This window comes from Vicia villosa, linkage group LG4, assembly GCF_029867415.1.
Source record: "Vicia villosa cultivar HV-30 ecotype Madison, WI linkage group LG4, Vvil1.0, whole genome shotgun sequence".
Lineage (NCBI taxonomy): Eukaryota > Viridiplantae > Streptophyta > Magnoliopsida > Fabales > Fabaceae > Vicia > Vicia villosa.
The window spans coordinates 33,583,970-33,656,058 of NC_081183.1; the positions used below are offsets into that span (position 1 = coordinate 33,583,970).

The 72,089-nt window shown below is 35.8% G+C and overlaps 5 protein-coding genes across 6 annotated transcripts; 1 reads left to right on the top strand and 4 right to left on the bottom strand.

The window, feature by feature from the left end:
- Nucleotides 1-30,804: 30,804 nt before the first annotated feature.
- Nucleotides 30,805-32,847, bottom strand: LOC131597013 (uncharacterized). Its single transcript, XM_058869735.1, has 2 exons — nt 32,783-32,847; nt 30,805-32,692 (listed from the first exon to the last, which is right to left on the bottom strand). Exons 1-2 carry the CDS (start codon nt 32,845-32,847, stop codon nt 30,805-30,807), a joined length of 1,953 nt encoding a protein of 650 aa, XP_058725718.1.
- A 631-nt stretch (nt 32,848-33,478) lies between these two features.
- Nucleotides 33,479-34,016, top strand: LOC131597014 (uncharacterized mitochondrial protein AtMg00810-like). The gene is made up of 2 exons (XM_058869736.1): nt 33,479-33,777; nt 33,827-34,016. Exons 1-2 carry the CDS (start codon nt 33,479-33,481, stop codon nt 34,014-34,016), a joined length of 489 nt encoding a protein of 162 aa, XP_058725719.1.
- Nucleotides 34,017-38,760: 4,744 nt separating this feature from the next.
- On the bottom strand, nt 38,761-39,826 carry LOC131594694 (uncharacterized). Its single transcript, XM_058866888.1, has one exon. It carries the CDS (start codon nt 39,413-39,415, stop codon nt 38,921-38,923), a length of 495 nt encoding a protein of 164 aa, XP_058722871.1. The 5' UTR covers nt 39,416-39,826; the 3' UTR covers nt 38,761-38,920.
- Nucleotides 39,827-40,565: 739 nt separating this feature from the next.
- LOC131594695 (uncharacterized) lies at nt 40,566-44,451 on the bottom strand. Of its 2 annotated transcripts, XM_058866890.1 has the most exons (6): nt 44,411-44,451; nt 44,247-44,290; nt 41,966-42,151; nt 41,777-41,816; nt 40,982-41,057; nt 40,566-40,901 (listed from the first exon to the last, which is right to left on the bottom strand). In XM_058866890.1, the coding sequence occupies exons 2-6, from the start codon at nt 44,247-44,249 to the stop codon at nt 40,898-40,900; spliced, it is 309 nt and encodes a 102-aa protein (XP_058722873.1). In that variant the 5' UTR covers nt 44,250-44,290; nt 44,411-44,451; the 3' UTR covers nt 40,566-40,897. The 2 variants fall into 2 exon arrangements, with proteins under 2 accessions (XP_058722873.1, XP_058722872.1); XM_058866889.1 differs by lacking the exon at nt 44,411-44,451 and having other exon boundaries at nt 40,975-41,057; nt 44,247-44,404.
- Nucleotides 44,452-53,894: 9,443 nt separating this feature from the next.
- On the bottom strand, nt 53,895-55,662 carry LOC131597015 (uncharacterized). The gene is made up of 5 exons (XM_058869737.1): nt 55,521-55,662; nt 55,357-55,443; nt 54,836-55,270; nt 54,374-54,468; nt 53,895-54,176 (listed from the first exon to the last, which is right to left on the bottom strand). Exons 1-5 carry the CDS (start codon nt 55,660-55,662, stop codon nt 53,895-53,897), a joined length of 1,041 nt encoding a protein of 346 aa, XP_058725720.1.
- Nucleotides 55,663-72,089: the final 16,427 nt, after the last annotated feature.

A 72,089-nucleotide genomic window follows, 5' to 3' on the forward strand; every position in this document is an offset into this window, starting at 1 on the left:
TAGATGAAGAGTTTGCATAGATTACAGAAGGCTAAACCTGGCGACAAGGAAGGATCACTTCCCATTACCTTTCATCGATCAGATGCTAGAGAGGTTAGCAGGTCATGACTACTATTGTTTCCTTAATGGTTACTCAGGGTATAATCAGATCGCGGTTGCACCAGAAGATCAAGAGAAGACCGCCTTTACTTGCCCATTTGGTACCCAAAAAATCCCAAACTAGCCCTATCTGACCCAAATTGGAAATCCGCAATCCAGTATGAATTTAATGCTCTTATTAAGAATAATATGTGGGATCTGGTTCCACGACCTTGTGATGTTAAAATTATTTGTTTTATGTGGATTTTATGTCATAAAAAGAAATCTAATGGTTATTTTGAGCATTACAAAGCTCGTCTTGTAGGTGATGGCATGTCACAAATTGCAGGTGTAGATTGTGATGAGACATTCAATTCTGTGGTCAAACCAGCTACTATTCACACTATTCTCACCATTGCTCTATCCAAGTCAAGGCTTATTCATCATCTAGATGTCCCTAATGCATTTCTACATGGTGAGCTTTATGAGACAGTTTATATGCATCAGCCACTGGGTTTTCGTGATCCTCATCTCCCAGATTATATGTGTCGCTTGCGAAAATTACTCTATGGTCTTAAGCAAGTGTAACACCCCATAATTTCAGTTTATTAATTTAATTTCGATTTAAATTAAATAATTGGAATTTTAGTATTTTATTTGGATTTAATTGGAAAATGATGGAAGAAGAGCTATTGGGCTTATGGTGTGATGTTAGTAAAAGAGGGGTGCTATTTGGTTAGGCCTTTTACTAAGTTTTATTTTATTTTATTTTATTTTCATAAAATAAGAATAGAACCAATTGGGGCGAAAGAGGAAGAACACGTGAAAAGAGCAAGAGAAGAGAAAGAGGCAAGAACGTGAAACCGAAAGGAGAGCATTCAAGAGATTCATCGAGGTAAGGGGGGACTCTTCCTTTTAGTATCTCTTATGTGGTCTTAGGTAATAAGAAAGAAGGTTCAATGAGGCTATGTGTTGATTATAGACAGCTGAACAAGGTGACAATCAAGAATCGATGCCCTTTACCGAGGATTGATGATTTGATGGATCAGTTGGTTGGAGCTTGTGTGTTCAGCAAGATTGATCTGAGGTCTGGATATCACCAAATTCGTGTGAAGGCGGAAGATATTCAGAAAACGGCATTCCGAACGAGGTATGGACATTATGAATATTCTGTTATGCCATTTGGTGTTACTAATGCACCTGGTGTTTTCATGGAGTATATGAACAGGATATTTCACCCGTATCTTGACAAGTTCGTGGTAGTGTTCATTGATGACATTCTAATTTACTCGAAGAGTGATGAAGAACATGCAGAGCATTTGAGAGTGGTATTGGAGCTATTGAAGGAGAAGAAGCTGTATGCGAAATTGTCTAAATGTGAATTCTGGTTGAAGGAAGTAAGTTTTCTTGGCCATGTAATTTCGAAGAATGGTATCGCGGTGGATCCTATGAAGCTAGAAGCAGTATCTCAGTGGGAGACGCCGAAGAATGCTTCAGAGATTCGTAGTTTTCTTGGTCTGGCAGGTTACTATAGAAAGTTCATTGAGGGATTTTCGAAGTTGGCATTACCAATGACTAAGTTAACAAGGAAAGGACAAGTATTTGTATGGGATTCAGAATGTGAAAAAGGTTTTCAAGAATTGAAGAAGAGATTGACGAGTGCTCCGATCTTAATTTTGCCTAATCCAGCGAAGTCTTTTAATGTGTACTGTGATGCTTCACTGATGGGTTTAGGTGGTGTTTTGATGCAAGATAAGCAGGTAGTAGCTTATGCTTCAAGACAGTTGAAAATTCATGAAAGGAATTATCCGACTCATGATTTGGAATTGGCGGCTGTGGTGTTTGTGTTGAAGCTGTGGAGACATTATCTTTATGGTTCTCGGTTTGAGGTATTCAGCGATCATAAGAGTCTGAAATATCTCTTTGATAAGAAGGAACTTAATATGAGGTAGAGGAGATGGTTGGAATTTCTAAAAGATTATGATTTCGGTTTGAATTACCATCCTGGAAAAGCAAATGTTGTTGCTGATGCGTTGAGTAGGAAGTCATTGCACATGTCTATGCTAATGGTGCGAGAATTTGATTTAATTGAGCAATTCCGAGATCTGAGTTTAGTATGCGAAAGTACTTCTAACAGTGTTAAGTTGGGGATGTTGAAGTTGACTAATAGTATCCTTGAGGAAATTAGAAACGGACAGAAATCTGACGTTAGCTTGGTGGATAAGTTGACATTGATTAACCAAGGTCAAGGAGGTGAATTCCGAATTGACGAGAATGGTGTTATAAGGTTTGGAGACCGAGTATGTGTACCCGATGTTGCTGAGATCAGAAAGAGTATTCTGGAAGAAGGACACCGAAGTGGATTGAGCATTCATCCTGGTGCTACCAAGATGTATCATGATTTAAAGAAGTTGTTTTGGTGGTCTGGAATGAAGAAGGAAATTGCTGAGTTTGTTTATGCTTGTTTAATTTGTCAGAAGTCGAAAATTGAGCATCAGAAACCGTCTGGATTGATGGAACCGTTGCTTATTCCGGATTGGAAGTGGGATGGAATTTCTATGGACTTTGTATTTGGTTTACCTAGAACGGTCAAGAATTGTGATTCTATTTGGGTTATTGTAGACCGGTTGACGAAATCTGCTCACTTTATTCCAATAAGAATGGATTATCCGATGGAGAAGTTGGCTCAGTTGTATGTTGAGAAGATAGTGAGTTTGCATGGTGTTCCGGCTAGTATTGTGTCAGATAGAGACCCGAGGTTTACTTCTAAGTTCTGGACAAGATTTCAAGAAGCCTTAGGTACTAAGTTGAGGTTGAGTTCTGCTTATCATCCGCAGACAGATGGTCAGACGGAGAGAACGATTCAATCATTAGAGGACTTGTTGCGCGCTTGTGTATTGGAGAAAGGTGGTGCTTGGGATAGTTACTTACCCTTGATTGAGTTTACCTACAACAATAGTTATCATTCGAGTATTGGTATGGCTCCGTTTGAAGCATTGTATGGTAGGAGATGTAGAACGCCGTTGTGTTGGTACGAATCTGGAGAGAATGCGGTGGTTGGACCAGAGATTGTGCAACAAACTACAGAAAAGATCAAGATGATTCAGGAGAAGATGAGAGCTTCTCAGAGTCGTCAGAAAAGTTACCATGACAAAAGAAGGAAGGATATTGAATTTAAGGAGGGAGATCATGTGTTCATGCGAGTTACTTCGATGACTGGCATTGGAAGGGCCTTGAAGTCGAAGAAGTTAACTCCACGTTTCATTAGTCCATATCAGATTACTAAGGATATTGGGAAGGTTGCTTATCAGATTGCTTTACCATCTGCACTCGCTAATTTGCATGATGTGTTCCATGTATCCCAGTTGAGGAAATACATTGCGGATCCGTCTCATGAGATTCAGGTAGATAATATACAGGTGCAAGATAATCTGACTGTAGAGACATTACCTATGAGGATTGAGGATCGTAAAGTGAAGCAGTTGCGAGGTAAAGAGATAGTAACGGCGAAGGTGGTTTGGGGAGGACCAGCCAGTGGAAATGTTACATGGAAGTTAGAGAGCCAGATGAAGGACTCTTACCCGGAACTTTTCGTCTAAGGTATGTTTTCGAGGACGAAAACTCTTTTAGTGGGGGAGAGTTGTAACACCCCATAATTTCAGTTTATTAATTTAATTTGGATTTAAATTAAATAATTGGAATTTTAGTATTTTATTTGGATTTAATTGGAAAATCATGGAAATGGAAGAAGAGCTATTGGGCTTATGGTGTGATGTTAGTAAAAGAGGGGTGCTATTTGGTTAGGCCTTTTACTAAGTTATATTTTATTTTATTTTATTTTCATAAAATAAGAATAGAATCAATTGGGGAGAAAGAGGAAGAACACGTGAAAAGAGCAAGAGAAGAGAAAGAGGCAAGAACGTGAAACCGGAAGGAGAGCATTCAAGAGATTCATCGAGGTAAGGGGGGACTCTTCCTTTTAGTATCTCTTATGTGGTCTTAGGTAATAGGTAGATTGATGTATGGTTTGATTCAATTAGACATTGTGATTGTTAGGTTAGAGTGTTATAATTTGGATTGAATTGTTGAAAATTGTGTGAACTATTTGGTTAATAATGAGTTTAAATGATGTTTTGTGGTGTATGATTGAATGTATGATGATTATATGCCTGTATGTGATGTCTGGGGTCGATTTTAGACTGAAATTAGGTGGAACCGCAGGGTTTGTCGCAGACCTGAGAATTTCTGAAATCGCAGGTCCGCTGAGCGGAGGGGGTCCACTGAGCGGAGGTCCCAACGTAGTTCGCTTCTGTCTAACGTCGCTAGAGGTCCGCTGAGCAGAGGTCTGAAGGAATTCGCTTCTGCCTTGCATCGCTGAGCGAACCTTGCTGAACGAGAATTTTTCTGAAACTTAAAAATAGCGTATCTTTTGATCCGTGAATCCTTTCTTAGTGCCGTTTTGGGCGTTGTGCAAGTAATTAAATGTTTTATATGATGAATGATGAATATGGGCGGTGGCCGACTTTATTTCTTTAAAACTCGATTTAATTACTTGATGAGAGTTGAACATTGTGTGCATATGAGATAGGTGTGACAATGTATTTGATGTAATGATGAAATGGTTGTGATTATTATTATGATTGTGATGAATGTATGGCTATTTGAATGATATTGAAAACATGTACATACTTATTCGTTGATGTGGGGTTGGGATGAGTTGTTCATCGTGATTCGGTTATGTGTTTAAGTATGTTATGTGTGTTTCATTCATTCATATGCATTTGATGATGGATCTCGTTGATGAGTGGATCGTTGGTGGCTAATTCCCATTGTGCGGAGATTAGTAGGCGGTCATCGTGTGCCCATGGGGGTGTGAGCGACGAGGTTAATCGTGTGCCCATGTGGGGTGTGAGCGATTTGAAGGGCAATATCATAGAGAGAAGTCCTGTGAATGTGATTCACGAATTATGGTACCACATGCATATTGTCAGTTGTGTCATATGCATTTTGTCATAACATGATTGTATGGGTTTCTGTGTTTTGTGTTGTAATCTATTATTGTCTGAATTGATGAATAATAGATGTGAATCTGAATATGTATAATTGGGTGAACGGTATATTATGATGCTTGTTGCTTATGAATTGCATAATATTTACTAATTGAGAATGAGACTCACCCTTACATGTTGTCATTTTCAGATTGAGGAGTAGCGGCATTAGTGCTCGGTGAGGATGACTCGTAGAGTTTATCCGTTTATGTTGGGTCGTGTCGGTCATGCTCTGATCTTGTAACACTAGGGGACGATAGTTATAGAGTTTTATGAGATTACTGTATTTTATTTGGTGTTGGATTATATTTCCTTTTGGTTATATTGATGATGTTTCTTATTCCGCTGTGATAAACATAATTGTGTTTTGGTAAATCGTTTCCTAATGAAGCATGACTTGACCATAGTTGGTTTAATTATTTTAAATAATTGTGGCACCCTTGCGTTTATGTTTTTACTCTAATATATTTATTTAAATTTCCGCGGGGTTTAGAAGGGTGTTACAGCAAGCGCCTCATTGAAACCTCCTCTCATGACTTACGCAAATCTATCATGGCACTCCTTGCCTCTGAGTTTGCTTTAAAGGATCTGAGACCGGTGAGCTATTTTTTTGGGTATTGTAGTGACCAAACATGCAAAAGGATTGTTTCTTAGTCAGAGTACCTACGCCAGCGGCATTATTGCTCGAGCACGCGTGGCCTAATGCAAACCATCCTCTACTCTAGTTGACACAAAGCAGAAGCTCAATACCTCTGTCGGCACTTCATATGTTGATCCTACATTATATCGGAGTCTTGCCGGTGCTTTACATTATCTAACATTTACCCGTCCTGACATCTCTTATGTTGTTCAGAAGGCGTGTCTTCACATGCATGCTCCATGCACTGAGCACATGATTGCACTAAAATGCATCCTGTATTACATTTAGGGCACCTTACAATATGGTTTGCATCTCTATCCTTCTCCCATCGAAAAGCTTGTTTCCTACATAGATGCTGACTGGGGTGGATGTCCCGACACGCGTTGATATACTTCGGGTTATTGTGTTTTTCTTGGTGACAGCCTAATTGCATGATCTTCCAAGCGACAACCCACACTTTCCCGTTCCAGTGCAGAGGCTGAGTACCAGGGCGTTGCTAATGCGGTTTCAGAATCACGTTGGCTCCACAACCTTCTCTTGGAGTTTCATTTTCCTATTTCCAAGGTTACTCGTGTGTATTGAGCCAATGTTAGTGCTATCTACCTATCCGACAACCATATCCAACATCAACGCACAAAACATTTTGAAATGGACATTCACTTTGTTCGGGAGAAGGCCGCTCGTGCTCAAGCCTGTGTTCTTCATGTTCCTTCCCGACACCAGATTGTCGATATCTTCACCAAAGGGCTACCTAAAGTTCTCTTTTATGATTTTCGGACCAGTCTAAATGTCTGTCAACCTCCCTCTTCGACTGCGGGATGTGATAGAATATGTATTTATTTATTAATAGAATATGTATTTATAATTGTATATAAGTCTCACATCGACTATAACATGTAATGAATTGTAAATCTTTATATATAGATATATAATAATCTCATACGGTTGATCTCAATATCTTATAAATTCATCATAGTGCCTAAAATATCTTCACGTTATTGTTCATTAACATACCAATCATTTTTTTCAAGTACTAATTAAAAGAAAATTAACGTATTTTGCTTTCACGTTTATAGATAGTTTTCACATTGAGTTAATGTCAAACATTGAAATTGCAGCGTTTCTTATTGATTATCACTTCAAAGGGAAAAATATTGAATTAAAAATGTCATTTTATAATCTTAAAGTGTAGTTAATTAATTTTGAAATTTTGTTCTTAACATTAACCTTTCGTACAATGCTATGCACATTTAAACTATTGAGACAATTTACCAAAATCGTTTCACATAATCAATGTGACAACCTTTCATAAAGAAGTCTAATAATAGGGTTTGACTAATAATTAACTAAAATTTGACAAATATTATTTTAGGGAAGATTCACACTCATTTTTTCCTTTCTAAAAGCACCATTAATCATTTGTATCCAACTAGATAATTAAATAATTGTCATTGTCAACATAAACCAAAGGTACTATCTTCCAAACCCCTCCCACATCAATTCCAAACCCTAAGAAAAGGGAAGAATAGGTGAACACATTGCACATGCTAGAACCATTAGGGTAAGAAAAAACTATTGATGAATGCATCACTTAACTAAATATCCAAAAAAAGATCAAGAAGGCCCTCCACAATATTGATTTCACTATAGGAACATGTGAGTAAGAGAAAAGGAAATAAAGTCCCACATTTGCTATCATAAATTAGACAATTTTAACAGAAAGCTACACTACACTATGTAGAAGCAATGATTGGTTTGAAAGGCCTAAGTTTGCATACATTCATATGACACATGATCAAGGTCCTTGATTTGTTTCTATTGGTCCCATGTTGCTATTTTGAGTAAAATTATTGTGGTCCATTTTGAGTGCTTTATCAAGCACAATCCTTTTTGGTTTTTGCTTCTATCCAATGAAGTTATGAAGACATCTTTGTGACTCAGCAATTGAAGATACTCCGAATTGGATTAGAAATTGATAGAGATCGAATGGAAAGAGTACTGGTGCGGTGAAGCGAGTTTTTGATATGGTAGAGTAAAAGCAGAGCTGTAAGATTAGACTTCAACGCTTAAATCAGTGTATGAATGAGAAAATAATATAAATATGAATGAGGGAATACTTTAAATGATGTGTGTTAGACTTTATATAATAAGATCAGTTAATACCGTCTACGTGAGATACCACGCTTCAAGCTGGTTGTCATCTGATCAGATCTAATAGTAAAAAATACATTGAAAATCAAAATCATATACTCCCTCCGTTTTTTATTATAAGTTGTTTTGGAAAAAAAAATTGTATTTAAATATAAATCGCTTTACAATTCCAATGAATAATTAATGCTACTTTTCCTATTATATCCTTAAATATTTATTATTCTCTCTCCTTTCAATTATATAAATTTATTTTTCATATGTCATTAATAAAGGATAATTTTGTAAAAACCTTCATAATTTCTCATTTTCATACAAAAATTATTATTTTTCTCAAACTGTGTGAAAAGTCTAAAACGACTTATAATAAAAAGAGTATATTCAATTGAGTTGAAGTTCGATTTATTTTGTATTCTTTCTTTTCAATATTGAGTCTTTTACCGCGTACATGGACTATGATATTATTTAATGAAGTTATGAAGAAATCTTTGTGACCGACCAATTAGAGGTGCCTTCAAATTCAATTGTATTGTTTCAAAGGCATAAAAGGTTGCATATACATTGCTTCACGTATCAGCTACAAGTGGATATTATTCTTTGGACTTGGTGATTATAAAGCTTTAATTATGATTAAGAAGAATATTGACTTAATTATATATCCCTTTTATAAAACGAATATTCTCATGGACTTTTTTTTTAATTATCATTTATATTATTTAGCTCCTATTTGGTGTATTTATTTATTTATGTGTTTGCATAGAATATTATTTTAAACTATTATGCACTCTTTTACTTTAAAAATAAATATTTAAAAACAAAAATTACTAACAACTAGGGGAAGTCGAATATAAACCAACTTTTGAAAATTTAATTTTTTGCTTCGAAGAAAAAAACATGTTCGCAAATAGATCTCACAATCTTGGAAAATTTTAAAATTAATTAGTTTTTTAATTATTTTTATTAAAATATAATTTAATAATACTCGAGTAATTTTGATAGAAAGGGTTCAACAAATATTAAATCTAGATCTAGGGTTAACTAAGAACAAACATAAACAAGGAAATTTGCAAGACAATAAAGAAAGAGTTGTGATAATTTTCTTAGCCTTTCATTAATTCTGCAGCCCCCTTAAATACACTAGGGTTTTAAGTTACAAGGCTATACGAAAATGGGCCTGGCCCAACAAGAAAAACACATAAAAAAGGCATAAATAATATAGTTATTTTGTAACATAGTCTTGTAGCCATTTGGGCTTAAGCCTAATTCTAGTGGACCTAGTATCAGTACCATGCGGTCCAAAAGCAACCTTGTCCTCAAGGTTGGGCTTATTAATTCTCATAGACCCATTTCCATGTGTGGCCCATTGTGATGGTCCGGCCAGCTCATAGTCAAGTACACTAGGGTTTGAAAATTGAGTAGAATCTGGCAACGAAGAAGTGGGAAACAGCTGGCTACGCGTGCCAAGAGAAACAGCTGGCTGGCAGTGGGGAATTGTGCCAACGGCTATCTGATCCGAGGGTTTAGATGTGTTTGGCAGAGAATCCAAAGATACCAAGGGTGGAGATTTCGTTGGCGTGTTGGAACTCCCAAAGGCTTCACGTGATGGCGTGTTGGAACTCCCAATAGCTTCACGTGTTGTACTTGGTTCAAGGGAGACAGACTTAAAGTACTCAATAGGGGAGTTGAAGTCTTTTACTTCCTCATTCAGATCAGAAAACTCTCTAGAAATTTCTCCCTTTTGTTTCTGAACGTCTTCACTATTCTCCTTTGGTGAAGATGGTATCTTATCTGTCTTGTGCTCTGTGGTCTCTCCTAACCTCAAAGACTCGTTTGAGTTCACCACTTCCAGATCTGTGGGTAAGACAACTCTCTTTGCTTTGTCAGTGAGTATTGTTGTTGATGAATCTCGAAACATGATGGGTGAAACTGACTGTGGTGCGTTACTTGCTGTAGGACTCTCAGGCGCTGCATCGGTGATGATTTCCTCTTCCTGTGGTTCCCAATCTTGTGTAATCGGAGACAGAGGTGTTGACGGTGGTTTACCATGAAACGTGCGAAGCTGAGACACATGTATGACGGGATGGATTCGTGATGAAACCGGTAGATCGAGTCGATACGCCGTCTTGCCGACGCGATGCAGAATCTTGAAGGGTCCGAAGTACCGTTTGGCTAGTTTCTGAGAGGAGCGATGAACGACAGATTTCTGACGATGAGGTTGTAACTTGAGCCAAACAAAATCTCCTTCTGCAAAGGTAAGGTCTCGTCGGTGTTTATTGCTTTGGATCTCCATCTTCTTTTTGCTCTTGTTTAAGTTCCGTTGTAACGCCTGCATTAACTCTTCACGCTTTTGCAGGGATGCTTCCAAGGTGGGAACAGTGGTGGACCCGGTGGAGTATGACGGGAAGGACGGTGGTGGGCGGCCGTATAGTGCCTCGAACGGAGACATCTGAAGAGCTGAGTGATACGTTGAGTTATACCAATACTCTGCTAAATGTAAGAATTTATACCATCGTTTAGGATTTTCACTTGTGTAACAACGTAAATATGTTTCCAAACATCTGTTAATAACTTCCGTTTGTCCGTCTGTTTCCGGGTGATATGCGGAGCTGAACTTCAGAGTTGTTCCTTGGACACGAAACAATTCCTTCCAAAAGGTGCTGAGAAACAGAGGATCACGGTCAGAGACGATGGATTTCGGGACACCGTGCAGACGACAAATTTCCACCGAGAAGCGTATGGCAAGATCCTTAGCAGAGAATTTTGAAGGAAGTGCGATAAAGTGTGAAAATTTCGTTAACCGGTCGCAGACTACCCAGATTGTTGTATGACCGTGAGAGTTCGGTAAGTGCGTAATAAAGTCCATGCTCAAATCGTTCCATACCTCAGTAGGTGTCGGTAGGGGCTGTAGAAGGCCTTGTTTTCTTGTAGTCAGATATTTACTTTGTTGACATGTGATGCAGGTTTTGACAAAGTCCTTGACATCATTATAAACCCCTGGCCATGAAAATGAAGAGGATAAACGAGCTAGAGTGGGTTGCAAACCAGAGTGGCCGCCTTCGGGTGTGCAGTGATATTCTGTAATGATCTTTTCGCGCAACTGTTGAAAATCAGGTATGAAAATCCTTTCTTTGAAGTACATGAGTCCATCTTTGTATTGATACGTATTCTGGAATTTAGGATCTGATAGAACCTTGTCCCGTATGTGTCTTCCTTCTGAATCTGACTTATAATACTGTTTCAACTGGTTGAGGAGAAGGGGAACCGGGGAAGAAATGGAGAGCAAAACGGATTCATCATCAGACTGTATGCGACTCAAAGCATCGGCAACTTGGTTTGCTTTCCCAGGTTTGTAATGTATATCAAACTCGAACCCTTGCAATTTTGCGGCCCACTTTTGCTGTTCTGGTGTCTGGATGGTTTGTACCAATAAGTTCTTTAAACTTTTCTGGTCTGTAAATATATGAAAGTGTCTGCCAATTAAATATTGTCTCCACTTCTTGACAGCTTCTGTTATGGCAAACATTTCACGGACATACACTGAGGAAGCTTGGAGGCGGTTGCAGAGCTTTTTGCTGAAGAAGGCGATGGGATGCCCGGCCTGTGAAAGCACTGCACCAATGGCAACACCTGAGGCATCAGTTTCAAGTACAAAAGGTTTGGAGAAATCGGGAAGACCAAGAACTGGGGTTTCTGTCATTTTTCTTTTTAGTGTTGTAAATGCTGAATCTGCTGTTGTAGACCATTGTAACTTTGTGAAATGTAATAAATCGGTGAGCGGAGCGGCGAGAGAGGCGTAGTGACGTACAAATCGTCTATAAAAGCCGGTGAGCCCTAAAAAACCCCTGAGTGCCGTGAGTGAACGTGGTTTCGGCCAATCTAGGATAGCTTGAATCTTTGCTGGATCCGGGGTTACACCCTCACTTGATATAATATGACCTAAGTAATCAACACTAGGAACACTAAACACACACTTTGACAATTTAGCATAAAATTGGTTAGATAAAAGCAATTCTAAAATCAATTTTAAGTGATGTGCATGATCAGATAAAGAAGAACTATATATGAGAATATCATCAAAGAAAACTAACACAAACCGTCTCAGATATGGTCGTAGCAAATCGTTCATTGCCGATTGAAAAGAACTAGGAGCATTAGTTAAGCCGAATGGCATTACCAAGAACTCGTAGTGTCCATCAAAGGTTCTGAACGCCGTTTTATGAGTGTCCTTAGGTGTAACCCGGATCTGGTGATAACCAGATCTTAAATCGATCTTAGAAAAAATAGTTGCTGAACCCAATTCATCAAAAAGTTCATCTATTGTTGGTATTGGGAAACGGTCGCGAACTGTGACTGCATTAAGTGCTCTATAATCAACACAGAATCTCCACGAACCATCTTTTTTTCTAACCAAAAGAACAGGTGAGGAATAAGGACTATTACTAGGTTTAATGATACCCTCATGGAGCATATCCCTAATAATCAGAGTCATGGCCTCTTTTTGTGAGTGGGGGTAGCGGTACGGTTTGACATTGACTGGTGGGGTATTAGGAAAAAGAGGAATGTGATGGTCATGAGGGCGGGATGGGGGTAAGCCTTGGGGTTTTTGGAAAATTGCAGAATAAGATTTTATGATTGCAGAAATATTGTTGGGTAAGGTGGTTGGTAAGGTATCAAGGATGTCTTTAGGGTTGGGTGGTGATTGATCTGGCTCGTTAGAAGGTTGATAAAGCAAGAGGTGGATGGAAGCCACCGAATCTGTTTGTAAGAGATGGCAGAAATTGTTGTAGGTAGATGGTGTGATGAGGGTTTTAGTGTCACCGGTGATTGTAATTTCATTGTTATTGTAGGTGAAAGATATCTTAGGGATAGAAAAATCAGCTAAGAGGGGTCCAAGAGTGCGTAGCCATTCCATGCCAAGGACAACGTCTGCACCTTCAATTGGCAACAAGTGAAAAGGGATTGAAAAAGAAGTGTTTTGGAGTTTGATTGGTACCTTTGGGCAAATACCCGAGCAATATAACTTAGAACCGTTGCCAACCATGACCGAAAAATTTGGAATTTGTTGTGTGGGTAGTTTCAAATGCTGAGCAATCCGTGGCTGAAGTATATTATGTGTACTACCTGTATCAATCAGAACTGCCACGTCAAGGCCATTGATGGAACCTTTAAATTTTAAAGTTTTGGGAGAGAATTGCCCATTGGCAGCCTGAGGGGAAAGTTGGAAATAGGTTTCATCTTGTTCAATGGAGGATTGTTGTTTTTCAACATTTTCAACTATGTCATGGCTAGTCACTTCCTCATCCTCCACCAATAAGAGGAATTTTCCAGCTGAGCATTTATGGCCAGGAACAAATTTTTCGTCACAATTAAAACATAGTCCTTGAGCACGGCGTTCTTGTAACTGACTATTGGACAATTTTCTGATGGGTAGTTTGTTGGGCTGTGGTGAGTTATTGGGTTTTGGCGCTGTTGTAAAAGTAGTTGCTGGTTGTGTTGTTGGATTGGGTCTGATGGGGGTTGAGAATGATTTTTGGAATTTGGGCTTAGCATCTCTTAGTTTAGATTCAATCAGCTTTGCAAGCCCAATTGCTTGTGAAATGGAGGATGGTTTGTGAATGGCTAGTTCATGCTGAATTTCTGGTATCAATCCAGAAATAAAACAATTAAGGATTGCATCTCTAGAAAGGCCAACAACTTGGTTTCCCAATTTTTCGAATTGGGCTTGGTATTCTACCACGGAATGGGTTTGTTTTAACTTGAATAACTCAGCTTGGTGATTCTCATAGGTAGACGGACCAAAACGTAATTCTAAAGCCTTAGTGAATGATCTCCAATCCAATAATTCGTGATTGTAGTGCATCCATTTAAACCAACCGAGTGCCTCTCCTTTCATATAGAATGACATCATAGCTAAACGATTGTCAGGTGGTAAATTGTAAAAAGTAAAGAATTGTTCTGCCTGAAATAACCATTCTAATGGGTTGGACCCGTCAAACATAGCAAGTTCGAGCTTAGGTGTACGGAAAGAGGGTAGGGGTGGGGCTTGAATATTTTGGGAATAAGAATTTTGGGCAAATTGGGGTATGGGCTGTTGCTGGACTGTTGTAAAAACTGGGGGGGATATGTAGTATGGTGGGTCCAAATAGCCTTGGGTAGAAAACAAGTGTTGAGATGGGGGAAGTAGGGAACGGAAAGGTGTCGAGTGATTAGCAAGGTTGCTGTGTGAGATTGTAGGAATGGGTCTTGTGAAGTTGGGGGAAGCATGTGGGGTGTATACAGTAGGGGTGGATGTAGACAGATTGGGATTTAAAGGCAAAAATTGAGGGTTTTGTGGTATACCTGATGAGCTGGCAGTATGAGTAGTGCTGCTGTGAACAGTGGCGGCTGGATGAACAGTGCCGACAGGAACAGTAGCGGTTGGCTGAATAGTACCGCTGTGAACAGTAACGGCAGAATGAACAGTAGGTGAGTGAATAGTAGCCGCCGGAACAGTAGTTGTTGGTGGTTTTTCAGCTTGAGATGCTAGTTTTGTAAGCAAACCCATGATATTTTCATATCTAGCATCATAAACTTGTTTATCATTGTCCATTCTTGTATGAATCTCCTCCATTTCATGATGGGTTTTGTGGAATCTCTCATCCATTTGAATCTGAGTTTCTTGCATAGCATTGTCAAGGCGGAGGTTGGCTGTTTGAACAGCCTCCTCTACAAGTTCTCTAGGGTTTGGTGGTTTGGGAGGTGCCATGAAATCAAGATGAAAGCACCAATTTGATAGAAAGGGTTCAACAAATATTAAATCTAGATCTAGGGTTAACTAAGAACAAACATAAACAAGGAAATTTGCAAGACAATAAAGAAAGAGTTGTGATAATTTTCTTAGCCTTTCATTAATTCTGCAGCCCCCTTAAATACACTAGGGTTTTAAGTTACAAGGCTATACGAAAATGGGCCTGGCCCAACAAGAAAAACACATAAAAAAGGCATAAATAATATAGTTATTTTGTAACATAGTCTTGTAGCCATTTGGGCTTAAGCCTAATTCTAGTGGACCTAGTATCAAATTTAGTATAACTTTTCATCAATATAAATGGATCCAGTCACAGTGGTAAATATTCTGGAAAGTTTTTTTGTTTTATTTTTTTTATTCGAATGAAATTGACAATTTAAAGTTAGTATGCTTCATAAAGCATAATTCTATTTGTATATTATATTTTAATATATATATATATATATATATATATATATATATATATATATATATATATATATATATTGAATAAATTAAATATAACAAACTTTTTAGTTGAATTAAATGTATCGAACCATCAATAAAAGATAATAAAAATAGTCTTTTATTTCGGTCACATGGATGGAAGAATGTAGTGTGTGATAGAAATTATGCTATTTTTTTCTCAGATCCATTTGATCGAGATGAAAATAAGACAATAATTTTTTTCCTCGGTTAGATATGTTGATCGAAGAGAAAAATCCTACTTTCACTCTCGGTTGATTTTAATAACCGATGCGAATAGTTGAATATTGTTATTAGAGAAATTTTTGTACTTCGGTTGAGAGTTATTCTGAGTTACAACGGAGAAAAAAATTATTATTTTTTAAAAAAATATAAATTTTAAAAATTTTACATAATTTTGTATCCGTATTTTTGTTAGACAAAATCTATAATGCCTATTTTGTGAAACATAATCAAATAACACATTTGTGAACCAAGACTATATATACATTATATATGTACCAAAATATATTGTTACACCAGTTAACCGTCAAGACAATAAATAAGAGAAATTTGTATGCTTGTAAATAAATAAAAAAAATATAGGAAGCATGTGACTTAACGTGAACAGAACAATAAACTTAATCCTTTTATTTAACAACTAACATAAATAAATTACTTATATATGGATACAATGATTACCTCCTTCTATAAATCAACAATGCCTCCAAAGATAATATTCAACATATGTTTCAACATAATATGACCTCGTCTACATATAATTTTTATATAGTGAATAATATTCACAAAAAAGACAAGTACCACATTAACAAAAATAAAAGAATGTCACAAATAATACTACTGATTTTTGAGAAAATAGATTTAAGTTTTTTATTTCTAAAATCGCGACACATATTTTATCCTTCCACAACTCTACATGTTGAAAAAATTAAACATAAATAAAAAAATATTCAGTAAAGTGAACATTTTAGTATTGCAAATAATATCACCTACGCACTAGTTATATCTTTTATCTTTGAATCAACTTCTTTGCCTAACGAACATAGCATAATTATGCTATTTTGCTTATGACACAAATAATTATTAATTGTCAATGACCATTGCACGAACATCCAAATCAATTAATAGTGGGTAGAAAATTGAATATTAAATAAGAGAAAACACAAATTCATATATACTTATAAATTGATAAACAATGCTAGGTAACAATATATTTTCTATTTAATCGAGTTATTTTGTATGTATGTTTGGATCTCATTAGATGGACGCCCTAAGTATTGAATATTCTAGGGGATCCAAGAATCAATACACTTCTGAATTTCTTTCTATACAAAGCTTATGCAAGTACCCAAATGTTAACACAAAAGTCAAACTTTGATGTGAGTCTTGACATTAAAAGTATTTAAGAGTAATGAATATAAATTGACATCACCCTAAAAGATGTACTTACATGCACTATTATTGTAGTATGATTATGACAAGCCAATCAATATCCCGCACAAGACCCATAATACCCCTTTACATTGACTTATCCCGTAACCAAACTAGAGCTTTTTCTACGGGATGAACTCATGAACCAAGTAGAGGTTTTATTGGCTAACCTCAATTACGAAACAAAACTTTTACCAGGCTGAGATCTATAACCAAACATAGATTTTTGAATGGTTTATCTAAAGAACCAAACTCGATCCTTCAATAGTATCACACTCTTAAAATAAAATAGAGCACGACACCAGTACAACACTTTCCTCACAAGTAGTTTTCACTCACTGACACTAAGGAACCTATGGTGAAGAAAAATATTTAAAGAGGGGGGAAATAAATGATAAAATGTTAAGAAATAGGAAGACTCTGAATTCTGATGTGTTTTCGAATGAGGAGATGTCTTCTTTATATAGGTGGAAATGAGGCTAAGAAACTAAACAATCCATTATCCAAATCAATACCATAATCAATTATTGACCTTCAATAATCGATTATTCAAGCCACAAATAGAATGTTTTGATATTTAGAAGTTACAAGTCATTATGAGGCTATCCAAATCGATTATAAACTCAACTTAGCCAAAATAATCATTTAGGTTATTGGTTTAATCGATTATTTAGTTAGAAAAGTCCTCCAATCAATCAGACACTCCCTTAATCAACTGGCTAGGCCCTAAAAACATTTTTATATGATTTTATCAAATATAGGGAGGCCTTAAAAGTATTTACAATATATGTGTGTGAGAGTTTCCTTATTATCTTAAGATTTACTCTCATGCTTTCACAATACTCTACTCATTGATATTGACATGACCAAGCAAACTTGAACACTTCATATCTTTCACAATTCTTAAGCTTTCAAGTTCCTTTTCCAAATACACGAATTGTATAAGCACTCCCCTAAAAACTTGAAACTTCTACTTGATGAGGCTCGATATATCTTCAAGTCAATCACCACCATCAAAGAGTTGGAAGGATATTGCCACCCACTTCAATAAGAATCGGCGTTGTCGTTATCAAAACACCAATAAGATCACCAACATCAGAATCATTAGCTTCATACCTACAAGCACATAGATTCATATTCTCACATTTTCGACGATGAAAGTACATATCTCATAAAGGTGGTAAAAGAGAAAAGAAATAAATAAATTTTGGATTGGTTAAACTACTATTCACATGAGGATAGAGTATACTTTACTCCCTATGAAAGTATACTTATCCCCCTTTGGCATAATAAAAAAATGGTAAAAAAATATCACATTGGTTACATATAATCATTTTGAGAAAGTGAGGAAGCATAAGGAGAAGAAACTATTTAGCATATTACTCCATGCATGATTAATTTAAGATTCCTAATCCAATTCATATGAAAAATAAGCTTTATTTAGAAAGTTGTTTTGTAAAAATGTTGCAAGTTAATTAGATGAGGTCACAAACTCTAGAACCCTAATAAAGTGGTGCCTTAACTCAATTTATTTAGCTCGAGAGTGAAGTATCAAGATTTTTAGTGAGGTTTTTGGAACTAGTATTATCCAACTTATAGGGGATAACTCCAAGATTAACATTGTAATCACTGAGTTGGTGTTTCAGCTAGATAATTTAATAGTAACAGCTACCCACAACAACGTATTTTGCCTCACATGTGGATAGCGCGGCACTTGCATATTTATTGCTATGCTTGGAGACAAGTGAGTTCCAAAGTAAGAGACACATATTGCAGGTACTTTTCCTATACAATCTGCACCCAGCAAAATCAAAATCAATGTACCCAATTAAGTCACAATCTGCTCCCTTAAGGTGCCATAAACCCATTTGTAGTGTGCCAGTGAGATATCTCGGGATGCATTTAACCGTACTGAGATGTAATTTTTTTGGTGATGCTTGAAAACTAGCACAAGTACACACAATAAACATGATATCATGACAATAGGTAGTGATATAAAGAAGGGAATCAATTAGACCTCAATATTTTCTTTCCTAAGTTAGTTTCCCGTTCTCATCCTTGTCTAGAATGTACGAGGTTGCCATTGAAGTTGTTATTATTTTGGATTTCTCCATGTCAAACCTCTTTAGTAGCTCTTTGCAATATTTGGCTTTATTAATGAAGGTTCTTCCTTTAAGATGTGATGAGTTGTTCCCCAAGTATTATATTGAGAGTCATTTTCTTATGGGGTTCAATGTGCATGTGTATAAAGAGGATGACCTCACAACAGGAGATTGGAACTAGAAGAAACTTCTGCTGAGCTTCATCAGCGGCTTGGGTTACTTTGGGGGAGGAACCCCCATAAATGAGGTCGACCAAAATGCTTGGAGCGCATCATTGTTCAATTGTAGATGGAGGCCCGTTGCTGGGAAGATAAGAAAGTTATTTTTGGTCTAATAAACAACATGCTAAGAAGTAGCTGGTGGAAGAGAGTGTTTATGAGATAAGGGATAATTTGGTCCTTATTAAACTCCCTGGCTCTCTGGTTGGTCAGTATACTCATCTAGTAAGAACCATGGCAAGTAAGAATCAAGCTTTAGTTATTGCTCAGGGAAATTTATCGTCTTCTCGGAAGGAACTAGAGTTCTTGCATCTTGAGAATGATACTCTAACTCGGCAACAAACTGACTTTATAAATTCCAGCCTCGGGGTGGTCACGTAGTCGTTTGAGAATGTCTTGCAGCAATTGAAGCATTTTCATTGTCATCTGCTTATCTCAAGGGAGTAGGTATGACCAAATCAGATGCTTATAGATGGAGAGGTTGTCTCTTTGCTGGGGTAGCCATGCCAACCACTTTTTTGTGAACTGTATGTATAATACTATTGGAATGAAATAATATATTTGTATATATTTCCTTATTTGAAAAGAATGTTTTTTTTACCTATTTAAGGTATAATTGTGTGATCCTATGTGCGGGGCTTTGGTTCTTGCGCGAACCTACGAGGTCTTTCCTTGAAGTTTATTGGACATCATTGGGTCCGTTTTCGGCCAAAGGTTAGTTCTTCTTCCCTAGGTGAAAACCCAGTCTAAGGTAGATGTGTGGCCAACCCACCGAGGTCTCTAGAGTGACTAGCTTCTAGAGGAGGATGAACCATTATTGTCAATAAGGATGTGATTGTTGTAGTTGAATATGAAAAATATCTCCGATAGTACCTCTGACTTTCGGTGGGGATGTGATTGATGTAGTTAGACGTGCAAAATGTCTCCGATAATGCCTTTAGACGTGCAAAACGTCTTCGATATCACCTTTAACAGCAGGATGGACCATTATTTCCAATAAGGAATTTATTGTTATAGTTTCACGTGTAAAGCATCTACGACAACACCCCTGAATTTTAGTACCGATGTTCAATCCTGTCGGTCATACCACAATTTCGTAGTCGCTACACACAAACACATAAAAAGATATTTCAGCAAAAGTTGTATTTCATTTATAATTTCAAGTTGCTCATGTACATAAATAGGATGAATATATAATCACAACACTTAATAGGAAATAAGAAAGGAAACATAATCAGGCAGGCTAACACCGCTTATTCTTCTTGTCTGTCTCTCGTTCATTTAGCCAGTTATGGGGGGACGAATGCACATCCTGCTGAGTTGGCTGGTTAGGGAGATCATATTAATCTCCATAGCTATGCCTTCCCCTTGGTCTTTCTAGAGCATTTGGTAGATTTGTTTTTGCTCCCTCGAGATTAGTGTCGATGGTGGTCGGCTCTCCCTTAAGATTGTGATACTTGAGTTTGAGGTGGACCGGTGATGCTACAACGTCCAACATAGTTGTGAAGGGACTTCCTCTAATTCAATTGTAGACACTCCTACAAGGGGTAACGAGGAATTACAAATTTACTATTCAGATGTCCTTCCTATCACCTACTAATACTGCCATAACCCCATAGATAGGTAGTTGTTCCGTTGAATTCCTGCAAGTTCGGACCTTCATATGGCTATAAGCTACCCATTTTGAGGTCAATATTTTTTAACAACTATGAATACATTATATAGCATGTCCATTTTCTTGACCATGGTTGTGATCACAATGGGGAAAATTTTGTTGGGGACCCTTCCTACCTTCTCTGAGTCATAGAACCCCAACATAGGTTGGTCATGGATCTTTGACAAGGTACCCCTCCTTCTTGTGGACGGTCATCATCTTGACGATCTTCATCTTCGCAGTCCCCTTGGAGGTAAGGTTTTCTCGAGGTGACCCTCCAGGGATTGAGGGACTTATAGATGATACCAAAACCGAAAATATTTCCCCTATTATTATCATTATAAGAGATAAAACCTCCCTTATTAGGAGTGAAGAAGGAGAATAAAGTTTTATCACTGGTCATATGATTTGAACAACCACTATCAAGGTACCATTTAGTGTTTGAAATTGTAAAGCATTCATGTAATAAAAACTCAGGTCTTAACTTTAGATACCCATACCATTTTGGTTCCTCGATTGTTAGTTTCATAAATATTCTCACCATTAGATATTATATCAGAGACATAAGTATGATATGAGGCAGATATATTTTTTATTTTGTGTTCACATTGTTTTTTTACATAAAATTATGAAGGAGGATGTCGTTGTTTTCTTTCATGATTATTTTAAAGAAAAGAATATAGCAATATGACATTCTTTATTACAATAATTGCTTTAAGGTTTTGTAATGAGATGTAGATTTAACATTGCAAATATTACTACAGTTCTAACTATTATTATTGGTTTCATAGCCAAGACCGACTCTATCATAGGAAGCTCTCTGGTTTCTAATAAAAGATTCAAGTTATTTCTTCCTTTAGTGATCTTTTCAAGTGTTTTTTGAAGATCTCAAATTTCATCTTTCAAAATGTCACATTCATCGCATATGATAGGTTCATCTAGTTCTTTGTTAGAAAGGGGAAAATTTTGGACTAGATCATTTTGTCTCTTCCTAGGATTTTCTATTTCTTTCACAAGGTCTTTATTTTTTATTCAAGGGAATACATATTATCCTTGGAGATAAAGACATTTTACTCTAGTCTTCATCATCTAAGGACTCCATGCCATTGTCCTCTTACACGATGTAAGTTTTCTTGCTATTTTCACAAGGTTTCTTACCTTTCTTCTGATTTTAATTTTCCTTTTCCCTACAGGGCAGTTTGGTATGATATGCCCTTTTTTTCCACATTGATAACATGTAGAAAAAGATGAAGTTTTTTCTTCATTGATGTCTTGTTCTTGTTATTTTTTCTCATGCTTTAGGAATTTTTTAAATTTTTGCACCATGAGTGACATGTCTCATACACAATCAAAATCTTTGCCTTTAATATCTAGACTTTTGTTTTTCTTATGTCCGGCCTCATCCATGGCAAATCTTTTTAGCTTCATCTTATGTTCCTGTAATTTGACAAAAAGAGAGAGAAAGAGTGTGTGTGTGTGTGTGTGTGTGTGTGTGTGTGTGTGTGTGTGTGTGTGTGTCCATGGTTACTAAATCTCTAGAATCACAAATCACAATGACTTTAGGTTGCCAAATATACTTTAGGCATCTAAGATTTCTCACAAAAAATTCCTCATTTGAAAATATTTTTCCTAGAGTTCTCATATGAATCATGATATGTGTAAACCGTGTTTGCATTTGATTTATGTTCTCTTCAGGTTTCATTATGAAAAGTTCATACTCGTAAACTAATGTGCCCAACCTTGCTCTCTTTATCTCAGTAGTTCCTTCATGTATGATTTGGAGGACGTCTCACATTTATTTTTCAATCTCTTAGGGCGAAACTCATAATACACATCGAGATCGAGATCAACAGTGATGACTGTTTTTGCCTTCAAATTGTGTTGCACATTTTATTTATCAACTTTGGTCCAATCTTTTTTCAGTTTTTGTTTACTACAACACCATCAACTTCGTGTATAAGAACAAATGGACCTTTACAACCTTCCAAATACCATAGTCCATCCATTCTATGAAGAACTTCATCTTTTCTTTCTACAAATTATACCATTTTCTATTAAAGGATGAAGGTTTTTTTAGAGAATAATTTGAAGTTATTTTTCTCCTGGGAAGATTAGTCTTTAACAAGATTTAGACTCTAATGCCACTTGGTGGACAAGTGACTAGAAGCACAAGAGATAGAGGGGATGAATTATGGTATTTAAAATTCGTGATTAATTTAAAGTTTTTCTTACTTAATAAACAATTTGTTTTAGTATTTACAAAATCAAAGATAACATCAATGAAGGAAATAAAAACAATAATGTAAATTACATAATTTAAAGAGATAGGGTTAAACAGATACTTTCGAGATTTATACATGTTTGTCCGATTCTCGGCCTAGTCTTGTCCATAAGAGATCTTCTCGCAAGTTCACAAAAACTTGAACTATTACAAGTAATGCCCATGAACCTTTGATACAAGTGAATCGAGAGGTTTTACACTAGCTTATGCTTCCAACTAAAAGAGAGCTTTTTCTACAGGATAAGCTCACGAACCAAGTAAAGATTTTACTGACTAATCTCCATAATCAAACAGAACTTTTACCAAGCTAAATTCTATCAAACCGAAATTTTTCAATAGTTGATCTTAAGAACCAAACTCTATCCTTCAAGAATATCACACTCTTGAAATAATACACTGACACGACAATAATTCAACACTTTCCTCACAAGTAATTTTCACTTACAAGGTACTAAGACAATCCATTGTCCGAATCAATGCATAATTGATTAGGCTAATCAATTATTGACCTTAAATAATCAATTATTCAAGTCACAAATATAAGGTTTTGATATTTATCAATTACCAATCATTTAGAGATTGTTCTAATCAATTTTAGACTCAAGTTAGCCAAAATAATCAATTAGGTTATTGGTCTAATCGATTATTCAATAAGAAAAAGTCCTACAACCAATTAGACACCCCCTAATCAATTGGCTAGGCGCAAAAACATTTTTGGGTAATTTTATCAAATAGAGAGAGACCTTAAAAATATTTTAGGTGTGTGTGTGGGTTTCTTTAGTATCTTAGGAGTTACTCTCCTACTTTCACAAGACTCGGGTCATTCAGACAGATATGGCCAAATGAGCTTTAACACTTCATCTTTTTCACAATTATAAAACTTTTTAAGTTCGTTTGCAAGATTTACCAATCTTATAAGCACTTCATTGGAATCTTGAATCTTCTACGTGACAAGACTTGAGATATCTTAAATTCAGTCACCACCATCAAAAATTTGGAAGCATATCATCACCGACTTCAAGAAGCATCAACATAGTTGTCAGCTAAACCCCAAGAAGGTTACCAACATCAGTATCGTTAGTTTCATACCTATAAGCACATAGATTCACAAAATTGACTTTGATAGAGAAATTATCCATGTTAAACAATTGGTCTATATGACATCTACTTCTTTCAAGGGGTATATGTACTCTTCAATTGACGAGTTTACAAATATTAAATGTTTTGACATTAAATGTCGACCTCCTCACACACCTAGAGTCATACAAGTTGATTGGTGCTTTCCTAATCATAATTGAATTAAATGCATTATGGATGGAACTTCAAGAGGAAATCTTAAAATATCGATTTGTGGTGATATACTTTGGGATAATTTAGGAATATTCTTGAGAGCTTTCACAACTAAGATTGAAGATTGCACCTCCTTTAAAGTTGAATTACATGAAATATTTGCTATCAAATATGTTAACAAGAAATATTGGAGAAATCTTTGTCTTGAAATTAACTCAATGCATGCAAGTCATTTGCGCATTTTCTAATGTAAATATTGTTCTTGACATATTTTAATTAAATGGAAGAATATTTTGCACAATATATATTCTTTTATATTTAAAATATCAGCTTAAATGCATTTTTGGACCCTGTAAGTTAGCGAGTTTTTGATTTTCGTCCCTGTAATTTTTGTTTTGTTTGAGTCCATATATCTTACTTTTTGCTTGAGGTTTAGTCCATAAAGTCAAAATCCGCAGGAAAATCTGCAAGTTTCCTGCGGATTTTCCTGCGAAATTTTCTGCAGATTTTGATTTTAGGGACTAAAACGAACGCCAAAATGAAATATAGGGACTTAAACAAAAAAAAACTTACAGGGATGAAAATAAAAAACCCGCTAACTTACAGAGACCAAAAGTGAATTTAAGCCTAAAATATCTCACATTTTGAGATAGAGAAGTGCATGTACAAATAGATTAGGCAACGCGGGTTTTTTTTTTTTTTTTTTTTTGATTTTGACATATTGTAAAATTGACTTTTTACTCTTACTTTTGAAAGATACGTTGGATATGTCAAACTATAATTTGTTTTATTAATATTTGATTGGTTAAGTTTTGTGTCCCCATCATTTTTATTTAATAATTTTTCTTAATTAAAAATATATAAAAAACAATATTTATTTCTTATTTATATTTTATATTTTATTTTAATTATTCTAATAAGCAATAATGTTTTGTTTTTATTATTTTTATCTAGTTTGCGAGTTAGTGTTCATATCCTCTTTCAATCACATTTTCAAGAGATCGAACTGTAATTCTTTATCAAATCCAGCATCAATATCGATAAATCAACTATATTGTATGTTACTATAAATCCAAAATTTATATATATATATATATATATATATATATATATATATATATATATATATATATATATATATATATATATATATATATATATATATTACCTTTCTAACTTTCTTTAAATATCATTTTCTGATTAGTTAAACGGTTTCTGTTTCTATTCTATTTGTTTCTCACACACATTCCATGTAGGTATACCATCAAGCTCGACATAAACCTGTTTTAAATTAATTAATAAGAATAAGAACTACATCCAAATCCAACAATCATAACGTGAAACATTACTCAATTATTTATGTGTTACTTGGCTACACGACTATGTGATGTTGCAATTCCAATTACTCAATCATAATATCATCATTGTTATGCTAATCAAACTATAACTTATTTAGTCTTTTTTAACAAAACTAGTCTCTCATTTTTAAAACATGATAAATTTGATTTCCAATATTTTGATATAAAATCAAATATTTAGTTGATAAAATTAAAAGTTTGTCAAAGAAACACAGAAGTTAAGAATTTAATGTAGGGTGACAACGGGTCAATTTGTCGGACATATTCATTTTATCTCTAATATTTCGAGTGAACAAAAATTTAGGTCCATACCCTCTTAAATATTCGTTTCGTTCCGTTTTATTTTTTAACTTTTTTTGCAAATGCAAGTATTAACAATTATTTTTTAAATATATTTTAACATCTAAGGATAATGAATTATTTACATCTCATTTCATTTCGATTTTTGCAGACTTTTAAACACAGATCTAAATCAATGGATATATCCTTTGCATTCTCTATTTTATTTTATTTTATTTTATCTTATTTTATTTTATTTTTATATATACCTTATCTTGGTGACCAAAAGTAGTTGCCACCCACATCATATATTTTTACCTATAAAATAAACAAATGTTGAGTTTTGTCTTCTGCCGACAATTTTAAAGTACATTTTTGTACAAGAAAGTAAAATATATGGTTAAGATTTCATAATGAACCTAAGGTTCAAAAACTTTGTACTTTGATAAACCAATAAATAAGTAAGAAATGTAAGATTCTTTCACTTCTTTATTACACTATAAGAATAACTTTTACCCTTTATTTATGACTCTTGGCTTAAGAGGACTTCATGTCCTAAATATTCATTGCACAACACTTATTGGGACCCATTCTAAATGATGCATGATACTTCATTTATATACCATAGTTAAAAATAATCAAATGCATTGTCTTGTCTTTTATAATTGGCTTAATAACTTTTCTGCCTATATTTTTGAAAGGTGAGATATTAAGATCTTGAATGTTGCTTCACAATTATGTTGTATGTGTAACATTATGGGAATTGTACCTTTGTGATGTTAGTTGTTGAAATTGCTTTGTCTATTGAGGTGATACTTACATACGGTGGTTAATTTGGTAGCATCAAGATAGCTTAGTTAATGATTAAAGTACCTTAATTCGTCCATTTTTAATGTGTGTGATTCTTTGTACAAAAAATTATGTTTCACCAAATGGGTAGTTTCTCTTGCTTATTCAATAAATAATGTTTCCAATGTCTAATTTAAGTTGCAATCTTATTTTGATAAAGCTTCACCCATTTTGTAGGAATTCAAATACTTAGGGGAAAAACTCATTTTATTATGAAGCCATTAAAGAGGGGTGTCGAACCAGTCTAATAGAAAACTGTTAATTGAACTGAACTAAATCGAAAATTACAAAAAATTGTGTTTGATTCGAATGTTTTTTTTTTGTGTAAGCAAGATTTCATTAAAACGGAGAACTAAATGTTCTCAATATCCGATTACACAGAAAACGGGAAAAACTCGCCAAAAAGAAATTACAAACCAATTAGATTCACGATAGGAATAACAACGGATCCTTGTTAAACTCGTAAAAGCTACAAATGGGATGAGTAATTTCTCCAATAAAAGACCATTTCCATATCAAATCTTTAATCTTCCATATCGTATTATTCACATCCCAACCTTCATTACGAAAACAAATCCCATTTCTAGTAATCCAAAGAATCCACATTGTAGCTAACTACACAACACCTAATTTACCCACTTTCACTTTTTTCTTTTTATAAAAAGAATACCAATCCATGAAACACCTTTTGCACTCTTCTTCCATGACCCTCCAAGGCTTCCCAATCCAACAAGAAATATCCCTCCACACCACCTCCACTACTTTACAACTCAAGAAGGAGTGTTCTCGGTTTTCCGGAACGATGCCACAAAAAACACACTTTAAATTATCTTGAGACAAAACTATACCTCTAACCAAAAGTAAATCCTTAAAAGGAAGCCTATTCACAAAAAACCTCCAACCAAAAGCTTTGATTTTAAAAGGAACATCCAACTTCCATATCAACGACAAAGCCTCATTGAACTTCTCAAAAGGCCCACACGGAACACGCTTACTAACAAAATGCCTATAACAAGATGCCACGGAGAAGATACTGTCCACCGAGTACTTCCAACAAACCTCATCCTTCCCTAACGAAAAAGGACCGAAACCCGCAATAGAATTCCGGAAAGAATCCCACTTCAATCTCAAAGAAAGGCTTGTAATTTGATTATCCCAAATGCCACAATTTCCCCATTCCCAATTGCCATTAAGCCACTCACCCATACCCGCCACGGACACATTTTTCAAACAAGAGGAAGAAAATAATTCTGGATACTCCTCTTTCAAACTCTTATCATTCCTCCACTTAGCCTCCCAAAAAGGAGTAGTAAACCCATTACCCAATTTAAATACACAATGAGCGGAGAAAGGGTCATCCCCGTCATTACCACCAATAGAAAGTAAATCTTTCCACCAAAAAGAAGAAGAAGAGGTTGAAGAAGAAAGAGAATAAATAGCAGAAGAGTGCAAAGAAGACATACCTCCACAAAAGCTTTTCATGGAGACATCTCCGTAACAGGCTTTCAACAAATTATACCAAAGCGAGTTCTCTCCCTTAAGAATTCTCCACCTCCATTTTCTAAGAAGAGCCAAATTAAAATCCGAGATATTCTTTATGGCAAGACCTCCATACTCAACCGGAAGATAAGCCTTCCTCCAACTAACCCAATGAATACGCCTTTTGTTGTCCTCCACCGCCCCTCCCCAAAGAAAGTTACTTTGCAAACTAGAGATCTCCTTCACAACCCTTAAAGGCATCTTGTAAAATGACATGGTGAAAATGGCAAGAGATCCAAGAATAGATCTCAAGAGAGTTATTCGACCCCCCAAACTAAGAAAACGGTTCTTCCAACCCACGAGACGCTTCTTCATCTTAGATAAAAGTGGTAACCAAGAGGCATCTTTCCTTGGATTTCACCCAATATTAATTCCAAGAAAAAGAAACGAATCATCCTCGATTTTGCAAGAAAGAACATAAGCGGCGGCTTCTAAAAAGTTTCTCGTCACATTTAACCCGATCAACTTACTTTTATGGTAATTGATCCCAAGGCCCGAAACCATCTCAAAAGCCTTCAAAACCACTTTAATAGCCCACACTTGATTCCAACTTCCTTCACCTACTATCAATGTATCATCCGCGAATTGGAGAATATCTACACCGCAATTCCCGTTAATATCCACTCCTTTGAAAACACCATTTGCAACCGACTTCCGAACAAGACCCGTAAGACCTTCGGCGATAATAACAAAAAGAAAAGGAGATAAAGGATCACCTTGTCTTAATACTTTATCAACACTAAATTCCTTCGTCGGACATCCATTAACCAAAACGGACATGTTACTATGAAATACCAACCTTTCCATCCACCTCCGCCACTTATCACCGAACCCCATTCTTTTTAACATATATCTAAGAAAATTCCAAGAAACTTTGTCATAAGCCTTCTCGAAATCAACCTTAAATAAAAGACAACCTCTACCTTCTTTCTTCGCAAAATCCACCACCTCATTAGCAATCAACACCCCATCAAGAAGAAGCCTATTCGGAACGAAAGTACTTTGACACGAAGAAATAATGGAATGAAGAACCTTTTTCAATCTACCCGCCAAAATCTTTGATACCAACTTGTACATACATCCCACCAAACATATGGGCCTATAGTCATCCAAGGAGACCGGACTAGGGGACTTAGGAACCAAAGACAAAAAGGAAGAAGTTACCACCTTAGAGATAAAACCACCGGAATGAAAATAATTAAGGTAATTTAAAAAATCCTCCTTGATGAAACTCCAACACTTCTTTATAAACAAAAAGGAGAATCCATCCGGTTCTGGGCTCTTAGAAACACCACAACCATCAATAGCTTCTTTAATTTCCTCCTCTTGAAATGGCCTTTCAAGAAAAATAACATCATTAGGCGTAATGCTATTAAAATGAATACCGTCCAAGCGAATTCTATCCGAATCTTCTTCCAAAAATTTATTGGAAAAGTGCTTCCAAACTTCCTCCCTCACATCCTCAACCTTCTCCACCAACCCTCCTTGTGTAACAATCGGACCTAAGTGATTTAATCTTCTTCTTTCTTTAACCACTTTGTGAAAAAACCTACTATTCGAGTCACCATCATTTAACCACTTAAGTCTTGATTTTTGACTAGCATATTCTCCTTAATCCTCAAATTCAACCAAAATCTCTTGTTGGCTTCTTTCCTACCCAAGAGAGACTCCCCAAGCATTTCCTCCATCGCATCTTCCAACCTAGAATCCCCCTCATGAATTTCTCTTACACCCTCTTCCACTTCCAACTCAATTCTACCAAACACCGTCTTGTTCCACCACTTTAGCCTCTCTTTAATCCGGGTAAGTTTTTCTTTTAGAACATAATCCCCTCTCCCTTCCACAACCATATCCTTCCATTCTTTTTCAAGAAAAGGAAGAAACGAATCAAAAGTAAACCATTCATGGTTGAATTTAAAAGGTTTAGGACCCCAATTAAATTTGTCCACCACTAACCACACCGGGCAATGGTCCGAAATATCTCGATTTCCAACTAATTGGCCAACAACTCCCCAACTATTAACAATATTATCCGACACTAGGAAACGATCAATCCTACTCATGGACCTACCATCTCCATTATACCACGTAAATTTTTTTCCTTTACAAGGCACATCCACCAAACCACTATTTTCAATGAACTTTGCAAAGAGCTCCGAACCCGACTCCACCTCCCTAATCGACCTTCCTTTCTTTTCAATAGAGTTTTTTGACGCGTTAAAATCACCACCAAAAATCCATTCACCATCCGAAAAAAAACTTTTCAATTTTAACAAAATGTCCCATAAATCTTTCTTCTTTTGTAGAACACAAGAAGAATATATATTCACAATATAGTAAATTTTTTCCTTCCACACCACCTTAATACCTAAGAAGCCCTCTCCTTTAAAGCTATGAAGAACCTCCACCTTATCTTTCCTCCAAAGAGTTATAATCCCTCCCGACCTTCCAATCGAATTCAAAAAAGAATACCCCACCTCCGTGTTACTCCACAAGCCATAAGCAATAAAATCCTCCATAATAGAAATCTTCGTTTCTTGAATCAAAAAAATATCCGCTTCGCCCTTCTTAACAGTAGAGATAATCCTTCTCCTCTTAAGAGCATTCCCTCCCCCCTAATATTAAAAGTTCCAATAATCATAAAGACGGTGTAGAAATCTCCTTCCTTGGTACCACAACCGAGTGCTCATCCACTTCCAATTCCCCCTTATTCTTGTTGATATTGAGCCGATCTTTCAAATTAGACATTCCCAAACCTTCAAAAGTCGACCGCATTTTGACCTCCACGTATTTATTAACAATCTCCCACTGTTTTGAATTATTAAACCCAATCAAGTCATTCTCCGAAAGGTTCTCATAACAAATCCCCTCACAACCACTATGGTAAAAACCCGACACCAAATGAGAATCTTCTACCGATACCGAAGAACCGCCTCCCCTAATCTTCTTAGTAAAATCCCCTGAAACTTTCCTCTTAATCTTATTTTTGAAACTTTTCTTTCTTTTCAGACAACCACCAGCCCCTAATTCCATCAGATTTCTAAACTTCACAATTTTAGGACATAAAGCTTTTTTCTTAGAAACCACTCCAGAAAGGCCAGCTTCCAGAAAACAGCCCTTGTTTCCTCCAGCCATCCGAACTCCCTTTACTCTAACCGCCTTCTCAATAATAGATGCAACAGCTACACCCTCTGCCTCCCCACCTACAACCGACATCTTACTCTTCTCCTCCTTCCTGTTAACATCAACGGCCAGGTTAACAAGCTCCGCATCCAACGATTCTTTTCCAACTGACCTCACCGCCTCGTCAAAACAATCGACAGAGGCACCAACAGCGGAATTCGGAACAAAAGAGCCAGGAGACTCACCCGCTTGGACCTGCACAAAATTCACAGCGGAAGAGACATCCTCACAGCCTAAAACAACGCCTTGAGGCTGGACTGAAATCGAAGCAGCAGCCTTAACCGCACTCGAAAAGGCTTCTATGCTATCGATAGATTCGTCTTCAAATCCTAAAATCTCTTCAGAACCAAGATCCCCAGAGCTAACCGAGTCTGAAGATTTAGATAAGCAAGAGAGGGATTTAAGATTACCTGAGCAGTAACATTTGTGCGAAGTTTCAATCTGAATCTCCAAAGAAAATTTGCAGCCGTCAATCAATACCTCCAAGACTTTCGGAATAGACACTCCAATAACAACTTTCATCTTAATTCTAGCCATAGCCATCGACGTGCGATCCGCCGTACCTGCATCAACGCATATCAACGAGCCCCACAAATTCGCCAGAAAATTGAAGAAGTCAGAATTCCAAGCCACTTCCGGAATGCCCCAAAAACGCAGCCACACAGTTCTGTAAGTATCAACCACATCCTTCTTCCACGCAGAGATTTTCGTAAACCAGTCCTGCCACCACTCTTCCCCCTCATTCGAAAATTCTGCCAGAGAGCCTACCTCTGTCTCTTCCAACAAACACATAGATGCCCCTAAAGGAATCACCCTAATCGCGAAAAAGCCTACTCTCTCAATCCGACTTTGAATTCCATCAGCCGACCCTGGAATCCGAAGAATACCCACCAACGAGTTTGAAAGCCTTTCTCTGTCTACATCCTTTGAAAAGAAAACCAAAGGAGGCTTCTGTTTCTCCACAGTCAGAACATCCTTCGACTTCTCAGCCACCACTTCCACAAAGGAACGTGCATCCCTCCGCCCCGACTCCGACGCCCTGCAAGGATTCTGCACTGTCTGACCCTGCCCACCAAAATTGTTAGGCAGAAAACCATCCCTATTCGCAATCCTGCGATGAGCGGACAATGATATTCTTGCAAATCTAGGAACATTAGCATGAATTTTAACACCATCGAAAATAACGTTATCAACTTTCACCGCCAGCAAGCGCACATCAGAAACTTCAGCAAATCTCGCAAAACCAAATCGTTTCCCTACTTTGTTCCTCCTAGGAGAAATTGCAACTTCAGAGATCTCCCCAATACACCCGAATACCTGAAACAAATCCCTAGCCTCGCACCTGTCCGGGAAATGAGAAACGAAAATCGTCTCTAATTTAGCTCCCTCCTTCCATTTTCCCTTTCAGAAGACATCCCATTTTGGAACCCACGCTCTAAAATGTTTTCTTTTCACAGCGTTCCATCTCCCCTCAACCCCAGCGACAAGTCCAGCCATGGTTAAGCGACTCCGACAAAAATCCGATAAAGAACCCTAACCAAAGGTCTCAAAATAATCCCCTCAACAAGGTCCCTGTTCCTAAGAACATGAATTTAAACCGAAGACGAAGGAGTTATGAGAACCTTGAGTAAAGCCTCACCGAATCCTACCAGGTCGAACCAGAACGCAGAGAAGAAACGCCGCAAATCTCCATGTACGGAGAGCAGTCCATGATGTCCTCTTTCATTTATCTAATATTTATGCTATATATGTGTTTGATTCGAATGTGTTTGAGTTATATTTTAACAAAACTATGTAATTCGATTTGTGGTTTGTATTTTGTGAACCGAATCAAATCGAATACACCATGTTAATATATTTGATATATTTTTAAAAATGGCTTTGATCCCACAATTAAATGAGGGACTTTCTAAAATTGAATCAAATTAGTAGGTGTGTTTGAAAATAAAATAGTATGTTTTTAAATCTTGTTCATTCTTTTAAAATATTTTCATTTGTTTTGAGGTATTAACATCTTTGATTACGATATGCACGAAGCTCTAATGAAGGATACTTGAATATCATGATTTTATATGAATAGTTTGGTATTGATGCGGATGACATTGTGTTTGGAGGGATGTCAGACCTGATGGTTCAACATTTTGTTAAGCAAATGCAATATGAATTTGAGATGAGTCTTGTTGGTGAATTAACCTATTTTCTTGGACTTCAAGTAAAACAGATGGATGATTCTATTTTCATCTCTCAAAGTAAGTATGCCAAGAATATAGTGAAGAAGTTTGGTATGGAGAATGCTAGTCACGAGGGGACACCTGCACCCACTTATTTGAAGTTATCTAAAGATGAAAAAGGTGTTGTAAGCGTTTGTGCAAGATATCAAGCTGAGCCTAAAATGAGTCACATTAATCAAGTGAAGATGATTCTCAAGTAATTCAATGGTACTAGTGACTATGGCATGTTATATTCTCATATATAGCTTTGATTCCATGCTTGTAGGATATTGTGATGCAGATTGGGCACATAGTGCTGATGATAGGAAGAGCACTTCAGGAGGTTGTTTCTTCTTAGGAAATAATTGTATATCTCGGTTCAGCAAGAAGAAAAAAATGGTGTCCCTATCCACTGTTGAGGCTGAGTATATTATAGTAGAAAGTAGTAACTCTTAACTGACTTGGATGAAGTAGATGTTAAAAGAGTATAATGTCAAGCAAGATGTTATGACATTATTCTGTGACAATTTGAGTGCTATCAACATTTTTAAAATTCCCATTCAGCATAGCAGAACTAAGCACATTGACATCCGTCATCATTTTATCAAGGACCTAGTTGAAGACAAAATTGTTACTCTGGAGCATGTGGCCATTGAGAAGCAACTGGCTGATATTTTTCACCAAAGCATTGGATGCAAACCAATTTGAAAAATTAAGGGGTGAACTAGGGATCTGCATTCTTGAGGGATAATAGTTTGTTGATATTACAGAAGGAGAATAGGAAGAAGGGGATGCTGTTATTGAGCTATCACTAGCTGTTGTCTAAATTATGGCTAAAAAGGGGGAGAAATAACGTGTTTGGTTTGATGTGTGTTTGTGGACCTGTCCTTGAGGAGGAGTTTTGACCATGTGTGATAGGGGGATGATATTCAAGGGGAGGATTATGCTGGTGTGTTGAGAGTTTATATTTCTCTTTACTGTGTGAGTATTGGTGTAGCTATGATGTGGTTGTTGTTGCTGTGATGCCATACAAAATGTCACGACATCTGATATCTGAAGGAATTATGGAGTGTGAGATTTAATTTCTCTCTATGTGATTGTTTGTGTGCGAGACTGGGTCTTTCTGTAGTTTTACAGTGTGTGCCTCTAATATGTTTGTGCTAATATACCAAGTATGCATGAGATATATGTATCTTGTGTTTTGTAGTTGTTTGTTGTTGTTTTTAATTCCTTATCTCCAACTTCATTATGCAAAGGTTGTTTTAGCCAAAATTTGCCAAAGGGGGGAGATTGTTAATTATGTGATTTTATGGTTGGCAACAATTTTGGTAAAACATGTATCACAACAAGATGTCTTGACATGTTGGTCAGAAATCATTGCAAACAGATATTTTAACACGATGTTGTGACATGTTGTACCAGACATCAGTGCAGGTTTAGGTTTTACTTCTTGGAAGATTTGATTTATTTAATGAGAGATTCTTTGCTATTTTATTTCTCATATTTTTGCAGTACAAGAAGGATTTAATTTGGAACGACTGTTTAATTCTAGCTGTACACTTGTTTCATAAAATAGGATGTTGAGACATTTTAGGAAACATGTGATGTTTGTTCCTTATTTTAACGAGAAGATTATGGAGAAGATTTGCAGCTGCTATTTTAGATATTTGAATGAAGAGCCCAAAGCCCATCCTTATGGAAATCTATTTAAAAGAACAACCTAAACCTAATGGAGTAACTAAGTCGTGCGATTGAAGTATTTGTTTTAGAGTTTAGTTTATTCATTATTCTTTTTTCTTTGTGATCCACTCTATAGTAGAGTTAGATTGTGTTTATTGTGAGCCATTCATGTATCTCTTAGATGCTTGAATTGGACTTTGTTTGAGTTGTAATTTGTCAATCACTCATAAGCTTTTAAGCAAGAATAGATTGTGTGTCTTGGAAGTTTGTATTATATCTTTGATTGTCTTTGTTGTTTATCATTGTTGTGTGATTGAAGGGAAGTGAGAGGGGTCTCATATCTAGGAATGTCTTAGATAGAAATAACACAGATAGTGATTATGTGAGAAGATTGTAAACTAGTGGTTGTTTACTTCGGCTTCAAACTAATACTATTTTAGTAGATTTCCTCCCTGGCTTGGATGCCTAAAGAGAATGTGATGTTGCATCGAACTGGATTAATAATTACCTGTGTTGTTTACTTTCAGCATCTTATTCTATCTGCATAATTATTATTGTTGTTGTGACTGATCTGATACTAGTGTCATGACATCTAGTTCGACATCTGATATCTGCTTACCTGGATTTCAATTATGTCAATAATATTTAACTATTATAATCACTCAAATTGATTAATAAATAATAGTTACAAAGTAATTTTTTTAATCAGTTAAGAGCTAAAAGATTAAATCTTCTAATAAAATAATTGCACCTCAAACTATAAAAATTTAGAAATATTAAGGGTGCTATGGTTTCATTAAATATCTTATATAATAATAATTCAACTAATAAATAATGAAAGTTATTAATTTTTTTAATAATTTAACCAAAATAATATGATGTTGCAACTCTAATATCGAGCAAAGGGGTCAAACCAAGGATTGACGTGATGGAAGCAATTGAGTCTTTGATTACGGAATCATCAATTTTCCAACTGCATATATTTCTGGTTCCCAAACGGAACATATATGAATATTGCATTCCCATTTATTTAATGTGATATATATGTTCTAATGTGATATAATGCTTTTTTCATATATGATATTCAGTTTTTTTTTCACTTAAATGAGATTATATGATATTTATTTTATGTGAAGTTTATTCATTGTCTCTCAGTCTTTCTGTTAAGAGTCCCACATCGGACAATATATGACCTAAACATGTGCTTATAAGTGGGGGCAATCCTCACACTACCAACCGGTTTTGTAAGGATGAGTTAGGTCAAACTCTAATATGGTATCAAAGCCTATCGATCGAACCATGGGTCGCCCACCGTTAATATCCACGCACGAAGCCCAAAAAGAATGTTGGGCGTGAGGGAGTGTATTAGGAAGATCCTAAAGTCCCACATTGGTTGGAGATAGAGTATTGAAAGAGTTTATATAGAGTGACACTCCTCACCTTACCAACCGGTTTTGTAGGGATGAGTTAGGCTTAACCACATTTCTTAACATGGTATCAGAGCCTCGATTAAGATCCAGTGGGCCACCTATTATGGTTACCGCTATCGGGTCACCCACCATTTATTTCCATGCTTCAGTTATGTGTTCCTAGGCGTAAGGGGGTGTGTTAAGAGTCCCACATCGAACAATATATGGCCTAAACATGTGCTTATAAGTGGGGGCAATCCTCACCCTACCAACTAGTTTTGTAAGGATGAGTTAGGTCAAACTCTAATATGGTATCAGAGCCTATCGATCGAACCATGGGCCGCCCACCGTTAATATCCACGCACCAAGCCCAAAACGAATGCTGGGCGTGAGGGGGTGTATTAGGAAGATCCTAAAGTCCCACATTGGTTGGAGATATAGCATTGAAAGAGTTTATATAGAGTGACACTCCTCACCTTACCAACCGGTTTTGTAGGGATGAGTTAGGCTCAACCACATTTCTTAACACTTTCCATCTTTTTGTTAAAGATAAAGGGGGACAAGTATACTCAAAAAGAGATTAAAGTATACACTATTTATATGTAAGGGGGAGCTTAACAACTCCAATTTGAATATCTATATTTTTTTTCTATTTTACCACCTCCCTGAGAAATATAGTGTCATCATTAAAAAAGGGGAGAATGTGCTCCTATGTGTTATGTAGGTAATTGTCTTATAAAAGTTTTGATAATGACAACTGAACAAGGAATAATAAATCAAAAGCACCATTTAAGATGCAAGCACAAGTCAAAGTATTTAAAGTTTTCGTTGAAATAGATTAATAAAGTTAAATCAAGTAATTGAAAGGATTTGAAGTAGTGAAGTTGTGAAAGTTTGTCTGGTTTCGTGCTTAGTGTTTTATCATTTAGTTTGATTAGTTGAATTTAAATGAAAAAAGAGTAAGTTTTGCCCTAGTAAGACGATGCACACACACACATATACACACCTAGAGTATTTCAAGCTCTTTATCATTTTCTTAAAACGTCTTAAAAAAAACTAATTTCGACAAGTACTTAATCAATTAGGAAAGTAAAATTGAATTGTCTAATTGGTTAGGCCTTTCATTTAATCGGTTAGATCAAGAGTAACACCTCCTAATTTATTAGGCAGCCTTGTTAATCCATTATAAATGATGTTGCAAATTATGGTTTTCTTTTACGACTTAACCTAATCGATTCGGTTGGTGTTGTAATCGATTATGAAATGACCTAGCCCATAGATTGTTGCAAACACACAAAGTATTTTATTTTATGGTTTCCTCACTTCTAAACACACAATTTTTTTTAATAATCAAATATCTTATTTAAATCCTTATCCTTATTTTATTTTTTTTCATTAGAAATTTCCTTAGTGCTAAGGGAGTGAAAAGTTTTATCTGAGAGTTGTATTTTTCTGTTGTGTTGAATTTATTTTTCAAGAACTTATTTCTCTTGTGGTCTTGTAATAGATTTGAAGGTTGCAACCTATACCTGTAAAAAGTTGGGTATAAGGTTGTTGTAATAAACCAATGTAAAATCTCAATTTATTGTTTAAGGTTGTTGAGTTCAACCCGTTTTAAATGTCAAATTGTTGTTACTGAAAATCTCAAGAAAAAACCTTAAGATCGAACTAAAATAATTTATGGTGTGTACTTTCATTTCCCTTATCTTTTCATATTTATGTTATTTAATCTTTTGCACTTAATTTCTACTTCATCCCTTTTCTTAAAATTAATTAAGTAAATATCAATTTTTTTCTTTTAAAAAAAGTCACTAGGTCAATAATTTTAATTTGATCTTTTCAAATTATATGCTTTGTATCCATCATTTTGTTATTGTTACATAATATAAGTAAAATAAAAATTGTTAAGTAAAATTTGAAACAGTCCTTGCGGATACAAACTTAGAAACATAATTACTTGATGATACAATTGTTACAGTTGCTAAAAGTACATCAAATTTTGAGAAAACATTATATAATTTTTAAGAAGATAACATAAATATAGTAGTAATACATCATAACTTATAATAGTTGATAAATTACATTATATAGTTTTTTAAGAAAAAACATAAATATTGTGTAAAAAAAACATAAATATAGTAATACATCATAATTTATAGTTGATAAATTTCAACTATCAAAAGATTTCACTATGCTCATCTATAGTTTCATAATAACCAAATAGTCAAATAACATACATAAATCCAAAAACAAACACAAAATGTAATGAAATTAACTTTCTATAATCTCCCCCTCCTTATCCTTCAATTGCAACTTCATATACTTTTCCTTTTCCTCAACACTCATAAAAGAAGTAACATGAAAAGACTTTCCAATCCCCAAAGGAGTCTTGAAATACATCTTCTTCCCATCAAAACCATCAACACTCATTTCACTTATAGGCACCCAAACAAACATTTGCTTACTCTTGATTCCACTCATTTTCTTCATCTTGAATTTCTCCACATAGGCAGTTACTTCAATTCCATAGCTCACAAGAGTCTTTGTCCCTTCAAAGTAATGCTCACTTGGTGCTTTTTGTTTCATCCAAACAAAGCCAGTTTCTCTAACTCTTCCACATTCAATAAGATCCTTTAAGGGAAGAACACCCTTTGGAAATCCAAGCTCTTCCAAGAGTTGGATGGAGTGGTTGAAGCAGTTTTCGGAGCCGTGTACTATCTCGGCCCCGAAACGCTCGTTTACCACCATTTTGCTGTTGCTAGCCATTGCAAAGAAAAAAAAAGTATCAAGAGAAATATGTTATTGTTAACTATAGGGATATATGTAAAGTATGATATAATATGTTTAAATATAGGTTTTAGAAATGAAGGATGGTTTTGAATAGGAAGGAAAATTGTTGCTGGTTAAATGGAAGTTGAGCTGAATTGGCATGTTTTTGTGTGGTTGTTCAACCAATTTTTACTAACATTTTGTGGTGGTTAGTTGGTGAGCTATATAGTATGTTTTCCTTACATACATGTATGCATGTATCTTATGATCTAAGTAGTTAGAACTGGTATTTAAGTTAAATGAATTTATTTATATTTATATATTAAGATAAATAAATTGTTAATATTTATAAATCAATAATTTTAAATTTAAAAAAAAAAATAGTTACAAATAATTGTACTTATTAGTATATATGAAATATATAAAAGGAAATAGAGCTTTTAATGTGGCTTTTACTTTCTAATTTTACTCTATATAAATTGTTTTCTTTACTAAAAATATTAAAGTTCGTCTTTAGATTGAATTCATACTAGATGCACACATAAAAAGATACTAAGTTTTGCAAAAGCATTAGAGTTTCAATTTTAAATCTCTGCCTAGACTGTGTCATACTATTTTCCTAAAATAAAAAATAGTGAAAAATCAACAAAATCTAAAATTTATAAAAATATTATCATAAATTCAATTTTAGAAATTAAAATTAAAATTAAAATAGAGAAACCAAAAACAATTTTTTTTAACTTAATATTCTTGACCATTAGCCAATGTGTATGACCAACAATTTAAAAAAAAAAAAACAAAAAGAAACTCACAACACCTCACATTGCATCCCATGACACACATTTGAGAGAAGATTAATTTGCTAGATGTTTTACACAAATAAACTTATTTATAACATTGATTGTGTCTGGAAATAATTTGTGACCATCCAGAATATTCACAAAGAAACTTATTTAGAATATTCACAATATTAAAACAAAAAAAATTATTCAGAATATTCACAATGTTAAAACACCGTATTCATAATTAAGATTTTTTTGTGTGAAGGTTCTGGGTTATGTATGCATTTTATTTGGGTCAATCTTTATAATAATGAAAATATAAATTTAGAACTTCTTACTACCAATTTAGATGAAGCGCATTGAGATAAACATGCAAACAATAATGTAGAAAGCTCAATAAAATAACCAGAGTAAAAAAACCATGTATTGAATTTTTTAAGAAAACTCAAACTTTAACTCCCTCAATACTATGTAAATGGCTTGTGTCTTCTAGATGAACTGAGCCTATTATAAGTCCTATTGCATCACATAGGTTTAACCACAAATTTGATTCACCATTATAGAACCCTTGCAGTAAGAGAGTGCCATATTTACCTAAGGCAAAGTTTCGGTGTAATGTAAACAAGTTCATCATTTATCTCTACAAATTATCAATCATTTGAAAATGTCGTTTCTAGTCATTATGGAATTCACCAAGTCACCTGAAAAATTAACAGGATTAGCACTTGTCAAGAAACGAGTTGTGACAGAGTCTTTGGTCGAGTATGGATTTAGCAATTACCAACTGGCACCCTCTGCATTTGACTGATAGAAATCATTTGGTCGAACAATGTTGACCTCCTCAAACTCATTATCATCTGGAAGAAAAAGGACCGTTATGTCGCAATCCACAATATTAAACAAATATACAATTGTTGCATAAGGATAGGATGTACATCATCCTTGAAGAAAATGGAGTACAACCTAAAGGCTAAAAATGGTTAAGAAAAAAAGATAAACATGCTCAGATGATATGAAAATGAACAAGGAAGCACTTTTTTGTTCAGGTGAACAGTGGTAGGGACTTCTAGTTTAAATGATAAACAGCGACAACAACCAGTCTTATTCCACTAAGTGGGGTCGGCAGTTTAAATGATAAACCGGGTCAAATAATTATCTGCTTTGCAATTTACAAATAAGTAGGAAAAAAAACTGAAAGATTAAGTTACTAATGACCCCCAATGGGAATATACACATATTTTCCAAAAGAAAGTTAGAGTTTGTTTTATATCCCTAAAATATTTTCAGAAATTTCTAAGGCACCTCAAGATTACTTGAAGCTGTGCAAAAAATTCGAGGAATATAGTTTTAAATCTTTCTGAAACAGTCCCAAATGATTGCAATACAGGAATGAAAATTTGTCCAACATGAAACCAGGATGACCTGAATAGTCTATCTCTACTGTCAAATTTGCAGGATTTTTCAAAGAGCATTGGGAATAGGAAATCTTCACACAATCAATGTAGGAAGAAGAGAAACCGGATAGGCGGAAAGGAAAAGGATTATGGTGGTATTAAGTTAATGATATACATTTTACCTTTCCTCAAGGTCAATGCAACAACAGCATCAGTTTCAATCTGAAAGGTTAAAAAAAAGAGAAATTGTTAGCATCTAGGTCATAGTCATGCGAGAAGCAAGCAGAATTATTTAAGGCTAGTTAGAATGCTAGCACTATAAAAAGAATATACACATAGTACAAGACATGAAGAATTATATAGCAGTGTACCTTTTGATCAGCCAGAGTCTTAGAATCCTCTAATATTTCCCCTGTATCAGGAAGACTTAATCGTTGATCATTAGCTGGTTGATCGATGAGTTCTTGTAACTTCTGCTTTATGTCAAGAACTTTATCAGATGGCTTGCACCGGATGAAATACGTTGTCTTGCCACGCTTAACGCGAATGTACATATCCTGTCAGGAAATGATAGTTAAGATTAAAGACCATCCCAAATTTCACAGAATGCAGAACAGATACATAAAACTAAATTAGAGCTGCAAGGAAGGATTTCAATTAAAACAGGGCTACAAACCCCAACTGTATTATAGGTAAAATTAGCATTTACATAGTATAAAACATTGACCACAGCCTCTTAAAAAAATAGAAGATTGACCATAGTTCAAAGAGTATGTTATATCGTTAAACATGTTAATCACAGCAGCAGATGCCTCTAGAAATTGATAAATTTAAAAGAGAACAGGCAGTTACATTTTTTGGATACAAAGTAAGCCTCTAAAAATTAATAAATTTAATGTGTCTGTATTTGTTGAACTTCCAGGATCTTGTGCTTAGATAAAAGGGAATGGAAAGAATTAAGACTTTGAATTATCAATATTTTCATATGATTAATGATTATCATTTGATAACACAAAAAAGACTAAACACAAAAAAGACTTTGAAGTTTTGGGCTTAGGAAGGTCGATCGGTGAAAGGGCATTCAATGAAGGCGGTTTCACCAAAGAACTCACTGGAAATGTTTCTGGTGGTGGCAAATAACAACAAAGGAGAGATTCTAAACACCACAATAGTGGCAAACAATGTCAAATGTATTTTCACATTAGGTAAGGCAGGTAGCATGGATCAAATCAAACAATGCTATAATGCCCTAAAATAAATGACGACTAATAACAACACATTTAAATCTAAAACCTTTTTTATAGTTAAACTCATAAATTTCCTTGGTTTCTAATGAGATTCGCAAAAACAAAAGGCAAAAGGAAGCAACACTTGAACAGGTAAAGACCAATATGTTAGAATGGGTGCGAGGGGAAGGAAAAGAAAGATATGAGAAACGATAGTTTGTCAAGTCATATACTTCAAAAGAGAAAGAATAAGTCAGAGCAGCAGTATTGTTTTCCTTTTCTATAGATGGGATTCCTTCGTTACTTAAAGGGAAACATATACCTTAGTTTAAGAGATGATTAGTTGTGGAATATGCAATCAACACATACAAATAATTAGATATTGACGGTAGGAACAATAATAGCAGAGGTTTCAGAGTTTCCTCATCATTTGGATTCCTTGAACTCAGTGTTGCCAATCACAAATCACATAAAATAGCGATTTGTCAAAATATCCCCTCACTATAGCACCTCTATTTGACAGCACTTGTACTAAACCAGAACACAAACAAACTATGAAACCAGTGTTGCCAATCCCAAATCGCATAAAACAGCGATTTTTCAAAATATCCCCTCACTATAGCACCTCTATTTGACAACACTTGTACTAAACCAGAACACAAACAAACAATGAAACCAGTGTTGCCAATCCCAAATCGCATAAAATAGCGATTTGTCAAAATATCCCCTCACTATAGCACCTCTATTTGACAACACTTGTACTAAACCGTATATAGTAGAACAACAGCAGTTTATTCAAATTCCGCTGTTTTAGCGCCACTACTTGACAACAGAGTATGAAACATCTCCTTAAATAACCTAAAGCCGCCATTTGATAACTTATGGATCTTCTCTATCTGATTTATCACGACTACTATATAATATAAATATAAACATAAATATAAATATAAAATGCACACCATTATTCATCTCCGGCACTAAAACCTATGTAGCACCGTAACCTCTGAAAAAATGTGTGTCAGTGTCAGTGTAGGTGATCAAAACCAACACCGAAACTTGTGATTACGATTATTTATTCATTTTTTAAAATTACTACCGGTGTCAACATATCAATATCGGTCTCGTGTTTCCTGTGTCCATGCTTCATAGACTAAAACAGAGTAACTAAAATTATAAGTTTCAATTTCAAACATCAATTCATTACCAAATTTCACCATCATTATCCAACAAAAACCCTAGTATTCACTGACACAATGCAAGCTTAAACCTATCAACATCCACACACTCCATAATCATAAACACAGTTTTCAATTACAATTTCCTTAATCCCAAGCCATTCAATTCAATTCAAACAAACACAAATCGATTAACAAAAACAGATAACAGCGAATTCAAGAAACATCACAGAAAAGAGCGAAACGCATACCATTTGCTGTGGTTCAGGAGAAACGAAATTGAAAGTTCTGCAATCTACAATTGATGAATTGGTTTAGAGATTTTGAGAGGGAGAGGAGTAGAAATCAGTGAAAATGGAATTTAAATTCGAAAATAAGGTTGCGAGAGAGATAGGAATAGGATTGTTGTTCTTACCCGGGAAGGGGTGAAAATTTTCGTGTCTGATTTGGATCGGTTGATTTTGTCTCTTTATATTCCTTCTTCTAATTTTCAATTTTATATTATTTTGTAAAATTTGTTTTAATTTAATTGGATTGCAATTAAATTTATGTGTTAAATATATTTTTCGTCTTTTTAAAATATAAAATAAAATATAAATAGTTTATAATTTAATATTAATTTTAATTTTTATAAAAAAAAGTTAATAAAGATTTTTTTAAAATTTTTCATCCATAATTTTGATTATGTCGTCCTATTTTTTTTAACAGAAACTAACATGGCGTGCCATGTCACTTAAGGTCTAGATCATATTTTATTATAAAAAACGTGTTAAATTGCAGGGGGTTATAAATCTCTTTTAATTAACTAAAACCATGATAAATAATTATTGTTTCTTTTTAAAGTCGGTCCTACTATAATCATTGTACCTATATCCATAAGTAATTTGGAAGTTGGAAATGAACTCGGTACTCATCAACTTCGGTGCATGTGTAAATGTAATATCAAGGTCAGTGGTAAAGAAAATTGATGATTTTCAAATAGAGCCAACTGTGACAATATTGTAAATGGCAGCCAATGCATGTAGGAAGCCAATGGGAACAATCAAAGATGTTGTGATTATAATTGACAAGTTCTTATTTTCTTTAGGTTTTATGGTGCTAAATGTCAAGAAAAGCCCAAGGAAACCTCTCATTTTAGGAATATCATTTATGAAAATCGCTAGAATGCTAGTGGATATTGACATGGGACAAGTGAAGCTAAGAATCAAAAACCATGAGATATACTTTAAGATAATTGACATTAGGTAACACTAGCAACCATCAAGCTAATAACGTTAAATAAGCACGCACTTGTTGGAAGACAACCCAACCCTTTTTACAGTCTTTTTAGTTAGTATTTTAAATTTTCTCAAAAAATAATAATTAGAGAAGCAAGATGTACCGAAGAATGTAGAGCATCTTGCTAAGCATACATTGGCACTTGCAATGCTCGTTTAGCGCACTCAATGCAAAATCACTAAGTCACCTTTCGCTTATCAAAAATTTGCTCAACTAGCGAAGAAACATATTTCATAAATTTTAAAAATTACATTATCTCGCTCATCTACGTGGAACTCCCTTAGCAAGAGACTCGTTTTAGAACATTGGGAAACAGAGTCAGACTTTAATTCACCCACTTCAAACACTTTCTCACATTCTCCTCACAACACTTACACATGAAAAATCCTAAAGAAAACTAATAGAAATGCTTCAAAGAAGAAAAACACCAAATTCAGTCTTTTTTATTCAATTCAGAATTGCTCAGGTATATCATTTTACCCTTTGCTTTATACTTCAATTCTAGATTACTTTAGATAATATCCCTTTAAGTTTGACTATAAGTTGAAATGATTAAATGCCATGAAAAACATAGTCAAGAACATGCTAGACCTAGAATTTCATCATCTTTGTTGAAACAACACACATATTGAAAAAAAGGAAGGTTGCAACTCTATGTATGTGATCATTTTTGCCTAACATATTTTCAATTCATGTATGTTGTTGATCAAATGTTGTCTACGGCTCCAAGAAAATCAAATTCCGAAAGAAAAGGGCTAGCCTCTGATATAAGATCATCTGGTACACCCTATCATAACCACAGGTTTATGAGCCCCCTTCATGAAAAATTTTACATTGAATTTGAAAGCCGCAACATGTTACAAGAATGAACAGTGGAGTTAGAGGACCTATGTGGTTATTCGTATATTGTACTAGAGATCAATGCTAGAGGTTTGGGCATTCTAGCACATCCTCTAAAGAAAATTAACCTATACATCATCAAGAAATTCTATGCAAATGCCAAGCCCATGAAAAATACACCTCTGAAAAGATTATCTTGAGTTCGATGTCAAATGGTTTCTTTTGACAAAGAAACCATCCATGCTTATATTAAAGATAATTATGTGGCCAATCCAAGAAAATTAGATATGTTTTTTTATCCAATTGGCTAAAAGTAACTAGACTTATGATCGCATCAGCTGATATATGCGAATTTAGAAAAATGTATGGGGTGAGATGAGATGCAAGACCTATCAGTTTCAAGAGATTTGATTTAACCAGCCAGGCCCATATATGGATGACATTCCTTCTTCATAACATTACTCCTAATAGCTATACTTCCTCTGTCACTTTATACATGGGATAACTCATACGGTACATCATGAAAGGAAAGTGAATAGACATATCCAGAGTAATATTTAACAAGATGTGGGAAATCATTGGTTCTCCATAAAACATGCCCTAAGATTTACATACTTAATCATAGGATTATGCAAACAATTGAATGTGGACATTCCCAACCATAATCATTTCTTATTGATGTCAAAACTAGATAGTATCTTTGCCTCTTTTTATTGCTCTGGGTGAAGAAGAAGAAGAGCACCACAACCACCACCAGAATCTCCTATTGCACAAGCTGAGCAATAATTGGTATGACAAATTTGATAACATGGATCAAAATTTGAGAGCTTGCTTCACTTATAGTTAGAATGTCACTAATACATATTACCGGGGCATGCTTTCTATTAATGAATCCATGAACACATTGCAATTGAGGATGCATGATCCACAAGCTCCACATTATCTAGAGCCTACTCATGAGGATGCAATTGAGGATGTATGACCCAATAAAAATCTTGCACAAAACTAAATCAATCCAAACCGTATTAATTTGGTTTGGTTTAGTTCTATTTTAATTCTAAAAGCCAACCGAACCAAACTAAAACGCACTATTTTTTACAATTCTGATGACTTTTACCGTCAAAATTACCCAAACCGCAACGAAAACACATATTCCATTTAACTCTCCTGAATCATTTTCACTCATTTTCAATTATTTTCCCCTATCCATTTACTTTTGATAATAATATCAATGAAAAGAATAATAAAATATTCATCTTATTATCGATTAAATACATAGTCGTCTCAAGTCAAGTTTTTAGAGATTTATGTCGGTTAGCATAATTGACCCATGATAAAATAAATAGAAGTTCTATTTAACTAAGATTTAACAGTGGAAAAAATTTATTATTAATTTCTATTTAACTACAATTTAACATAAATTTTAGGTCCGGTAAATAGTTTGTCTTATACATAAAAAATACCAAATAAATATAGAGAAAAAATTTAAATTTCTTATTTCTTGTTTTCATGAAAGTTCCTCATATACCCCATTTTTCTACCTACACCACACCACCTTTTCAATCTCCATAAAACTTAAATCTCCATAACCTATCTTACCTTTTATTTCATCATTTTCCATCTTTATTCTTCTTCACCTTCATTTTTTCATCATTTTCCATCTTTATCCTTCTTCACCTTCATTTTGTTCACCTCCACTTTGTACACCTCCTTCGTCTTCATTCGCTTCTAAGTTCGGTACACTTGAGCCTTGTCCACCAGTTTTGCCTTTCTTTCCACCTTTTTTATTTCTTTTCCAATTTTTCCATGGATCATATACATATACATGTATCCCAATTTTCGATTTTAATTCTGTTGTTGTATCAACTGCAAAACAACAAAAAAAATTGTTAAATATAATAAAAGAAAAATGAAACTGCATGCTTAGTTTAAATATATGTATACTTTGTTTCTCATCTTTAGATGATTCAATTGATACAACAGAGATAATAATCAGTGCACAGACAAAGAAGACAAAGATAAAAATTTTGGTTTTCATCCTTGTCAATTAGGAATATATTGTAGTGAGATATGAATACATTAAGCAATTATTTATAGTGATAATTAATTACTATATTTAAATATGAATAAAAAGAGAATAATACGGTATCTCACTTATTAAGCCATTGAAAGGTTAATTTGAACATATTTATCAAATGGGGTAGGATGGTTTTTTACACAATGACAATTAATAAGAGATTAAAATGTTTGATTATTTGTTTAACCTTTGAAGTCTTATAAGTTTGCATTTTGAGTTACCGTTAAATCCTATTTTTCTTAAACTCTTACCATTTAAAATAAACTATACTAAAGAAAAACTCTAGACTATACTAGGATCATATTAGTTACATTTTTATATTGGTTTAGTCTTTTGTCAACATTATACAATACGTTGTTAAGTTTATTTTTCAAACTAATGTTTAAATACACAACTGATTAGCTAAGACAAGTGTTTATAAAAAACGCTTTTTGCATATAAGTTATTTTAATTACTAATTTGAAGAACTTATAAAAATATTGTTTTGGACTACCTCGACGATTAGTGGTGGCCCAATCCATATCTTCTCTAAGGACGGTTCAATAATCTTGGCTTAAAATGTTTGATTATTTGTTTAACCTTTGAACTCTTATGAGTTTACATTTTGAGTTACCGTTAAATCCTATTTTTCTTAAACTCTTACCATCTAAAATAAACTATACTAAAGAAAAACTCTAGACTATACTAAGATCATATTAGTTACATTTTTATATTGGTTTAGTCTTTTGTCAACATTATACAATACTTTGTTAACTTTATTTTTCAAACTAATGTTTAAATACACAACTGATTAGCTAAGACAAGTGTTTATAAAAAACGATTTTTGCATATAAGTTATTTTAATTACTAATTTGAAGAACTTATAAAAATATTGTTTTGGACTACCTCGACGATTAGTGGTGGCCCAATCCATATCTGCTTTAAGGACGGTTCAATAATCTTGGCTTAAAATGTTTGATTATTTGTTTAACCTTTGAACTCTTTTAAGTTTGTATTTTGAGTTACCCTTAAATCCTATTTTTCTTAAACTCTTACCATCTAAAATAAAATATACTAAAGAAAAACTCTAGACTATACTAGGATCATATTAGTTACATTTTTATATTGGTTTAGTCTTTTGTCAACATTATACAATACGTTGTTAAGTTTATTTTTCAAACTAATGTTTAAATACACAACTGATTAGCTAAGACAAGTGTTTATAAAAAACGCTTTTTGCATATAAGTTATTTTAATTACTAATTTGAAGAACTTATAAAAATATTGTTTTGGACTACCTCGACGATTAGTGGTGGCCCAATCCATATCTTCTCTAAGGACGGTTCAATAATCTTGGCTTAAAATGTTTGATTATTTGTTTAACCTTTGAACTCTTATGAGTTTGCATTTTGAGTTACCGTTAAATCCTATTTTTCTTAAACTCTTACCATCTAAAATAAACTATACTAAAGAAAAACTCTAGACTATACTAAGATCATATTAGTTACATTTTTATATTGGTTTAGTCTTTTGTCAACATTATACAATACTTTGTTAACTTTATTTTTCAAACTAATGTTTAAATACACAACTGATTAGCTAAGACAAGTGTTTATAAAAAACGATTTTTGCATATAAGTTATTTTAATTACTAATTTGAAGAACTTATAAAAATATTGTTTTGGACTACCTCGACGATTAGTGGTGGCCCAATCCATATCTGCTTTAAGGACGGTTCAATAATCTTGGCTTAAAATGTTTGATTATTTGTTTAACCTTTGAACTCTTATGAGTTTGTATTTTGAGTTACCCTTAAATCCTATTTTTCTTAAACTCTTACCATCTAAAATAAAATATACTAAAGAAAAACTCTAGACTATACTAGGATCATATTAGTTACATTTTTATATTGGTTTAGTCTTTTGTCAACATTATACAATACGTTGTTAAGTTTATTTTTCAAACTAATGTTTAAATACACAACTGATTAGCTAAGACAAGTGTTTATAAAAAACGCTTTTTGCATATAAGTTATTTTAATTACTAATTTGAAGAACTTATAAAAATATTGTTTTGGACTACCTCGACGATTAGTGGTGGCCCAATCCATATCTTCTCTAAGGACGGTTCAATAATCTTGGCTTAAAATGTTTGATTATTTGTTTAACCTTTGAACTCTTATGAGTTTGCATTTTGAGTTACCGTTAAATCCTATTTTTCTTAAACTCTTACCATCTAAAATAAACTATACTAAAGAAAAACTCTAGACTATACTAAGATCATATTAGTTACATTTTTATATTGGTTTAGTCTTTTGTCAACATTATACAATACTTTGTTAACTTTATTTTTCAAACTAATGTTTAAATACACAACTGATTAGCTAAGACAAGTGTTTATAAAAAACGATTTTTGCATATAAGTTATTTTAATTACTAATTTGAAGAACTTATAAAAATATTGTTTTGGACTACCTCGACGATTAGTGGTGGCCCAATCCATATCTGCTTTAAGGACGGTTCAATAATCTTGGCTTAAAATGTTTGATTATTTGTTTAACCTTTGAACTCTTTTAAGTTTGTATTTTGAGTTACCCTTAAATCCTATTTTTCTTAAACTCTTACCATCTAAAATAAAATATACTAAAGAAAAACTCTAGACTATACTAGGATCATATTAGTTACATTTTTATATTGGTTTAGTCTTTTGTCAACATTATACAATACTTTGTTAACTTTATTTTTCAAACTAATGTTTAAATACACAACTGATTAGCTAAGATAAGTGTTTGTAAAAAATGCTTTTTGCATATAAGTTATTTAATTACTAATTTGAAAGAACTTATAGAAATATTGTTCTGGACTACCTCGACGATTAGTGGTGGCCCAATCCATATCTGCCATAAGGACGGTTCAATAATTTTGGCTTAATCACCTAAGGACAGTAAGAGCGCCATCTCTTCTGCCAGGTTGTCGAAGACACACCTCTATATGGTCTGAGGACAGCACATCTTCGCTAAGACGACCACTTTTCTCCTGCACCTACGGTAAGACGACAACTTTGCTCCTCAGACGAGGACAAACGGCCCCTGCTCGTTGGACATCTCTGTCAACCAGAGCTACCTTTCTGCTTTACCAACGGCTAGTTTCGTGCAACCTCTCAAAATTCCTAAACATACTCCTAAAATCCTATTAGTCATGTGTTTAGGTATAAATCCACGATCCAGCCCAAAATATGGACCAATGGCCAAACGCTGAGAGACAATATAAAAATCCTTTCATTTGAGAGGTTCAGGTAACATAATTTCAAACCCTTGAATCACTAAAATGTATATGTGCTCCTACTTACTTGCTCGTATGAGTGCCTTGCAGGTACACCCTTTTTCCTCCTTATCACCAACACCGTGCACACGTCTCTGGCCCACCTTCCGGTTTTGATCACCCTTCAGATCAGTGGAGCCGTATATGGGAAACCTTGTTATCCCCCGTTATTTTCTCCCATTCACACAAAGACCAGAGCAATCTTCTAAAATTACACTGTTGCCAGTCTTGACACCGATCACGATGTTCATAATACTGTTATCTCTCCCAAGCGTAAATCCAGTCTTGGCTTCGCCAACCCCTTCCTGGAGGATGCAGTCCCTCGAAAAAGGGATGGCGCCACCGCATCTCCATCCTCCGAAGATGTCCACGATCTTAGCGACCAGAACGCCGAGCCCAGCAGGTCCAAGAAAACCCAAGGAAGCGCGCAGGATTCTGCTCAGATTCACTTACCGGCTAGCGCCGACCCCGTCCTCGTAATTCTGGTAATGGCCATAAACAAGACATATTCTCTGATCTTGCAGCAAAACGAAAGGATCGGGGCATTGGAAGAAATGTGTCAGCAAAGATCTCCCCCGTGGAGACGCTCTCTGAGCCCATATCCCCGTCTCAAAGAACGGAATTCTGAGATCCCAATGATCAAGTGGCGTGATCGTAACTTTCTTCGCCAGAATCAAATGTCCCCGGCTCTCAAGAAAAGTAGAGAGAATCCCTAGGTAGAGACCCGGCAAACGCTTCATAAAGATTAGTCAAGAAGCCCCTCTTCTCGATGAGACTGCAGAAGTCGGGGATCTCCTGCTTGTTCCTCCGACTCCAGCTCCAGCAACGACGATGAGCCGTGAGACCTATTATCCGTAGACATTCTGGCCACCCAACTACCCAGGGCCTGGAGAAGCCTACTCCCCTTGGCACATACGACGGCACAACCGACCCTAATAAACATAATGAAAACATCAACGCTTTGCTTGATTACCATGGCGTTAGAGCCACTATCTAATGCAGGCTATTCCTCACCATGCTGAGAAAGGGGGCCACTGTCTGGTATAAAAGTCTCCCCGGCGGGTCTATTACCTCTTAGAGACAGTTGGGAAGGACCTTCTCCCGACACTTCACTGCTTCTTGACGCCATCCCAAATCACAAGCATCACTGGAAGAAATCATGCAAGGAAAAGATGAATCCCTCTGGGCATTCATTGAAAGATTCAACAAAGAAGTCATCCAGGTCTCCACGAATGATAAATCAATAAATCAGAGTAAATTAATTTCAAAATAAAACACAACAATTAGGATTTTACACTTCATCATCTCTTAAAAACATGCTCAAACAAGCATACATGGATACATAACACACTTATCAAATGAACCGACAATACAATCCTTATAATTTTCAACTTGGCTTTACTAATGCAGTGGAAAACAAATGAAAAAATATAATAGTCATCATCTCCAACAATTCATCAACCAACATTAAAAAAAATAAAAGAGAGACTATAATGCTCTCACAATCAAAACAACTAATACTAAATAAATAAACAAATGTTCATCCTTGGTGTTACGTATCAGAGCAAGACCCGACTCAATCTATGCAAGACGAGGTGCAACTCCATACCTCAAGTAATTCTAATCATTGTCACCTGGACTTTACCCACATAGAGGCAACATCCAAACAGAAGAGGTGAGATATCACAACAATATAATAAGTTATATAATGGTAACTATGCAACAGATATCTCATACAGGTTATCAAAATTCATGCTCTAATAAGTTATACCATCGTCATCAAATCAAATACACAACAATATACACAAGCCCACTCAAGTCATCATACAAACACACACCTACATGTTATGGGACTGACTCGACCTTATGCATGTGGTGCCAACATGGCATAAGCCCTATCCAAAGTGCAGATAATGGGCAATAACAGGGCATGAGTCGATCCAAATAAGGACGAAAGATATGAATCATTTGGAGTACTATTCACAAATGCTCAACATGCTCTTCTTCTAACTTGGAATATATTAGGATATCATTAATAAACACTACTACGAATCGATCCAAGTAAGGACGAAAGATACGATTCATATACTTCATAAATACTCTCGGCGCATTAGTAACACCAAAAGACGTTATTAAATACTCATAATGTCCATACCTAGTCCTAAAAGGCATCTTCTGAATGTCTTCATCTTTTACTCGAATTTGATGGTAACCCGACCTCAAGTCAATCTTGCTGAATACACGTGCACATACTAATTGATCCATCAAATCGTCTATTCTCGAAAGTGGATACTTGTTTTTAATCGTAACTTTATTCAATTGTCGGTAATCAACACAAAGTCTCATACTGCCGTCATTCTTCTTTACTAAAAACACTGGAGCTCCCCAAGGTGACACACTTGGTCTCACAAATTTCTTTTCAAGTAGTTTTCTAGTTGCTTCTTAAACTTTGCAAATTCAGATGCCGACATCCTGTATGGTTCCATAGAAATAGGTCTAGTACCAGGGACAAGATCAATAGTAAATTCTACTTCTCTTTCTGAAAGTACATCTGGAATATCATCTGGAAAAACTTCGGCAAATTCTCGCACTATTGGTAATTCATCAGTAGTAGTCTGATTCTCAATGGACAAAGAGGCCATCAAAGCAAACACCTGAACTTCATCTTTCATCAGCTCATTAACTGCCTGGCAGATAAGAACTCAATTTCCTTCTCCTCACCAGGATTAGAAGACCGCACAAATTTGTCATAACAGTTAATATGAACATAGTTGCATTCCAATCAGTTCATACCCAAAATCACATCTAAACCACTCAACGGTAAGAAAATTAGATCCACAACAAAGTCTCTATCGAACATCGACAGAGGACACTTCAGACATACAAGAGAATTAGTCACCATTCCATTAGTTGAAGTATCGATAACCATTTCTCTATTCATAGAGGATAAAACAAGACCCAAACTTTTCACATAATTAGCTGTAATAAAATAATGAGTAGCACCTGTATCAATAATAATACCTCCGTTCCTTTTTATAAGAGAAAATTCACTTTTTAGATTTATTGAATAATCAATGTATCTAGTCTATAAAGAGACCAAATACATTAGTTATTCAATGAACCTAAAAAATGACTTGTCTCTTATAAAAAGGAACGGAGGTAGTAGTAATTAAGGGAGCACTATTAATGAAGCATGTACCTTTGATCAACCGATCCTCGCTAGGTGTCTGAGCCTTAACTAAAGCAAAAACATTCCCTCTGGTCTAAGATTGCTTCGGTTTGTGAAACTGAGTACTGATGTGTCCTTCCTCACCATAATTGAAACATACAACCGCTTTGTACTTACAATCAGCTATCAAGTGACCAGATTTTCCATAATGAAAACATCTCTTCACCTCTCTAGTGCAAACATTACCTTTTTGACCAGGTCTTCCACATTTGAAACATACCACGCCATTAGGAATATCTCCCCCACTGGTTCTCTTACCCTCAGCAGCTCTCTGTTTACCTTTGTCAGTTGGAGCACTGTAAGGTTTACCATGGTTATGATGTTGCTTGTCTCTTCTCTCATTCATGATCTTGTAGCGAGCCATACTATCCTCCTCATATATCCTGCAGCAATCCACCAATTTCAGAAACTTACAAATCTTATGATATCCAATCGCTCGCTTGATTTCGGGACGCAACCCGTTCTCAAACTTGATACATTTGGAAAATGCAGCTGTTGCCTCATTGTAATGAGGATAGAACTTCGCCATCTCCACGAATCTAGCAGCATACGCTGTTACCAAAAAATCCCACGGACATCTTTCAGAAAGTACTTTCTCAGAAATTCTCTGCGGAACACCTCCCAAGTAATAACCTCACTTGTAGCTTCCAATCTATAATGAGTCTCAAGCCACAAGTCATCAGCCTCACTAGCCAGCACATGTGTACCATACCGCACCTTCTGCGCTATAAGCAATCCATCACTCGAAAAATTTGTTCCATATCCTTGAGCCAAGCTTGATCCCCCTCAGGATCATACATGCCTTTGAAAGTAGGTGGTTTCTCCCTTTGGAAAGTTGTTAAGCTGCGTAAATCGTCGATTGCACCAGCATTATGCTGATTCTGCATAGCATGAGCCATCACTTCCAAGGGAGTAACAATAGAAACATTAATTCTTCCAGCCATCTTCTGCTTCACATCAAACAACAAATAATGGTTAGAAATCAAATCAACAGTACTCGACTGTCACACTACTCTACTGACTCGACAACTTGGCCAGACGGACCGACCGACTCTGATTCCACTAATGTAACATCCTAATTCCCGAACGGTAAATTAATAAATCAGAGTAAATTAATTTCAAAATAAAACACAACAATTAGGATGCTACACTTCACCATCTCTTAAAAACGTGCTCAAACATGCATACATGGATACATAACACACTTATCAGATGAACCGATAATACAATCTTTATAATGTTCAACTTCGCTTTATTAATGCAGCGGAAAAAAAATTAAAAATATAATAGTCATCGTCTCCAACAGTTCATTAACCAACATTAAAACAAATAAAAGAAAGTATATAATGCTCTCACAACCTTTCAAAACAACTAATATTGAATACACAAACAAACGTTCATCCCCGGTGTTACGTATCAGAGCAAGACCCGACTCGATCAACACAAGACGTGGTGCAACTCCATACCACAAGCAATTCTAATCCTTGTCATCTGCACGCTACCCACGTAGAGGCAACATTCAAGTCGAAGGTGTGAGATATCACAATAATAAAATAAGTTATATAACAGAAACTATGCAACATATATCTCATACATGTTATCACAATTCATGCTCCAATAAGTTATACCATCATCATCAAATCAAATACACAGCAATATACACAAACACACTCAAGTCATCATACAAACATACTCCTTCTATTATGGGACTGACTCGACTCTATGCATGTGGTACCAACAGGGGATAAGCCCTCTCCAAAGTGCCAGATAATGGGCAATAACAGGGCATAAGCCCTCAACAACTTGCCAATCTAGGCCAACAACAAGACATAAGTCTTCAACCATGAAATGCATGCAACATCGATAATGCAACAACATAATTATATAATTCCAGAGCATAAACTAAAATTTTTTCCCTTTCAGGCAAACAACAACAACAACATCATTTGCATTATATTCTACAATTTATAAAATCATCATTCTTGCAACATCATCGTTAATCATCATAACATTGTCACACTTCGTATGACACTAACACTCGAGACATAAGTTTCCAACTGAAAAACATTATTTTCAATTACAAAAATTATGATTATGTTAAAGAAAATATTTTTAGCTTTTCAACGATCCAAACGGTGCGTCAAACGGACATCCGACTCAAAAGATATGGATTTTTAAAGTATTAGAAAATTTCCTCCTAGCACAGTGGTTACCGGTTACCATAACTGGGTAACCGGTTACGACTCCTCGTAACCCAAAAACCACACCTCTGTTTCATTCGATAACCGGTTACCATAACTGGGTAACCGGTTACTTTTTCAAAATCTCAATAATTACACGCTACTGTTTTATTGGGTAACCAGTTACTTTTTCAAAATCTCAAGAATTACACGCTACTGTTTTATTGGGTAACCGATTACCTACTCACATTTTGCCCAATTTTTCAAAACTTTCACTGGGTAATTGGTTACCATAACCGGGTAACTAATTCCCCTGCGTTCAGAACCAAAAATTCTGCAATTTTTTCTGCTACGAAATTCCCCTATTTTCACTCAAAAATCCAATTTGCAATCATCAGAAAATCAGTCAAAAACATAGAATTCATACATACACACAACATAATAATCTCAAACATGTTATCACATCAATTTCACCAATTGCAATCAATTATAGGGATCAATCCATGAATAATCTACACCCAAAACCTAAACTTCAATAGAAAGTTGGAAACTCCTATTATACCTCAACATATCCACCCTTATACCTCCTATTAGAAAGTTGGAAACTCACCCTTACCTTGGCAAAAATTCTTCAAAGTTCTCTCTATCAATGGAGGTTCCCATTTGCCCTAGCTCCGCTCCTCTCTTTCTCTAGACACGATCACTTCACAATTCTGTCTCTCCCTAATTTCCTTCCCTTTACTACTTTAATCCTTGGACCCTTAATATGATAACCCCATATTACCCTCACTAACTCTCACAAGCTAAATTAAATAATTCTCTCAATTATAAATAATAATTTTCCAAATAATTATTTCTCATTACTATATTTTCTTTTAAATAATTATCTCTAAAACTAGTAATTCCCACTAAATTATTTAAATTCTAATAAATCACCGACAACTCTAATTCATCACTAAACAACGTAGAACACCAATAAACCAATAATTGCATCAAATAAATCATAAATAATCGATTAAAATAATAGATAACTATTCGGGGCATTACAGCCTACGCCCGTGTAGTGACTTTGCCAAGGAGGTAGGCATAAAGACTTCTGCTTCTCTAGACACCCTCCTCCTCAAAGCACATGCATATATCCAATACAAGGAGAAGGAGGCGGCCAATATCGCTCGTGATTCTCGACATTAAGAGAGTGCTAAATCATCAAAATCCGAAGACCTCTCGACATTTCGTCGAGGAGACAAGAAGAAAGAGGACATGACCCGTGATCCTCGGGACTACAAGGGGCCCTCTGGGTGGCAACGGCGCTAAAAATGGCATAAACATCGTCAAACGCCAACAATCCACCGAGAAAGTTCCTAATCTACGTATTTCTTACCCTAATCAAATGCATTTTACACAAAAAATCTAAGCTAGAACGAAAAAAGTAGAAAAAATGAAAGTACTTACGTGGTCGGAAGGAAACTGGTGGTGGTCGAAATTCTCACAGGTGGTATACGACGGAGATCGCGTCAGTAAGCTACGGGCATTAATATGGAGAAGAGTGAGAAATGAAAGTGAAAATGAGTAGTGTTTCCTCCTAATTATAGAGAGCCCCCACAACGCGTGTCTGAACACGCGCCTAGTCTAAACTAGCCATCATTACGCATTTATGACATCACGTGGCTCGATGCACGCACGCGACGTCACCCTTTCGTTTCCCTTCAGCTATTCACATACCCGCCAATAGTACCTCCTCGATAGCGATTAATCTCCTCGACGATCTTCCTCCCTCAAATGAACAGAAAAATATAACCTCTTTAGAAAACAGGCATCGTCCCCGTACACTCTTTCTCGAATTAGGGCTTGCTCTTAAGTCATTACTCCCACGCTCTGAGCAACGACTTAAGGGGCTCCTATTCTGGACTAGCCCGACGGGTAGTGGTGGCCCAATCCATATCTTTCCTCAGGACGACCCAATAACCTTGGCCCAATAACCTAAGGGCAGTAAGAGGGTCATCTCCCTTTCCCGGTCGTCGGGGACACGCCTCCATATGGTCCGAGGATAATACATCTTCGCTACACTCTACCTAGCTTACCCTTACACCTACGGCAAGACGACCACTCTGCTCCTCAGCCAAGGATAGACGACCCCTGCTCGCTAGACATCTTTGTCAACTAGAGATAATTTTCTGCCCGACCAACAGCTAGTTTTGGACAGCCTCCAAGGATTTCTAAACATACTCCTAGAATCTTGGAAGTCACACTTTTGGGCATAAATCCACGATCCATCCCAAAAAATAGACCAATGGCCAAGCGCTGGGGGACAATATTAAAATCCTCTCATTTGAGAGGGTCAGGTAACACAATTTCATACCCTTGAATCACTAAAACGTATATCTGCTCCTACTTACTTGCTCAACAAAGTGCCTTGCAGGTACACCCCCTTTCCTCCCCATCACCAACACCATAGAGACGTCTCTGGCCCACCTTCTGGTTCTGATCACCCTCTAGATCAAATATATTAAAAAAAGTTATGAAATTTTTTAAAACTATTTTAATAAAGTATTTTAAATGTCATAACATTTATAATATTGGTTTTAAAATGTAAACTAGTACTCTTAACATTACTGTGAAGGACGACTATTTAAGATGGAAATAAATTTGACATAGTAAATACATATCTATAGTCTAACCTATTCAATTTTCATTTTCCCTCTTCGATTTATAAAAAATAGTAGACTTAAATTCTTGTAAAAACTATATATATATATATATATATATATATATATATATATATATATATAATATATCAAATTATTGGATGCGCATAATAATTCAAACGCATTGTATAGGCTTCTGGGAGTAATTTGATGTGAGCAGCTTAAAAAATAAGCACTTTTGGAGTGGCTGGAACTGATATTTTTGAGGGAGTAACCGGTTACGGAAACTATTTTTCAGTTATGGGTTTTTGTTTGCATAGGCGTAACCGGTTACAGCTTTTAGCATAACTGGTTACATGCCTGATTTTGGGCAATTTTGCTTTTTTTTAAGTTGTGTCCCATTATGGTTACATTTTAGCTTGTATAAGTACCCTCAAGTGAAAAAATTTGTTGTAAATGCCAATTTTTCTCCTCACCTCAATTACTCTCTCTCTCTCTCTCTCTCTCTCTCTATTATTATCTAATTTTCATCTTCTCCGATTTTTTGTTTTCTCCATTGATTCACCAAAAGACATTGTGTATGTTCCAATATTTAGCATCAAGAGCCTGGTTAGTGATCCTTAATCCGCTGCAAAGATGAACACCATCTTCAATGATCGAGTTCTCACTAATCTTCCGACCCTTAATTTGAAAAACTATGATAAATGGTGCAAACAAATGAAGGTGTTGTTTGGCTATCAAGATGTTCTTGAAGTGGTTAACAATGGAGTTACTCCATTTGAGGCAGAAGCTACAAATCCTCAGAAGTCTACACACAAAGGAAGAAAAGAATAAAGATTACAAGGAACTCTTTTTGATTCATTCTTTTGTTGATGGGGAAAATTTTGAAAAGGTTGGCGATTGCCATTCGGCGAAGCAAGCTTGGCAAATCTTGAAGAAAGCTTATGAAGGAGATGATAAAGCAAAGGTGTTGAGGTTACAAACTCACAAGTGACAATTTGAATTAGTTCAAATGGAATAAAAGGAGACAATCATCGAATACGTAACGCGCATTACGCGTTTGGTGAATCAAATCAAGTCGTGCAGAGAAACTGATTTTGAGCGGAGTTTTATGCCGAAGATCTTGCGTTCTTTAATGTCAAGATTCAAAAACATTGTAATGGCAATCGAAGAATCAAATGACCTTTCAACATTGAGAAAAGAGGAGCTTCAAAGCTCTCTTGAGGCTCATGAATAATGAATGGATGAAAAGGGAAATGACAAAGCTAAAGTGGAGATTGCGTTGCAAGCACGACTCAACAAGAAAAGTAAATGACCGGAAGGAAAATGGGCTTCAAGAGGGACGTCAAATTTCTATAATTTTGGTGGAAAAGATTCACAAAATTTGAAGATTTCGATGGGAGAAAAAGGTGAGAACAACTCCAAAGGTAGTGTTCAAGGCAACAACACCAAGATAATTGATAAGAGTAACGTGAAATGTTACAATTATCATAGACATGGTCATTTTGCAAGTGATTGTAACGTGAAACCAAGGGAAAATCCTAGAAATGAGGCTAAGGTTGCTTGATAGGATGTGGATGATGATAACACGCTTCTGGTGATGATCACGAAAGAGAATTATGGCACTGATAAGCTGCTGGATAGCCGCAGTAACAACTGCAAGTTGTTGGACAATAGCTACAACAGTTCGAAAAATGATGCAGAAACACGTTCGCAGCAAAACGTTATGGTAACAGTTCTAGATGGAGTCTAAGGCAATGATGTGTGGTACTTGGATTCTGGTTGTTCAACACATATGACAGGTAGAAAGGATTGGTTTGTCAAAATCAATCAAGCCACATAGAATAAGGTGAAATTCGCGGATGATACCACGTTAGTGTCGACGGGGTCGGTGATGTTTTGATCATGAGAAGGGATAGTGGTCATTCCTTGATCAAAGATATGTTGTAAATTCCTATAATTAAATGAAATCTCTCGAGTAGTGGCTAATTTCTTGAGAAGGATTACATGATTCGCATGGAAAACAAGATTTTACGCGTTTTGGACCGAAACCAGGTTTTAGTCCTTAAAGCTCTTATGGCTGCCAATAGAACTTTCAAGTTAGAGTTGAAGTTGATGGAGCATATGTGTCTTGCTACAATGGTAAGTCGAGAAGAGTGGTTGTGGCACTACTGTCTTGGACATCTCAATTTTCAAGACATCGATGCGTTACAAAGGGATGGCATGGTAACTATGTTGCTAAAGATCAATATTCCAGCTGAGATGTGTGAATAGTGTGTGCAAGGGAAGCCGCACAATAGTAGTTTCAACAAGGATGCAAGTCATAGGACCAAGCATAACCTTGAGGTGGTGCACTCGGATGTGTGCGGTCCAATGCAAGTCAACTCGTATGGTGGAAATAGGTACTTTGTCACTTTTATCAAAAAATTTAGTATGAAATTGTGGGTATACCTAACCAAGAGAATGGATGAGGTATTTGATGCGTTCAAAAGATTTTAGTCCATGGTTGAGCGGCAAAGAAGTCACAAGCTTAAAATTCTCAAAATGGATGGTGGAGGTGAATGTACCTCAGATGAGTTTGGAAAGTATTATGATGATGAGGGCTTAGTGCATGAATTTGTGCCAACCTACACGCCACAGCAGAATGGTGTTGCCGATAGGAAGAATCATTCGATAATGAACATAGTTTGTAGCATTTTAAAGGGAAAAGACTTGCCAAAGGAGTTGTGGGGTGAATTCGTTTCTACAGTCGCCTATTTGTTGAATAGGTGCCCTACAAAGAATCATGATAAGGTGACTCCATAAGAGGCATGGTCTGGATTTAAACCAAGCTTGAGTCATTTGAGAGTTTTCAATTTGATATCATTTCGACACGTTTCGGGTTAGCTTTGAAAGAAGTTGGATGACAAGGAAGATGTGTTGTTGGTTATCACCCTACTGGAGGTTTTAAATTGTTTGATGTTGATAACAAGAAGATTGTGATCATTTGAGATGTCGTGGTTGATAAATTGAAGTAATTTAGCAGGTCTGGGACTGGTTTGATAGGTCCTGTAACCGGTTACCAGAATGGCGTAATCAGTTACGGGCATGATTTCCTACTACCATAAACTTCTGGAACTGGTGTAGCAGAAGGCCATACCGGTTACGAGAATCATGTCACCGGTTAGGGCAATGAAAATGCATAAAATTAGGCTGCTGCAGGTACTGAACAACAACCTGCTGAAGCCGTAATTAGGGAACACAGTAGACGACCAACTAGGCAAATAGGTTTATCTTAGAAACTCCAAGATTGTGAACTATTCCAGGACAACAAAATCAATGATGTATGAGATTTTGTTCACTTTGCACTATGGCCGAATCCGGACCCGTTAACACAGAAGAGGCATTAAGTGATCCAAAGTGGGTGTGTATGATGAAAGAGGAACTGGAATCAATCGATAAGAATAATACTTGGGAGTTGGTTGATCTACCGGAACGGAAGAAGGAAATCAGCGTGAGATAGGTTTACACAGTGAAGGTGAATCCCAAAGGTGAAATTTTCAAGCATAAGACTCGACTAGTTGTGAAGGGATTTTCACAAAGAGAAGGTATTGAATTTTATGAGGTGTTTGCACCTGTTGCTAGGCTAGAAACCATGAGGCTAGTTGTGGGCAATGCGAATTGCAACAATTGATCGATGTGTCAAATGGGTGTGAAATTTGCGTTTTTGAATGGTCCACTTGAGTAGGAAATTTATGTAGAACAACCCCTGGTTTTGTTGTGGCAAATCAAGAGGGACGGGACTAAAAATTGAATAAACCATTTTATGGTTTGAAACAAGCCCCAAGAGCTTAGAACAAACGCATAGATGGTTTCGTATTTGATGTTAGTTTCAAGAAATATGTTTCCGAGCATGGTGTCTATGTGAAGACGAATACAAGTAAAGATGTGATTATAATTTGCGTATATGTTGATGATTTGTTGATCAATGTGAAGGTAGATAAAAATACAAGAAATGGGGGGTTTGAATTGGGTTTTCAAAACTTTCCCCTTCTTAGAAAAAAAATTCGTTTAGATACACATTAGCATATGCAATAAATAGAAAGACGACACATTCATTTATCCAAGTTCCCCTTAAAAAAGGTTAGTCCTGTCCACCCGCCAAGGTGATTTTTCCTTAGAAAAGGACTTATTCCACTTATCATAAAAATGATTACAATTGCACGGGCCAACTGCCAATGACTAACAACAAAACATTGATCCATTATGTTAGTGATCCCTTAAGATTTCTGACCCAAATGGTTGAAGGATAGAAAAACACTTAGAAAGGGGGGGATTGAATAAGTGTGACTTTAAAACTTGGACGATAAAAATAAATTGCACAATTATTTTTATCCTGGTTCGCTGTTAACGAAGCTACTCCAGTCCACCCCCGCAGAGATGATTTACCTCAACTGAGGAATTAATCCACTAATCGCACGGATTACAATGGTTTTCCACTTAGTCCGCAACTAAGTCTTCCAGAGTCTTCTGATCACACACTGATCACTCCAGGAACAACTGCTTAGATACCCTCTAAGACTTTTCTAGAGTCTACTGATCAACACGATCACTCTAGGCTTAGTTCACTCCTAAGACTTCCTCTAGAGTATTCTGATCAACCTGATCACTCTAGTTACAAACTGCTCAGCCAACTGCCAAGACTTCCTAGAGTATACTGATCAACACGATCACTCTAGTTCCTTACAACTTAATGTAATTCTAAGAGTATTACAAATGCTTCTTAAAAGCGATAATCACAACTGTGATATTTCTCTTACAGTTTAAGCTTAATCTCACTAAGATATTACAACAGCAATGTAGTGAGTTGATGAAGATTCTGAGCTTTGGTTGAACAGCGTTTCAGCAAGTTAATTTGAATTGTCTTTTTTCAGGATCGTTAACCTTGCTTCTCATCAGAACTTCATATTTATAGGCGTTGAGAAGATGACCGTTGAATGCATTTAATGCTTTGCGTGTTCCGTACAGCATCACATTTAATGTTATACGCTTTTGTCAACTACCTCGAGCCTTGTTCACGCTGTGTCTACTGACGTTGCCTTTAGTAGCTATAACGTTCCTTTTGTCAGTCAGCGTAGTCTGCCACGTGTACTTCCTTCTGATCTGATGTTTGTGAATACGACGTTTGAATATCATCAGAGTCAAACAGCTTGGTGCATAGCATCTTCTGATCTTCTGACCTTGAAGTGCTTCTGAGCGTGATACCATCTTCTGATCTTCAGTGCTTCTGATCTCATGTTCTTCTGATGCTTTCATAGACCCATGTTCTGATTCTGCTTCGACCATCTTCTGATGTCTTGCCAGACCATGTTCTGATGTTGCATGCTGAACCATTTGAGACACAACTTCTGAGCGCTGAATTATGCGTACTCTTTATATATTTCCTGAAAGGGAAATTGCATTTGATTAGAGTACCATATTATCTTAAGCAAAATTCATATTATTGTTATCATCAAAACTAAGATAATTGATAAGAACAAATCTTGTTCTAACAATCTCCCCCTTTTTGATGATGACAAAAACATATATAAATGATATGAATTTGCGATCAGAAAGAGTAGACGGCAAAAGACAAATTACACAGCTATAGCATAAGCATATGAATATGTCTCCCCCTGAGATTAACAATCTCCCCCTGAGATAAATAATCTCCCCCTGAAATAAATACTCGAAGAACTTTAATAAAAGACTTCCCTGATTATTTCGGTAGAGACGATCATATAAGCTTCTGCCTTCAGAGAATTCATAGCTTCTGACTTCTGCTTCCTTTGGACAGCTTCAGAACTTGAATTTCTTTAGATCCTTAGAACACTCACAGCTTCTGATTCCTGCTTCCATCGTGGACAGCTTCAGAACTTGAATTTCTTTGATCTTCAGAACATTCACAGCTTCTGACTTCTGCTTCCATTCAGGACAGCTTCAGAACTTGAATTTCTTTGATCTTCAGAACATTCACAGCTTCTGATTTCTGCTTCCATTCAGGACAGCTTCAGAACTTGAGTTTTCTGGATCTTCTAGAACATCCACATCTTCTGATTTCTGCTTCCCTCGGATAGCTTCAGAACTTTGAATGTCTACCAATCATCACTTCATGCTAGATTTGTATCAGAACATTGTTGAATGTACCAGAGCATCATCAGAGCATCTCTACATCCTGAAATGTTACAGAACAAAAACTAAACGACAAAAGTCAGCATGAACGAGTTTAGAACATAAAATGTATGTTTGACCACATTATATGTATCAGAGCCATATAGGCTGATATAATGTATCAGAGCAAATAATGTATCAGAGCCATAACATTATATGTATCAGAGCAAATAGAATTTTGTCAAAACAGGATAGACAATATATTCAAATTCTATTATCAGTGCTTCTGATTCATTCTTCTTTCTTGCTTCTGATCTCTGAAGCTTGATAGCATTCAGCTTGCTTCAGTTTCCAAGAGCTTATTCCTTTTACAGAATAACACTTCTTATGGTTTTGCTTCTAGTGTTTGCTTCTGAAGATTCACTTCACTTCTTTGTACCTGCACAACACTTAAACCATATAGAACTTGCAGTTCTTGTTAGTGAATGTGTGGGAGCCTTTACCCAGCAACTGATAGATTTAATCAAATCATTTATCATTTATCTTTCTCCCCCTTTTTGTCATATCATCAAAAAATAGAAAAGAAAAACGAGAGAGAGAGAGAGAAAGAAAAACTTTAAGAGGAAAACAAAGAGATGGGAAACCAAAAACCATTTTGAAGAGTATCTAAAAGAAAATAAAATGAAACGAATGATGACTAGCATTTAATGTTACGAGACGTGAGGAGAGATAATAAAGACAAATGAGGTGACTAGCACAGTTACCTATGGTCGGCGTCCCTTCAACTGCACGCGCGCTTATCCATGAATAGTAACGACAGGTTTACCATCCCGAGATAAAACGTAACAGCTGTTTTGCTTTAAAAGAGGTTCTGAATCAACTTAGACAATGAAACGTTAGTAATAACCGAATCATAATTTCTAAAAGAATTCAATCAGAACTTCTGATTAAAAAAAATGTTCCACATTCATTTCAGAAGATACTCATACATGAGAACTTCTCATCTTCTCATTCTGGGCATAAATCCATACTGATGTTCTTCAGAATGAACTTAAACCTATCTTCAGCTAGGGGTTTTGTAAAGATATCAGCCCATTGATGGTCTGTATCAACAAAGTTTAAAGATATAACACCCTTCTGAACATAGTCCCTTATGAAATGATGTTTTATCTCAATATGTTTAGCTTTTGAATGAAGAATAGGATTCTTAGATAAACATATAGCAGAAGTATTATCACAGAATATAGGAATGTTACTCTCAAATATTTGATAATCTTCTAACTGACTCTTCATCCAGAGCATCTGTGTACTACAACCAGCAGCTGCGACATATTCTGCTTCTGTGGTTGAAAGAGCAATGGTTGCTTGCTTCTTGCTGTACCAGGAGATCAAATGACTTCCAAGAAATTGGCAACTTCCTGAAGTACTTTTTCTTTCAATTCTGTCTCCAGCATAATCAGCATCACAGAATCCTACTAAGTTGTATTCTTTAGATTTTCTGTAAACTAAACCAACATTAGTAGTACCTTTCAGATACCTTAGAATTCTCTTAACAGCAGTTAAATGAGATTCTCTAGGATCTGATTGGAATCTAGCACACAAACAAACACTGAACAGAATGTCAGGTCTAGAAGCAGTCAGATATAGAAGAGATCCAATCATACCTCTGTATAACTTCTGATCTACCTTCTTACTTACCTCATCCTTACCTAGGATGCATGTTGGATGCATAGGAGTTTTGGCTTCTTTGCAGTCCAGGAGATTAAACTTCTTCAGAAGTTCCTTCACATACTTGGTTTGGTGAACATACGTTCCTTCTGATGTTTGATTTATTTGTATTCCAAGGAAGTACTTGAGTTCTCCCATCATGCTCATCTCAAACTCAGCCTGCATAGACTTAGCAAACTCCTTTCCAAGTGTAGCATTAGATGTTCCAAAAATAATATCATCTACATATATTTGACAAATTAAAATATCCTTTTTAAAGGTTTTACAAAAGAGAGTAGTGTCCACTTTTCCTCTAGTGAAACCATTATCCAGAAGGAAAGAACTTAAGCGTTCATACCAAGCTCTGGGAGCCTGTTTCAATCCATACAATGATTTCTTAAGTTTAAAAACATGATTAGGAGACATAGAGTCTTCAAAACCAGGAGGTTGATGGACATAAACTTCTTCATCTATATAACCATTTAAGAAGGCACTCTTAACATCCATCTGATAGAGAGTGATGTTATGTTGAGTGGCAAAAGAAATTAATAAGCGAATAGATTCTAACCTGGCCACTGGTGCAAAGGTTTCTGTATAATCAATCCCTTCTTGCTGACTATAACCCTGAGCCACCAGTCTGGCTTTGTTCCTTACCACTTCACCTTTCTCACTGAGCTTGTTTCTGAAGACCCATTTTGTACCAATTATATTGAATCCATCTGGTCTAGGAACAAGATCCCAAACATCATTCCTTGTAAACTGATTTAGTTCTTCTTGCATAGCAATTATCCAGTCTGGATCTTCTAGAGCATGATCAACAGAAGTTGGCTCGATCAAAGATACAAGACCTAATTGACAGACTGCACTGTTCTTAAGGAATGCTCTTGTTCTGATTGGATCATCCTTCTTTCCAAGAATGACATCTTCTGAATGACCAGAGATGAGTCTGGATGATCTTCTGACAGATGGCTCTTCAGAAATGCTTAGATCCTCCAGAGAAGCTGATACTTGATCTTCCGATTCTTTGCTTCTGAGAAGATCTGCTTCTGATGCGTTGCTTCTTGGCTCAACAACTTCTGATATGTCAATATCACAATCTGCAAAATTATCAAACTGCTTTGGTTTTTCAGAACCAAGCTTATCATCAAACCTGATATTGATTGATTCTTCTACAACCAATGTTTCAGTATTGTATACTCTGTAGCCTTTTGAGCGTTCAGAATATCCAAGAAGAAAACATTTTTGTGCTTTGGAACCAAACTTACCAAGATGATCTTTAGTGTTCAGAATAAAGCATACACATCCAAAAGGATGGAAATATGAAATGTTGGGCTTTCTATTCTTCCACAATTCATAGGGAGTCTTATTTAGAATAGGTCTGACAGAGATTCTATTCTGAATATAGCATGCAGTGTTTATTGCTTCTGCCCAGAAATGCTTAGCCATATTGGTTTCATTGATCATGGTTCTGGCCATTTCTTGCAGAGTCCTATTCTTTCGTTCTACAACCCCATTTTGCTGTGGAGTTCTAGGACAAGAGAAATCATGGGCAATACCATTTTCTTTGAAGAATTCTTCAAAGGATTTGTTCTCAAATTCACCACCATGATCACTTCTGACCTTTATGATTTTACACTCTTTTTCAGATTGAATCTGAATGCAGAAATCAAAGAACACTGAATGAGTCTCATCCTTGTGTTTCAAGAATTTTACCCATGTCCAGCGGCTATAATCATCTACGATGACTAATCCATATTTCTTTCCTCTGACAGATGCTGTTTTGACTGGTCCAAACAGATCAATGTGCAAGAGTTCTAATGGCCTTGAGGTAGAAACAACATTCTTAGACTTGAATGCAGGTTTGGAGAACTTGCCCTTCTGACATGCTTCACAAAGAGCATCTGATTGGAATTTCAGATTAGGGAGTCCTCTGACCAGATTCAGTTTGTTAATCTGAGAAATCTTTCTCAAACTAGCATGACCTAATCTTCTGTGCCAGACCCACTGCTCTTCAGAAACAGACATAAGACAAGTCACCTTCTGACTCATAAGATCTTGCAAATCTGTCTTATAAATGTTGTTCTTCCTCTTGCCTGTAAATAGGATTGAGCCATCCTTCTGATTTACAGCCTTGCAAGACTCTTGATTAAAGATTATATCATAACCATTGTCACTTAATTGACTGATAGATAAAAGGTTATGAGTTAATCCTTCTACAAGAAGTACATTAGAGATGGAAGGAGAGTTACCAGACTTTATAGTTCCAGAGCCAATTATCTTGCCCTTCTGATCTCCTCCGAACTTGACTTCTCCTCCAGACTTAAGCACCAGGTCTTGGAACATAGACCTTCTTCCTGTCATGTGTCGCGAGCATCCAGAGTCCAGGTACCATGACATGTTGTGCTTTGTCCTTCTTGCAGCCAAGGATATCTGCAATAGGAATAATCTTATCCTTAGGTACCCACATTTTCTTGGGTCCTTTCTTGTTAGATTTCCTCAAGTTCTGTTTGAACTTGGATTTAGCATTGTAAGCAATAGGAGGAACAGCATGATAATTCTTAATGTGAGTTTCATGATATTTCCTAGTTTGTGTCACATGCTTCTTAGTGTGTGTAATGTGAAAACTTTGTGCATGTGAAGTGTGCCTAATATCATGTGAGTGGCCATACTTGAACTGATCATACAATGGCTTGTATGTGATTTTCATCTCATCAACAGGTTCAAGTTTGTATGAGATTTCACCCTCAAAACCAATGCCGACTCTTTTGTTTCCAGACACAGCATATATCATAGAAGCTAGCTGACTTCTGCCAATACTTCTAGATAAGAACTTCCTGAAACTTAAATCATATTCTTTCAGAATATGGTTTAGACTAGGAGTGGATTTTTCTGAATTAGAAGGAGATCCAACATTATTGGATAATTTTAAAAGTTTTTCTTTTAATTCAGAATTCTCCAACTCAAGCTTCTTTGTTTCAAATTCAAATTGCTTTTTCAGCTTTTTGTATTTGAGACTGATCTGAGACTTGAGTTCCAGAAGTTCAGTTAGACCGGAAACTAACTCATCTCTAGTAAGTTCAGAAAATACCTCTTCAGAATCTGATTCTGATGTAGATTCTGATCCGTCATCTTCTGTCGCCATCAGCGCACAGTTGGCCTGCTCATCTTCTGAATCATCTTCTGACTCATCCCAGGTTGCCATAAGACCTTTCTTCTTATGAAACTTTTTCTTGGGACTTTCCTTCTGAAGATTTGGACATTCATTCTTGTAGTGTCCAGGCTCATTGCATTCATAGCACATGACCTTCTTCTTGTCAAATCTTCTTTCATCAGAAGATTCTCCACGTTCAAATTTCCTTGAACTTCTGAAGCCTCTGAACTTCCTTTGCTTGGTCTTCCAGAGTTGATTTAGCCTTCTGGAAATCATGGACAGTTCATCTTCTTCTTCAGATTCTGATTCTTCAGGATCTTCTTCTCTAGCCTGAAAAGCGTTAGTGCATTTCTTGATATTTGATTTTAATGCAATAGACTTACCTTTCTTTTGAGGCTCATTTGCATCCAGCTCAATCTCATGGCTTCTCAAGGCACTGATCAGCTCTTCCAGAGAAACTTCATTCAGATTCTTTGCAATCTTGAATGCAGTCACCATAGGACCCCATCTTCTGGGTAAGCTTCTGATGATCTTCTTTACATGATCAGCCTTGGTGTATCCTTTGTCAAGAACTCTCAATCCAGCAGTCAGAGTTTGAAATCTCGAAAACATCTTTTCAATGTCTTCATCATCCTCCATCTTGAAGGCTTCATACTTCTGGATTAAGGCTAGAGCTTTAGTCTCCTTGACTTGAGCATTTCCTTCATGAGTCATTTTCAAGGACTCATATATGTCATAGGCCGTTTCCCTGTTAGATATCTTCTCATACTCAGCATGAGAGATAGCATTCAGCAAAACAGTTCTGCATTTATGATGATTCCTGAAAAGCTTCTTTTGATCATCATTCATTTCTTGCCTTGACAGCTTTGCGCCTCTGGCATTTACTGGATGTTTGTAACCATCCATCAGAAGATCCCATAGATCACCATCTAGACCCAGAAAGTAACTTTCCAGTTTATCTTTCCAGTATTCAAAGTTTTCACCATCAAATACCGGCGGTCTAGTATAACCATTGTTACCGTTGTATTGCTCAGCAGAGCCAGATGTAGATGTAGTCTTTTCACTTTCATCAACCATCTTTTAAATGAAGCGTTTTTCTCTTCCTGAATCTTTTCTAAACACGGTTAAGTGCTTGCACCTTAGAACCGGCGCTCTGATGCCAATTGAAGGATAGAAAAACACTTAGAAAGGGGGGGATTGAATAAGTGTGACTTTAAAACTTGGACGATAAAAATAAATTGCACAATTATTTTTATCCTGGTTCGCTGTTAACGAAGCTACTCCAGTCCACCCCCGCAGAGATGATTTACCTCAACTGAGGATTTAATCCACTAATCGCACGGATTACAATGGTTTTCCACTTAGTCCGCAACTAAGTCTTCCAGAGTCTTCTGATCACACACTGATCACTCCAGGAACAACTGCTTAGATACCCTCTAAGACTTTTCTAGAGTCTACTGATCAACACGATCACTCTAGGCTTAGTTCACTCCTAAGACTTCCTCTAGAGTATTCTGATCAACCTGATCACTCTAGTTACAAACTGCTCAGCCAACTGC

Excerpts from the sequence above, each read along its gene's own strand:
- LOC131597013 (XM_058869735.1), bottom strand. The coding sequence starts at position 32,847 with ATGGCTGGACTTGTCGCTGGGGTTGAGGGGAGATGGAACGCTGTGAAA. Across the intron at positions 32,693-32,782 it reads AAAAGAAAACATTTTAGAGC|GTGCGAGGCTAGGGATTTGT; the intron begins GTGGGTTCCAAA and ends TTTCCCGGACAG.
- LOC131597014 (XM_058869736.1), top strand. The coding sequence starts at position 33,479 with ATGGTTCAACATTTTGTTAAGCAAATGCAATATGAATTTGAGATGAGT. Across the intron at positions 33,778-33,826 it reads CAAGTGAAGATGATTCTCAA|CTTTGATTCCATGCTTGTAG; the intron begins GTAATTCAATGG and ends TCTCATATATAG.
- LOC131594694 (XM_058866888.1), bottom strand. The coding sequence starts at position 39,415 with ATGGCTAGCAACAGCAAAATGGTGGTAAACGAGCGTTTCGGGGCCGAG.
- LOC131594695 (XM_058866890.1), bottom strand. Across the intron at positions 41,817-41,965 it reads AGACTCTGGCTGATCAAAAG|ATTGAAACTGATGCTGTTGT; the intron begins GTACACTGCTAT and ends TTAACCTTTCAG. Across the intron at positions 41,058-41,776 it reads TGCATTGACCTTGAGGAAAG|ATGATAATGAGTTTGAGGAG; the intron begins GTAAAATGTATA and ends TTTTTCTTCCAG.
- LOC131597015 (XM_058869737.1), bottom strand. The coding sequence starts at position 55,662 with ATGGCTGGAAGAATTAATGTTTCTATTGTTACTCCCTTGGAAGTGATG. Across the intron at positions 55,444-55,520 it reads GAAACCACCTACTTTCAAAG|CGCAGAAGGTGCGGTATGGT; the intron begins GCATGTATGATC and ends GATTGCTTATAG. Across the intron at positions 54,177-54,373 it reads GAATGGTGACTAATTCTCTT|GCAGTTAATGAGCTGATGAA; the intron begins GTATGTCTGAAG and ends CTTATCTGCCAG.